Source organism: Haliotis asinina, chromosome 1 (assembly GCF_037392515.1).
Source record: "Haliotis asinina isolate JCU_RB_2024 chromosome 1, JCU_Hal_asi_v2, whole genome shotgun sequence".
NCBI classification, from domain to species: Eukaryota; Metazoa; Mollusca; class Gastropoda; order Lepetellida; family Haliotidae; genus Haliotis; species Haliotis asinina.
This window is the reverse complement of record NC_090280.1, coordinates 54,207,994-54,280,082: the sequence shown is the minus strand read 5'-3', so window position 1 is coordinate 54,280,082 and position 72,089 is coordinate 54,207,994. Positions and strand designations below refer to the sequence as shown.

At 40.9% G+C, this 72,089-nt stretch overlaps 4 protein-coding genes across 4 annotated transcripts; 1 reads left to right on the top strand and 3 right to left on the bottom strand.

The window, feature by feature from the left end:
- Positions 1–17,935: 17,935 nt before the first annotated feature.
- On the bottom strand, positions 17,936–23,579 carry LOC137294064 (uncharacterized protein 6). Its single transcript, XM_067825000.1, has 5 exons — positions 23,385–23,579; positions 22,079–22,246; positions 20,974–21,087; positions 19,187–19,343; positions 17,936–18,103 (listed from the first exon to the last, which is right to left on the bottom strand). The coding sequence occupies exons 1-5, from the start codon at positions 23,577–23,579 to the stop codon at positions 17,985–17,987; spliced, it is 753 nt and encodes a 250-aa protein (XP_067681101.1). The 3' UTR covers positions 17,936–17,984.
- A 5,151-nt stretch (positions 23,580–28,730) lies between these two features.
- LOC137280960 (uncharacterized) lies at positions 28,731–36,212 on the bottom strand. The gene is made up of 5 exons (XM_067812139.1): positions 35,979–36,212; positions 35,333–35,509; positions 32,802–32,912; positions 32,262–32,421; positions 28,731–31,263 (listed from the first exon to the last, which is right to left on the bottom strand). Exons 1-5 carry the CDS (start codon positions 36,057–36,059, stop codon positions 31,166–31,168), a joined length of 627 nt encoding a protein of 208 aa, XP_067668240.1. The 5' UTR covers positions 36,060–36,212; the 3' UTR covers positions 28,731–31,165.
- A 2,637-nt stretch (positions 36,213–38,849) lies between these two features.
- LOC137280951 (A disintegrin and metalloproteinase with thrombospondin motifs adt-2-like) lies at positions 38,850–41,812 on the top strand. The gene is made up of 5 exons (XM_067812131.1): positions 38,850–39,165; positions 39,440–39,658; positions 40,512–40,784; positions 41,093–41,299; positions 41,736–41,812. Exons 1-5 carry the CDS (start codon positions 38,850–38,852, stop codon positions 41,810–41,812), a joined length of 1,092 nt encoding a protein of 363 aa, XP_067668232.1.
- Positions 41,813–60,557: 18,745 nt separating this feature from the next.
- LOC137280941 (uncharacterized) lies at positions 60,558–63,658 on the bottom strand. Its single transcript, XM_067812122.1, has 5 exons — positions 63,180–63,658; positions 62,758–62,931; positions 62,120–62,221; positions 61,527–61,707; positions 60,558–60,839 (listed from the first exon to the last, which is right to left on the bottom strand). Exons 1-5 carry the CDS (start codon positions 63,576–63,578, stop codon positions 60,751–60,753), a joined length of 945 nt encoding a protein of 314 aa, XP_067668223.1. The 5' UTR covers positions 63,579–63,658; the 3' UTR covers positions 60,558–60,750.
- Between the last annotated feature and the right edge of the window lie 8,431 nt (positions 63,659–72,089).

Here is a 72,089-nt window from a genome sequence, read left to right as displayed (position 1 = left end):
TTGGTAAAATTGATATACATGTACTTGAAACCGTACATATGCAATCTTTTTAATTGGCCACGGGTCTCAGAATGTCTACATCAAATTATTTCATATATGGTGAATTCGGAAGATATCCTTTCAGTATTTATGTATCCAAAAGCATTATTAGTTATTGGCATAAACCTGTCCTTGACCATGTCCCAATCCAAATTATCGCAGGTAATCTATAATCTCATGTCACTAGATAGTGTAGTAACTAATCATTTCTATCCTTGACTTAAACTTGTTGATAATAAGCAAACTTATGCGGACTTGTATATGTGCAATGTGTATATGTTCCCGAGTAATTTTAGTCGAACATGGTTGTTGAATATGGTAGAAGGTAGATTAAGAGATCACTTTTCAAGAATGGAGGAATAGCATAGAAATGACCTCTAAGGGACAATATTATATTAAAACTCTACCCTCATTTGAAGCCTTTCTATTATTGCCCAAATATATTTATTTTCCATTAATAAAATTCAGGACTTCCAATCATTGGCTACCAATTGAAACCTTGCGCTGGAATAATATTCCAAGAGAAAATAGAACCCGTAAATTATGTGATCCCCCAGCAATTGCACACGATATATTTCGCTGTTCTGCCTTTAACAAATCTAGGAAAAAATAATACCAACCAATTTATTGAAACACTCAAACATTATAAAATTTTGTTTACTTGTTTAAATTTTACTGTACAAAAAAACTTAGCAAAATTTGTGAATGTTATCTCTTCTGCTATAAAAACTGTTAGGTGACAGACATGTCATATCATCGACTGATTTGTTATAATATATTGTCATACTCTGCCGCCATATTTACTGTATGTAAAAATTGATGTGTGTACCATGTACTCTCATACCACCATTGGTGGTCTTTGAAGTTGAAGTTGAAGTTGAAGTTGAAGTTGAAGTTGAAGTTGAAGTTGAAGTTGAAGTTGAAGTTGAAGTTGAAGTTGCTTACCGATAACACATATTGGCTGTCGTAGCGGCCAGCTTCTAGGGGTCGGGGAGGTGTTGGCGAACCGCCTCCCTCTTCTCAACCGAGTACACCAGGGCAAACCCTGGTATCGCCAGCTTCTCTCCGGACTGAAAAAAAATATTTCATTTATTTACCATATTGGTTTGAACCCTTATATCCCAGGTAGTAGACCCTTAAATTTAGACCCCACCATTATTTGAGAAAATGTGGTATTCAAATCTCGATCTCTCTTGTATGGAGGTAAGGTATGGGTTCTTACCTGCTGACTCTGAATGAAATTATTTACAATATTTAAAGAAATACAGTGAATAATTATAAAAGTAATACTTTCCAACATCACGCCGTACTCGCCCTTCCTTCCTCCCTTTGTCATGGTGAGAAACAGGCAGTGGGGTCGAGATCGGATTTTGAATTTGCTGTCTGTGTACAGTGACTCGGTTCTTTAGTTGCATTCCCGTTTCTCGAAAATAATGTTCACCACTTCCCGCACATGTTAAAACATATATAACATTTTTGCTGCGGCAGTTGGTTTTGTAAGTAACTAGGTTGTTTTTGCAAAATTCAAATTTGCAGTCTCCGGTTATGATTGAACAAGTTCCACATCGAAGTGTGTGGTATTTTGTTACACTGACAGTGTTTATATGTTGTGAATATTTAGATGGACACAGGATTTGTTTTTAGATTTTTGGGCGCCTAGTGCTACGTATAAATTTGGTCTTGGATAAATCCTTTTTCATAGTATCACTTTTATACAAAATTGGAAGATTTGTTTTTATAATGAGCATAGTTGATTTTTTATGCTATTATGGTTGTAAGTACAAACAAATGGAAGAATGTCTACCTCTTTGTTTGTTTCTTTTGTTTTTAAAAGTGTCTAAGTGTCTCTCTTGGAAATTTTACTGCTTTATGAACACCATTTTCAACTACTCCACTTGGATATCCTTGTAGTCTTGAAACCTCACATTTCTTGTGTCCACATTCAAAACAAAAGTGCATACTCTTCTTGCTATTGCAAATGGTATATTTATTTTTTAGTTCCGCGGGTGACATGAATTGAATTGCAGGTATTGATGCGTGTCCGTCGGATTGTAGTAAATATCCGTTTTCAGTTGGTTGCTTTGCTTTATAACTTTTACATCCAAAAATGAAATCTCTTTTTGGTCGAATTCCATGGTGAAAGAAATCAAAGGATGGATCGAATCAAGAATATTCCAAAAATGACGTAACTCGTGCGCATTGTCACTTACTGTAACGTCACACTCATGATGACGATGTATCTATTACATTTTGCGTCGCCTATGACAACGCTTAGTTTTCATTAACCACCTGTAGAGCCGTTGAACGACGAAAGACCGTGTTTCATGTTCAGCTGGGTCATGTCAGGTCATGACTGGCACATAGTTGGTTCTGCATGGTGCACCTGAGCAATTAACCTTCACATTGGGACACAGAGTTTGAGAGATGAGCCATTTTGTGTTGAAGTAGCAATTTCGCAGTGCCTGTTGGTAAAAGTATGGCATAATCCAATTCATAGTAAAATTTGCGTTTTTAAGTGCAATAACAATTATTGCATATTTAACTATGATTGTGTTATAACTTCTTGTAGTTAATAAATTAAATTCATTAATACTGTGATAGATTAAATAAACTTAAATAAATATTATCTTTACAAACGCGGTTATTTTTCAACTTAATTTTTTCTACTTCATAGTATAATTCTTTGCGCATTATCATTCCTCATACCTGTGATTTGTGACTGAATGCATCACTGATAGTGTGCTACACACGATAGCGTGCATGTCATGTGGTCTTTGGAGGGTCCAGCCATGCATTATATAAGCTGAGTACCATTTATACGTAAGTGCATGTTTGTGTATTAATGATGTCGTTCCATGCATGGTACTAGGCTCTGTCACACTTGGTTTTATTCTTTGTATGTAATGTGAGAATGTGTATCTTATTATGCAATATATTTACTTGGCATCTGTATTATAAGGCAATGGAATAATATGAAATCTATTACAATTTAAAATCGGGGGCATTCAGTATTATGTATTGAAGATGACTTCGGTTATTTCAATGATTGTATGGTGGTGTAATGATTGATATACTAAGATTGTTATGAATTCAGATGTGATGTGTTTAAATGTCATCTTTTTACCTAAATGTTCCAGGCCCCGATTTCTCGAAACAAACTTAAGTTTGAGTTTTGACCTAACTCTCACATTTTGCTCAAATTTGAAAAAACGCATTTCTCAGATTGAACTGAAATCGGAACAAAATTCAGCTGTTTCGAATTATGAAACTCAGTTTGAGAATTGAGTAAAAACTTAAGTTTGTTTCGAAAAATTGGGGCCATGCTGGATCATCGGAAAACTCGCAATAAAAGAATAAAAGGTTGAACCCTAGACAACAGGTTTAGTAGTATAGGGAATGATAGTTCTGGACCACTTTCACAAAATGCCTCTACAAAGCCTTATTTAGTAATTAAGGCTTTGGTTGGGCTATTAGCTCATGCTACTATTACCCCTACTACAAAATTACTGTGCCTTGGTAGGAGGTAACACTGTGCCGTACGGTACGATCAATAATTCTTCTCTTACAAATCCCCTACCCGGCCCATCCCTCAAGTAGTACAAGTTAGGTTCGTCGGCTTTCATATCCACTTTATCTATGTTGTAAGTTTTGACTGACCATATAGGATCGGTGGCTCGCTTACGGCTATCGCCCTCGTGTTCCCCTATGTCATGTTTATATCGAGGAAACAGTTTAACGTGAACCGCCTATGATCTCTTTGGTGTTCGTAATAAAGGCTTGCTGGGCTTTTTGTATTCCCTGTTCTATGTACTTTTTTTTCTCGTCCTCGCTGATAGCAGACTTACGAGACTTGGACCGAATATCTTGTTTCATTCCGTTATATTTTGTGAGTTCAGAGAGGATTGAACGAAACTCCTCTTCTGAGATCTTACTGTCAGAGAGTGCCGTGGAAATACGCTCACTCACTGTGTTCAGCTTTGCTTCAGCCAGAACCCTGATCTCGTCGTGTTTCAATGCCTTACGATTAAGTCTGCGTGATACTAACTTAAGCGCCAACCCTACCAACCCTGTCACCCCAGCCGTTATTTCAATACCTAGCACTATAGGTGCAGCCACGATGGTGGTTAACAACCCAACGCCTGCCGCCCCTAGTCCCATGCTGGTTGCCATAAGGGTAGTGTCAGCCCCGTCCACGATATTGAAAGCTCTATTGTACTTCTTACATAGAGCTTTCCGCGTGTCACGGTCTTGTTCTAGTTGACGTTTCACATCACATAACTGCCTCAAGCGGAACCCATCTACGGTTTCCAGCGTCTTCGCTACTTCCTCTACGACTGGGTACAGACCCATCCTATAATATATATTATGAAAGATATTTTAATTGGGTTTCAGTTAATACTTTATCAATGAATTTGAAGTCTACAAGTTTTAGACTACTAGTCAGGGTAATAGGTGAGAGGCTAATAGACTTTTCTGTTGTAATAAAAACCCCACTGAGGCTTATTAAGCTGTTTATAGGACCCGTGGTATTCTGTTGTATAACAATACGACAATATTTGAATGTGTGTTGTTCGTCATACCAGTGTATTGACACCCCGGGTAAAATTTGGTGTACTCTTGAGATGTTTTCATGTAGTAAAGACGTAAAGAAGACTTCTATGATGAGTGTGAAAGGGGAGAATATTCTATTAACAAGATTTATGTTATGAGTATTATAGCTAAATGTTAATTTATTTTTTGGTCCAGAATTTAATATATTTTTTTCAGCACCAGCAGTAGCTATCTTGAATGCTAATTCCCTCTCCGGAATGAAATCCCCGGGCCAGATACCGTTGTTCCTAATCTTAGAGATCATCCACGTATTTATGTTTATTGTGATATAAGGTGAGGTGAGTGTTAAGTTGATCAGCCATTTGGGCTCTTTAAAATCTGATAACGACACCCGTCTGTACACGTTGTCTTTGAAGTGCAGGATGTATAATTCATCTTCCTCACCAGGCTGATCGAATCCCTCCGTATCTCCCAGGTCGTTAAGCGTAGTGTTGGGATGATGACTAGTCATTATTATACTATTATGATATAATTTCCAACTGGTTTTCTGATAATAATTCAGGGGTTAACTTCATACCCATGAAGTGTATGTTGTCAGGCAGGAAGATATTGATTAGTGATATCTTATTTTCCACGATCACGTTGACCCCCTGTAGACTGGTCTTGGGGTCGACACCCCCCCGCACGTAAACATTACAAATTTGAAACTGATGTTGTTTACCCCACCCGAGTTTGATCCCCTTCACGATCTCGATATTATTCCCCGATGGTTCCCCTAGGTAGACTTTGATGATCAGTGTTCCGTTTATCGTTATATTATCTAGTACCTTGGTCACGCCTTCGAATTCAGACACCAACTGCAATTTCACGTTTTGTACGGCCGGTTTACTCGATAGCATGTGGGCTACCGCAGTGTTGGCTGGGCTGACGACTACGCTACGTCTTTGAGTTGGGACGTAAGCCACGAGCAGGGTTCCATTGTTCACGACTTTGTTTAGGTGGTTGTCTTTGTTATCTGTGAACACGTAAGGGGAGATGAGTCTAATATTGATCAACCAGTCGTCTTTATCGGGTAACAACACCCACTTGTCATCTTCGGTGAAGACGAGCATATATGGTTTGTTTTTGACGACGGTAGTGCTCTCAACATCGTCTAAGTCGAACAGTTTACCCCCGAACGATGGGTATATTACCCAGTTGTCATCACCGGTGTTGACAAGGGTGTACTTAGTGTTGACTGTTGCTCTTGTGGTATCTATCATATCACTTAGGGTTCCACCGGAGGGGATTTCAACGCGTTTGTAAATGTTGTTTTTCAGTTGCAAGGCGTACGATTTACCATCTACTCCGGGAGCGTCGAAACCGCGTGTGTCTCCGAGGTCGGAGATCCCGATATTGACGCATTTTTTCACTCCGGGCCCTTGTGCGCTGGTCATGTTACGTGAAGCGTTAAGCTGAGGTATCCTATATTTACAGGATTATGATTTATATCTAACACCGATATTGTCAGCTCAGGTATGTTGCCCTGGGTTAATCTCTTATACTGCCGTGGTGAAAATGACTCGGTTCTACCGTCGTTGAATTTCTCAGTTTTCACCGGCACTGCTCTCAGTATAGTGGAAGGGTGACCTCCTTGAATGTTGTACGTTGTGCTCACCTGATCGAGATGAATGTACAGCTCTCGGTACGGTACTAGGTCGGGTAACTTCGTGCCTGTGACGGTTGTTGTTGGTTTTATCTCGTCAGGAGACATACCGAGTATCCTCGCTAATGGTCGGCCTAGCCTCAAGGAGGTTCTTCCGTTGTTGATTAACACCACTGTACCGTTTGAGTCGTTCATCTTGAGTTCGGCTCCCAGGGGTTTGAAGACCTCGTCGTTTAGAGAGCACACGCTGTAGTAGCCGTCAGTTATCTGACTGCGAGTTCCACTGACGAACAGCTTATTGTTGCTGGCGTTGATGTTAGTCCATTGCGGTAGGTAGGTGATATCGCAGAGTGCGACTTCGAGTTGACCTGACGTGTTATCGATCGCGTGCGTCAGCTGAACGGCCTCACCGCTCGTTATTCCTGGAAGTGTTATGTACATATTATAATATATAATTTATATATTATAATATGGATTTAGCACACTTGAAAATCGTGGTGAATGCAGATGGTACGGGGTTTAAAACAACCTTTATTAATATCTTTGAAAAATATATCGTGTCCGTTAATAACGCGCAGGCGATGGTAAACTGGAATCAAAACCCAATGCAGTTTTGGCAGAACCAACTAAACTTTGCTGTGTGGTGTGCGACGACAGGGTCGGGTGTGACACCAGACTACGGTATAGACGAACTGAGTAAGGCGGTTATTTTGTTTCATATTTATTATCAAACGAGACGAATATTGAAGGAAATAAGTGCTCCTCTTCCCCAAGATAAAGCGTGGAGTATGACGAATAACCCCTATGATAGACGCGCTTATGAACGTATTTGTGGGGAGTTTGAGATTCCAACGAATAAAGACTTTCGCCTTCCTGGTGTGAACCATGGTCTCGGTATAGTTCTCGTGTACTTCTACAGGTCCGGAACATATCAGGCCGGTTCTAAAGATGGTTCATACAACCCAAACCGTCATACATTTACAGGCCCCACAACGAATGAAAAGATCCATGTCAGCTGTATAAAGCAAACCAATCCTGATGCAGCCACAGCCTGGACTAAAATGATCTCAAAAACATCGAAAGAATTCACTCGTGCTGGTACAATACGCTTGAACGACTCGATTCGAACGTACGTGTGGGCGCTGTTGGGTGCGCAGTCGATGACGCGTTCCAACATCCTCGGTAAGGGAACTGCTTACGACGCTCAGACACAGTTCGTTTCCAACGTTGAGGATGCTATCAATTCTCCAGTTGATCTCCCGCGGGCCATCGAACGCTACCAAAACGTGTTAGAATACGCCAGATCGAAAGTCAACTACGTGTTCGGCGTGGGGTTGTACATGGCTCCGAGTGATATGCAACTGAGAGTAAAAAAAGTGGTGGGTTATAACAATAAAATAGTCATAGCCACGGCGGACCAAAAGTTGGGTATCAACCCCGATATTAACACCCCCTATATCCCACACATCCCACCACGTGAAAAGGGTATAGTGGCGCCACCCCCGGAGCCTAAAGTTCATGTGTCCCCCACACACCCTCATGTGCATGTGGGGGTACAGCAGCATATTGATAATAAAACAGCCCTAGTGGTTGGTGGGGTAGCTTTGGGACTTATTTGGTTAAAGATTTCTTAGCCGCTACGTACACCAGACCCGCCACGGCGACGATGGCTGCCCACAGGTTTTCACTGAGCCACATGGCAGTTTTAGACAGAGCGCTCAACAACCACGAGACGATGCTACCCAGTATGCCGGGAAGGGCTTCGGCGGCTTTACCAGCCAGTTTAGCTAGGCCTTCCCCGAGTTTTTTAATCCAGTCTTTAACACCCCCACCACCGCTGGGAGTTCCCCCTCCGCCATGTGTGGGGGTTCCCCCCGTCAGTGACACCACCAGGGTTGATATGATAAAACCCAATGCAGTCAGAATACTGGCGATGGTGATCCCTTGCTCCCGGAACAATATCCGAATCCTGTTGGCTAAAGTTGTATCCTCATTCAGTATTCTATCGATTGTTTCCCGAATACGACTGATCTGGGATCGAAGCTGTTCACGATTCGAGGAAGCGGATTCCAATCGTGTACGTCTCTCGTCTTCTAAATCGCGTAGTCGTTCATTGATACGGCGCTTCATATCATCGTTTTCAGTTTCGTTGAGTTTGGTTTTTTCCCTAGCGATGTGCTCGTCGATTTCGTTCAGTTTCCCCATGTTGTTCACGAGTTCTCCACGCACGCGTTTCACGGCTTCGTCTAAGCCGCGCAGTTCCCTTACCGGAAAGTCAAACCCCGGTAACGGTTTGTCCCAGTAGGTGCTCAACAGTTTTTCTATGCTGTCTGAGGCTTCTGTAGCACGCTGTGGTGTCATTTCATCTCTAGTGGTGAGGTGGGATCTGGTAGCTTGCAGATCTTCTTTAACGGCCTTAGGTATTGCACCACCGTAATCATTCATGTTTAGATTTTTACACCATAGCGGCTGGCTAGAGTTGACAAGGCCAGTGGTTTTTTATTGCTCTTGTTAAAGAGGTCAACCCCTGGGTCAGACTTAAGGCGTAGAACACCCTTTGTATCAATAAAAAAATCCTTATGGTATCGACCCTGTGGTTCAACGTAGTTTTTATCTCTTCTTAAACTTTCGAAATAATCATTTACCGTTGTTTCCAAGAGTTCTTGGTTCAATGGTGAACTAGTAAATGAGGTCTCCTGCTCATCATATGCCTGGGCACTAGCGCCCGGCATCTCATCCATAGGTATATCTTCATCCATTAGTATTAAAAATATATTTCTTTTATATAACAATGTACGGCAGAAAATTAGATCCTTTCAGAAAATTGAGAGAGCCATTAGGTGCCAGAGCCGTGCGCCAGTCGGTGACCATCACCAATAATCCCAGCAAGATAGACCAGAATCAAACTCTGCTGGTTAGATTTCCAAACCTTGGTGAGAATGACCTCATTGTACCAGGCACTGTTCGACTGGCGTTCAATATCACGTTGACCTCCGTCAACGATAAACGCGAGCTAGTGCGGAACGTGGGGCGAGCTATCATCAAGAAAACGACCGTCAAGATCAGCGGTAACGAGGTGCTGAGCATCGACGACAGCGACGTGTTTCACTGCTACAAGGATCTCTGGAAAAGCGATGGAGAACGAGTCAATGATGTGTACCAGGGTATCAGCAAATCAACCCGGGCGCGCATAGGGTATGTCTTCACGCAAGACCAGCAAGACAAGCTATCGGCCGGTGAAAAGGCCATCGCTCTAGCATACGGGAATCGATTCTGCGTGCCGCTCGACTTCGAGTTGCTCACGGGACACGCGCCGTTTTACCAGGCCGCGCTGGGTGATAGGCTCGAATACGAGCTCACGTTTAACGACTATAGCAAAGTAGTGCGTACTCCGAACGGTGATGAGGCCAGTTATGCCATAGACAACATCTCTCTGGAGTTCGACATGGTCACTAGCCCGGAGCTGGCCAGGCAGGTTCGAAGCCAGTACTCTGGGAAGATGGCTATCCTGTACGATCGCGTACTGAGACATAGATCAGTCGTGCAAGATAAGAGCGACACTGTGTGGAATATCAACCTGAACGTGCCGGCGAGATCGATGAAAGGTATCCTGGTCGTCCCCGTGGAGGATTACGAGCCATTCCAGAGGGACAGCGAGAAGTTTTTCAACCCCGAGATTGAAAAGGTGGAAGTGACCATCGAGGGCGTGCCCAACCAGCTGTTCAGTCATGGTATGAGACCACACCAGCAGTGGGATGAGATAAAAAAGCTACCAGTGGGGGATTATATAACAAAGGACCTGGACCTAAGCTCCGTGCAGATCGGTGAATACCTGACCACCAAGTACGCCCTATGGTTGGACATGCGATCCACGGATGATGATAAACTGCACGGTAGCGGGCGCCGTATAGATAACGGCAGCGAAGGGATAACCATCCAGATTACTAAGAAGGCTCAAACTGCTGGTAAGTTGAAATTATATCTGTACGTTATTATGGACGCGCAACTTAATATAGACAATGGGAGATTCGTGCAAGCCATCTACTGATGGGGGGTACCCCCCCCACACCCCACACCCCCCTGGGGTTACCCACTGACCCACACTGCGCCATAGTGTGCGGGCAGACTGGCTGTGGGAAGACCGTTTTCGTGTTGGATATGTTAGAGGGTTATTACAAGGATGTGTTCGATAACATCGTTATCATGTGCCCTACTCTGAGCATGAATAAAACGTACGCGCGACCTTGGGTGATGACCCGGACGTACACAAAATCGACCCTGGAACACGCCTGCAGGACTGGTTGAAAGCTCTTCACGAGAAATTTAAAGGAGAACCGACGCTGTTCATATTAGACGACTGCAGCGCTAATCGCGAGATAACAAAAAAGAGAGACATGCTATCGTACCTGGCCTTCTCCGGCCGGCATGCAAATCACAGCGTCTGGGTGCTAACGCAGAAGTTCAACTCGGTGTTGAAAGACCTCAGGGAGCAGACGCGATGGGTGGCCTTATTTCACTGCAAGGACAGGGATTCGTTTGAGGAGTGTTTGAGAGAGAACGATGTGATGAGTAAATTAGAACGGGAACGGGTGAAGAAACAGCTCGCTGAAACTAAACACGCTAAGCTCGTACTAAAGACCGACCAACCAGTAGCATATAGAGTGTGCTAAGCAAAGCTAAGCAAAGCTAAGCAAAGCTAAGCAAAGCTAAGCTAAAGCTAAGCAAAGCTAAGCAAAGCTAAGCAAAGCTAAGCATATAGCTATGATATTTGAAGTATTTATCGTGTGCAACTTAACCTTCATTTCTCTGTGTTTTGTCTGCATCGGGTATTATATAGTTAAAACTAAATCTTACTTGTTATATTATAAGATGGAGTGTGAGGAATTGCTTGAACAGTTGGTACCTGGGGGTACGGCAGGCCCCACTGATGACAAGCGAGAGAAACTGGTGGCGTTGGCTGTTGGCGGCAAAGCCAAACATTACTTTGGAGACTACACTCCGGATAAAATTCACAAAATGTCAGCCGAAGAAATCGATAAGCTATACGCTAGATACGAGTCCCGGCTCGGAGCAGAAATGACAAAGACAATAGGATCGGCTATGACCCAGATATACACCGGTATTGTATCACACTTCCTTCCCATTCCACCAGAGCGCCGACTTTACCTGTGGGAGGACCTCGAGAAAGACCCTTTTATCGAACACGCCGTGAGCTCTATCAGCTGCGGGCTGTACCACAAATATGGTATGTTGTTGGCTCCAGTGACGGCGGCGATTATCACGGCAAAACATTGCCAATTTGAGAGAAAGAATAATAATAATAGTATAGATGGATGCTGCACAGGAAACCCCAGTGGAGGAGACCCCAGTGGTGGTACCCCCCACACCCCCAACAGTGAGTTCACAGGAACCAGTGACGGTGGAGACCACTTCAACAGTAACCAGACAGAAGAATCCTAAGAGAGTAGCTGCCGGTAAAAAACGGTGGTGTAACCAACATAAAGTGGCCAATCCAACCCGACTGTTGTTGGCTGTAGGTGTAACTGCTGCCTTGGCCATCTCGTGGTTATACGTGGGGGTACCCTCCCACAGTGAGCCACCACCCACCCCCAACAGTGGGGGTGTGGGGGTATCCCCCACCCACAACAGTGGGGGTATGGGGGTATCCCCCATGGTAGACCCGCATATCATGTTATAATTTAAAATATTTTATATCATATACATAATGTCTGAGGGGAAAACGTTCGTCAACGACGCATACCACGCCACAGTGGTAGCCAGTCTAGCAGTAGGGTACGCTCGGTTGACTAAAATGGTGCTTAAACAACCAACTATCAAGCTAGATTTCAACCTGCAGGATATGGGTATGCTCATAATGAACCTTGGTATGGCGATGGCCACAAAAGACATCCTAGTAAAACAAGGAATAATACCTGATAATATAATGAAATAAATATAGGGATGGCCACGATAGCTATGATGGTCGGTGGGGCGTTAGTGAATGCCCTGGCATTTTCCGGGAGTAATTTCCTCTTCTCGAAACTACGAGATGATCACGCGGCTGAAATACAGGAAGAAAGGAAGCGGCACGATCTCGCTACTGAGAACTTACAAAAGGCACAGGACGAGTACGTTAAAAAACGCCTCCAGAGGATCGATTTTATTAATGAACAGCTCAAGCGTGAAAACCATGCCATTAAAACATTCTACGATGTCGATGAAGCAATGAAAGAATACTATCTACTAACTGGTAAACAATTGGAACCGCTCAATAAACCCACACTCGCTCAGTACTACACACCATCCAAGGGACAAATGAATCGTGAACTGGGCTTCATAGTGTTGGGTATAGCAGCTACTGCGTTGGTTGCTAAGCAATTAAACTAAAATACCTATATAAGTAAACATGAGACCCGCTCCATACCGATGCGAATACATACTTATGGGGAAGACCGAGGCCTGTGGTAGGAAATGCAGGAATCAGGGGTTCTGTTGTTTCCATATGGGAAGTCCTAACTACACGTGTTCTGTGTGTGGTATCGGGGTTAAAGGACACTACTGTCTATGTAAAGCTCACGGAGCGAACGTAGTCAGACATCAACTCATCTACGAGAATAAAAAAGGCTACATAAAAGAACGTAGGCGACTGCTCAAGATAGCCACTTAAGAGTTACCTCCCCTTACTGTGAACCAATTAGACATTGGTTCTCTTAGGTGTAAACACGATGTCTACTGTGCGCGAGCTCAAGAGGGTCGCAAAACAGAGAGGTGTGATCGGGTATTCTAGAATGCGGAAGTCAGCATTGTTGAGATTACTAGGTTTAGAAGCCCCTCCTACGGTAAAACAATTAAAAGCTCAAGCAAAACAGCTTGGGCACACGGGTTATTCAAACCTGGGGAGAGCCGGGTTAACCGCATTGTTATCACATGCCCCCGTAGCAAAACCTCCCACTGTAAAACAACTGAAAGCCGAGGCACACGATTTGGGTTTAGGCGGGTATTCCCGTATGAGAAAACCACAGCTTTTAGAATTATTACGGCAGAATAGAGCTATTGACCTACAGTTCGTGAGCACTGAGCGCGCTGTAGGCAACTATTTGAGAGGTTGGCGCATGCACGTTGATAGAAACATAGACATTATAGATATCAAGCCTCTGATAGCTGATAAGGTCAACCAGGAACTAAATAATCTAGGAAGTATCAAGTTTCAGATCACAGTGAAAATGTCGCTCGATAAGCAGGTTGGGAGTACCACTGAGTATGTTCAGCCTTACTTCCGAGGTCAACAAGAGGTCGTCACACATGCAGAGACCATTGACGCATCAATCGATAATAGTTTTCAGCAGATACGAGAATACCTAGAACGCTACACACACTTGGGGTCCGGGTGGGCTGTAGATAAAATCGATAATGTCTATCTAGACATAGCTAACTACGTGCCGTTCAGAGGCGGGTCATACCTAGCCTTGCCTCCCTACTATAGGAACAAACATGCCATAGTAAACGTTAAGAATAGAGGAAATGATTGCCTGAGGTTAGCTATCAGGTCAGCCTTATTTCCAGCTGGCACTCATTCAGATAGGCTTTCTAGCTATCCCCAAGACGATGGGCTCAACTGGGATGGTATAGATGAACCCACCCCCATATCCCAGATCACTAAAGTAGAAAAACAGAATAATCTGGCTATAAATGTCTTTGGGTATGAAGGTAACACAACAATAGTACACAGGGTCAGCACGGTGAAGGATTGCCAAGTTATCAATATATTCATGATCCAGCGAGGTGAAAAGTATCACTACACGTGGATAAAACATCTCAGCCGGTTGTTGCACGACCAGTCGAAACACGTTGGGGAAAAACACTTTTGTGTACGATGCCTACACGGTTTCAGTCGAGCTGATTTATTAGAATCCCACCGGGATGATTGCCAAGGTGTGGGGCAGACAGCCATACGAGTCGACATGCCTAAGGAAGGTGAAAATATCCTAAAATTCAGTAACCACAAGAACCAAATGTCTGTACCTTACATCATATACGCCGACTTCGAAGCCTTAGTGGCTGCCGCCGGCGAGGCCCCCAGTGGTGGTAGCTTCACCCACAAAACCCAGGAACATAAGGCCTGCGGTTTTGGATACATTGTCGTCCGTTGTGACGGGGAAACTAAAGCTCCGGTAGTGTATAGGGGCCCTGACGCGGCTGAAAGGTTTCTAAAGTGTTTGCAGGAGGAAGAAAAAATTATTAGGAATGCATTGTATAGAATCGCTCCCATGCGTATGACCCGAGCCGACAGGCTAGCTCACGCTAGTAGCACTAACTGTCACGTGTGCGACTCACCACTTAACGGTGATTCGGTGAGAGATCACTGCCACATAACTGGTAAGTATAGAGGCGCCGCTCACAACGCGTGCAACCTCAAGCTTAAAATCAACCCTAAGACAATAAACATCCCCGTTGTCTTTCACAACTTGAGAGGGTACGACTCACACTTGATCATGCAGGCCATCGCGAAAATCGATGGTAATATAACGTGCATCCCCAACAACATGGAAAGATACATCTCCTTCAGCTTAAACGGACTTAGGTTCATTGACTCGTTTCAGTTCCTCCTGTCGTCACTCGACAGTCTGGTCAAGGCCAACAATACCTTCCCTATCACCGATCGATACACAGACGCCGAGACTAGACCCCTGCTTATGAGGAAGGGTGTGTACCCCTATGAGTACATGGATAGTTGGGCCAAGTTCACCGAGACCAGACTACCCCCTATTGACTGCTTTTATAGCAAGCTGAATGAGGCGTCCGTCTCACGAGATGATTACTCGCACGCGACTAACGTATGGAATAAACTGGGTTGTAAGAACCTGGGTGATTATCACGACCTGTACTTGAGGACAGATGTACTGCTGTTAGCCGACGTGTTTGAAACGTTTCGGCAGACATGTTTAAAGCAGTATAAACTCGACCCCGCATGGTATTACACCAGCCCAGGTCTGTCGTGGGACGCCTTGCTTAAAAAGACCGGAGTTAATTTAGAATTGCTCACAGATTACGACATGCACCTATTCATTGAGAAAGGCTTGCGAGGTGGGATTTCCATGGCATCCAAACGATACGCGAAAGCAAATAATCAATACGTGAAAGGTTACGATCCTAACAAACCAACCAATCACATTCTCTACCTCGACGCAAACAACCTCTACGGCTGGGCCATGAGTCAGTATCTACCTACAGGGGGATTCGAATGGGTACCCCACGTTGATGTTATGGGGGTTGCACCAGATTCGAACAAAGGTTATATCCTCGAAGTTGACTTAGAGTATCCCAAGGAATTACACACATCGCACAACAGCTATCCCCTTGCACCCGAACGTATGAGGGTTAACCCAGACTGGATGTCTGAGTACCAACATAACTTGTCAGGTGGGCGTGTGACAGACGTTGAAAAACTCGTGCCTAACTTAATAAATAAGACCAAGTACATCGTTCACTATCGCAACCTACAGCTGTACCTGTCGTTGGGTATGAGGCTGACCAAAATACACAGGGTGCTCATGTTCGACCAGAGTCCATGGATGGAGCCCTACATCAGAATGAACACAGACCTACGAAAAAAAGCCACCAGTGATTTTGAGAAAAATCTCTACAAGCTCATGAACAACTCGGTGTTTGGTAAGACTATGGAGAACCTGAGGAAACGCGTGACCGTGAAGCTGGTTCGGTCGAGTGAGGAAGACAAGCTCAGGAGATTGATAGCCAGTCCGGCATTCAACCGTAGTAAGATATTCACAGACAACCTGGTTGCCCTACACATGAAGAAAAGCCACATAAAATTTAACCGGCCTGTTTACGTGGGGATGAGCATCCTCGATTTATCCAAACACCTGATGTACGACTTTTACTACAACGAGCTCAAGAAACAGTACGGCGACAGGTGTGAAGTGCTGTACACTGACACGGATTCCCTGCTGATGGAGATTCGAACCGAGGACGTGTACGAGGACATGAAAAAACACCTCGATTTATACGACACCAGCGATTACCCTAAGACCCATGCCATACACAGTACTGTAAATAAAAAGGTCCTAGGTAAGATGAAGGACGAGTGTGCTGGCACGCCCATAGCCGAGTACATAGGTTTGAGACCTAAGATGTACTCCATACCGAAAGCCGACAATAGTGAGATCCGGAAGGCGAAGGGGGTTAAGAAGTATGTGGTGAAACAACACATCAAACACGCCAGATTCAAGGAAGCCCTGTTCAAGACCCGTACCTTTAGACATAAAATGAACACACTTAGAAGTGATGGGCATAAGATATACGGACTGACTATAAACAAGACGTCCCTATCGCCTATGGACACGAAACGTTGGATAGCTATTAATGGTATAAACACATACGCGTATGGACATGAAAAAATTTGAGGCTATTTACTACAGCCCGCGTGGGTACTGGAAAGGAGCTAGCGCAGTAGATAAGCTAGCTAAACTAGCGCGAGTACCCCCGGAGGAAGCCAAAGCGTGGCTTGAAAAACAAGCCCTGTGGCAGATCTATTTGCCGGCACCACGCTACGTGCCTAGAAGGAGGTTCGGTATTAACACACCTAATAGCATTCACCAGGCAGACCTACTGTTCCTACCCCACGACAAGAGGTACAAGTATGCCTTAACCGTAGTGGATGTAGCCAGTCGTTACAAGGAAGCCGAACCCTTGACCACGAAAGATTCGGCCCAGGTAGCCAGAGGATTCGAACGTATATACAAACGCAGTCCGCTGACGTGGCCAACAGAGCTGCAAGTTGACCCCGGACGGGAGTTCATGGGTGCCGTGTCACAACTGCTAGCCAAACACGATACAAAGGTCAGGCGTGGCACGGCCGGAGCCCATCGCAGCCAAGCCATAGTTGAGAGATTTAATAGGACTTTGGCTGAACGCTTGTTCGGCTATCAGTATGCTAGGGAGATGGCCACCCCTGGAAAACGATCGACTGAATGGGTCACGAGGTTACCCAAGGTGGTGTCGGCAATCAACCATGAAGTCACCCGTCTCACCGGTAAGAAACCGGCAGACGCTATCAAACTAAAATCAATAGTTGCAGAGTCGGCCGCTCCATTGCGTGGGAAGGAGAAACAGATACCAGATAGGGCCCTAGTGAGGTATCTATACCAGCCGGGGGAACACGAGGGCGATAGCCGTAAGCGGGCCACCGATCCTATATGGTCAGTCAAAACTTACAACATAGATAAAGTGGATATGAAAGCCGACGAACCTAACTTGTACTACTTGAGGGATGGGCCGGGTAGGGGATTTGTAAGAGAAGAATTATTGATCGTACCGTACGGCACAGTGTTACCTCCTACCAAGGCACAGTAATTTTGTAGTAGGGGTAATAGTAGCAAGAGCTAATGGCCCAACCAAAGCCTTATTTACTAAATAAGGCTTTGTAGAGGCATTTTGTGAAAGTGGTCCAGAACTATCATTCCCTATACTACTGGTTTCGTCGTCATTCGCTCCGCAAAAAGAGCTGTTACATGTCGCTCATATTAATGTCACTTGCTAGGTGACAGTGGTAGAAGCTACACCGAAACGTGGTTCACGTTATATTAAATATTACATTAAAGAAGTTTTATATCCAATGAACTCCCCTTGTTATTCATCACACCAGCTTCTAAATGCCACTCAAAGAAGAAACAGACAAGGTAGAACAATCACATAACTTTATATTACAGAATACAGGATGGCGCTTTACAAATTAGGGGGCCTCGGTGGTGGTAGTGATTACAAGACCAGTTGACTGAAGGATGTAGAGGTGCACCTTCCCCCATGTGGTGAAAACTGTGAACTTATCACTTGCAGGCGGGGGAGCAGCTCCTGGGAAGAGGAAACCATCGTCAACAATCATCATTATCTTTATGCCGCAAACTCTGTATTGCCAATACCTGTAGTCTGTTGGCAGTGAAAACGTACCCATGGGTTTCACTATAAACCAAACGGTAAATCAAAGAAATTAAAGTGTAATTACGATTGCGAATACGCACAATTTTACCTTGCCCATTGAACATTTAAATTTCGGAACTTTATTCAACTAAGGAATAAAAATTGTTTAACAAACGATCGTAGTTTCAAATCGCTCTATCGCTTCATTTGTGTGTTTTACAAGGGGGACGCGGCGTCAGCACATCAAATGAAACACCTAGAACATGTAGGGTTGGTCTAAGTTAACATTTATCACGTGCCACACGTGCATTTGTTTCACTGTTCCAACTGCTGCGCTTACCCCCTTGTAATGCAAACCAGTTTGCGATTCGAAACAGCGATTTCAATCTGTGATCGTTTGTTAAACAAATTTTCTTCTAAGTTGAATACGATCCTGAGATTTATGGTTTCAGTTGGCAATGTAAAATTATGAAGATTCGCAATCATAATTGTGGTTTATGTGGTTTAATTTTCTGTTTAAAGTAAAATTCCTCGGTACGTTAACACTGCAAACAGACCATGACCACCATTAGTCACAGCCACGTGTTTCATTAAACACGGACAAAACTGGGCGAAAATAAGCAAGTCGACACTACACGCCTCTACAATAATCCAATCATTGCATTTCCAAACATTTTCCAACATCGTCAATAACAACAGCAACAAACAATCCATCTACTTGAATTTCAACAGTCACATGTGAGTTTCAACTTACCTGCAAAACCGAAATGATACTGTAATGAAATATGGATTTCAGGACGGTTATTTATTTTTGTTCTCCAATGTATTTATTGATGCGCAAACAAGGTCTTGTGGCTGTTTAGCTGAAATGTATGTGCGATGGACTCACTCGCTCACTCACTTGGACTGAAATAGTGTCCATGCGACGTAAAGGCTTCACTCACTACAGAAATATGCTAGTTTCTAATTACAGTAAAATACGTAATGAAATAAATACACAAAACACAACCCTTGTACCTGCAGTCAGTTCTGTGGTCGCCAAGTAGTTGTAGTTTCTATCGGAACATTTCTTTTGAATAAAAGGATGCTGCAGATCAAAGGCGCTTTGACTCGTGGCGTTCAGGACCGTTCCAACTGACTGGTAGCTTTTCTCTTCTGTCGTGTCTAACACTGTCTGAAACAGATTATAGAGAGTACTGTACAAACCATTCAGAGCGGTGACTACGCTCTCAGTAAAATGTCTAAGCTTCTATGTTGCATTCCCGACATCAAGACTGTGAGATATGGATGTCGTTTCTTCAGAATGTAGCGGTATTAGCTTGGAACAATCTCCCAGAGGATCCCCAAATCTCGCTAATGTCTTTCGGATGCCATCGCAGTACCTGCCTCTTTCAACAACTCTTAAGTCTTTCTATGTGACTGAAGCGCATTACAAGTGCCCTATTACATGTATGTTTGTTGACGACAATTCACTCAAGAAACGAACCTTCTATACGGAACACAATATGTATTATGACACAGTTTTTTCTGGTATGATAGCCACGATACAGTAAACCTTCTGAAAGTTTGTCGTTAAGGTCGCACTCAGCAATATCACAGCTAATCTCTCAAAAGGAAAAAGAAAGAAAGACACAGACCAAAACGAAGGAAATGTATCAAGCAGTTAAGTGTACATAAGTCGATTAAGCTTGTTCATAAATGAAGAAAATTCAACAAACGGATGATGTCATTGTCAAATTAATTCAGTCCACTCACTGCACGTGTGTGCACACTAGATGGCGTTCATACCTATACCTGGTGACACCACCTCTTGTAGCCGTCACTGCACTACTTACATGATCCAGTGATCAAAATCATGATCATTGATCTATGTAATTGTGAGACGATGACATATGTCAACCAAGTCAGTGAGCCTGACCGCCCGATCCCGTTAGTCGCCTCTTGTGACAAGCATGGGTTTGCTCAAGAGCAAATCCAAGCCGGGTCCGTTCCTTATTAAGAAAATATTAATTCAAGGAATGAAATCACACGGTATTGCTGTTAGCATTACCATCTGATTGTTGCCTCTTACGAAAATCTAACTCTGATGGCAATAGGATGCGTAGTGAACGAGTGAACCAAGTATTGCATATTCCAACTACACCTACCCGTGAAGGTCCCGGGGTAGAACAGACCTTCAGCAACCCATGCTTGCCACAAAAGGCGAGTATGTTTGTCGTAAGAGGCGACTAACGGGATCGGGTGGTCAGGCTCGCTGACTTGGTTGACACATGTCATCGGTTCCCAATTGCGCAGATCGATGCTCATGTTGTTGATCACTGGATTGTCTGGTCCAGACTCGATTATTTACAGACCGCCGGCATATAGCTGAAATATTGCTGAGTGCGGCGTAAAACTAAACCCACTCACTGACTCACTCCAGCTACACCTTCAGAATAGCGAGACAAGCATGGTTTGTTGAAGTCCTTACCCGGATCTTCCCGCATCAGCATCAGAACGAAATCTGGACATCACTGTGGGAACCGAATGGTACCTATCCCAAAATATACGTCATTATGCATGCAAAGGGCCTTAGCCCGGAATCCATTTTCCACATTGATACAATATGTAAAGCCCATTTCTGGTGTCCCCGGCAATGAAATTGCTGGAATGATGCCTAAAGCGGTGTAAAATTATGCTCAGTCACCCACATGTAACGATAACATTTGTGACATGTTTTCAACATAACAAGGAATTATTTTACTTGCAATTCCCTTTTCCAAACTGTTTCCACATAACTTTATATAAGTTAAAAGATTACTTACAAGTGCTTGCAAATTGGTACTTGTTTCATTGAACGTGCCGATAAGGGCAGATGCCACGTCGAGTAGGATGCAGGTTCTACCAACATCTTTTCTAAACTTGATGGCAATCTTGGGCTGAAATGTCACCACAATCAGATGTTCACACGTTCTTCCCCCTTTGGTTCTGCATTCCCTATACAACTCCTCACAGACATATTTCTGAGTCCAGTCAATGCCCATCTAAAACCATGTCTCAGACTTGAAACAGTATCTTAAATGCTGTCGATGACTAATACTTAAAGAAAGTACTTGAGACAAGTGGAGGAAACACCTTGTGTAGTTCTCAAAACCCCAAAGGATGCGTTTTAAATCTTACAATCTGATAGCCGAATCTGTATTGTTGGAACATTTACATTAAAATGCCTAATACTCCACTCGTGAATGATGCGTTTGTTTACGGAAGTCATTTGCAATCATCACCCATTCATGTGCCCACACCTTGCTTCGGTAGTTAGAATTACTTTATGCCACTGTGTACGACTTCCCAGTACAGTAAGTATTGAAACCATTTCAAGCAGACGAGAAGTGAGAAGGTTGGATCTACCGGTATCTGTTTTTGCTTGACATTTTGTAAAAATATAATTTGGCAATGGTGGTATTTGTGATCTGAGGCTATTTATCTCAATGCTGGACAAATATATTTAGTGTACTTGCGTGTATTGCAGAGATTCAAACTTTTTTGTCAGCGAGGCATGGCATTGTATGTACATCAAAACTACCGCTTCGTGACGTCATTCGAGGACCTAATTTACGAGCTAGTATAATAATCAAGGTTATCCACGAATTTAGGTTATAGTTCTGTAAAGTTTTTCACACGTCTATCCTCCATGACAAAGTTAAGGAAGAACTTCATTCTTTGGCCAATGGGCATGTGTAAGTATACATGATGATCAAACATATATCAAATATATTAGAAGTTCAGTTTTATTTGTCCAAAATAGAAACAACTGTTGTCTGAAGTTTTTTTGAAAGCAAAGTATGTTAAATTCTGGATTTCTTTCGTGGTAGAAGATTGCAAAGGTTCGGTGCACGTGTCTACCAATGTTATCAATTAAAACCTACTTACCTGGTTGTAGTCCGTGTAGGCGCGGTTCCTATTGATGCTAGTCCCAGTCAGCAGCTTGCTTCGAGAGATGAAACTGATACCGGAGTCAGCATCCCAGATGTACGCCTCCTGGGTGACATTTAGGGTGGGGCTCACTACCCGCACCCAAGAAGCTTTTGTCGACCCCCTCTGAAACAGAAGATTGGTTACTGAATGATTGGGTGTTATGTTACGCCCCTACACGTGCAGTCATATTACACGATTGGTTATTGAATGATTGGGTGTTATGTTACGCCTCTACACGTGCAGTCATATTACACGATTGGTTATTAAATGATTGGGTGTTATGTTACGCCCCTACACGTGCAGTCATATTACACAATTGGTTATTGAATGATTGGGTGTGATGTTACGCCCCTACACGTGCAGTCATATTATAGTCGTTTGCGCATTCATGCACATTTGTACTATGTAACACCGGGGCTCACTTGGACAAAGCGATCTTAGCGATGTAATGAATGAATGAATGAATGAATGAATGAATGAATGAACTCCCATTCCCCAACATAAACTTAGCGCCATCGTAGCGCTAAGATCGCTTTGTGCAAAAAGGCCCTGGACCTGTCTCGTTGGACTAAAATGGATTTCTTCCTTGAGTGGAATTTAGAAGTTTGGAAGCACAATATGAACAAGCTTTATGGATAACAGCTTCTTCTATTTCGCGAGTTTCTTAAGTGACCAGTCTGATTACCACGACACACATATAACGCACAATCGAAGGCCATCTAAATCTTCCTTTGTCTATAGTATCTTATGCTATTGTTTACTTTTGTTCACAAGTGTATAAGTCTCAGATATACACATATCTCCTGATATAAGGTATGTACAAGAACACTGTGTCGCTGGAGCAATGAAGGGACAAAACAGAAAAAGCAATAGTGATAGTCAAATAGATCACCTTTGTTCCTTGTATTTCAATATGAACACATGTCAATCAATTTCTATTCACGTATTCGTGAGACAGTAGTTCAGAATACGATTTTAAACATATATGGGCATATATATATATATATATATTTAGGTTTGCTTGACCTTGAATACTTTGATACATCATTTCTTATACTGAAATGAAATGAAATGGACCACTAATTCCACTTGGTTATGACCGTGGTTCGATGTACGCATTTCGACTAAGCAAACAGCAAGAGAAGAAAGAGATAGATAAACGTGTCCGTTATACTCGACTGTGTATGTTCATACCTGTCTATCTTACGTGATTGTTCCGTTATTTCTTACTGTGAGTGTATATGTACCAGTTCAGACTTACCAGACCCTTCCACTGTGCATCACCACTTGCTAGTAGACAGACGAATACCGCGAGGTAGGGGAAGTAACCCATGATGACAAGGCTTCTTGCTAACCAGTAGGTAAATGTAAGTGTTTCTTTCATCGACACAACCTTGCTCTGTTCTTTTATACTGCGTAAATGCGTCATTGTTTTAGTTTTCGCCATGAATGTCATTTAAGCATGACAGAAAAAGAGGAATTATTCAAAAACGAATTCCAAGTCATCCCTGTTTGTTATTTCATACGACATCAGCCTATATTTTGACCTTTCGGAAAGTTAAAGAAATACCGTCGTCAAGTTAGATTGGTTGAAAACGTCTGCTTCTCAAAATGAACCATTTAGCGTCGCCGGCATGAGATTATGTTTGGGGTTGGGGCCAAAGTGACATGGAGGTTGAAGAAATTTATGCATTTTTAAACGATCACATAAGCTATCACACGTTTGTCACGAGTAAGTTATTCAGTTTGGAACACTAGATGTATCCTTTGAAAGGTATACATCTTGAAGGTTGCTGAAAATGTTATGCATGAATGTCACGTTTGAAACTCCGTGAGGACATATATCTCTTTCAGCGATTTTTTACTTTCAACACAATTTGAATTTGGTCGGGAATTACGACGTCACTAATTTTCATAAATCCACAACCAACGATACACTCACTATTCCTTTAAGGCAATATGTTTGTGAGCTTGGTTTTATACCGCCTTTGACATTGTCAGTATTCCATCAATATCACGGCAAGGGACACCTGAAATCGAATTAATGTTGTAACCATGTGGGTAATCGACTCATCGGCGTGATGAATCAACGCTTTAACTACTAGGCTACCCCACCTCCCCGCTAATTCAGTGACACAAAAAGATAATTCTCCTGGCTGAACATTCGTCCATTCTCGCCCAAGATTAGATTTACCCACTTCATTTAAGCATATTCTAATGAAAAGAAATTCTGTGACTTAATGCAGTTATTGATCTGACCATACTATGTCATATTTGGTATTTTCATGATTTTCAGCTACACCTTTTGTTGTTTAATCACACGACTTCGTACATCATTTAATAATTCCAATATTCTGACTTTGAAATACATAGTTACATTGTTCTCTGTGACCTCTCAGAAGAGAGAGAGACATTCTAGATTTATTCAAATTAGGGTTATTGTTATGCATTTCAGACAGATAGAGGTGTCTTGTGGAATTTGCATGTTATAATAGAATAATATTTATCTCCAATTCTAAAATACAAAGAGCTCGTGGATGTAAACTTAAATCTAATCCAGGTACCTTTCTTCGTTAATCTTCAACTTCAGTGCTACCAACACTTTTCGCTGTTTTCTATCTGTTAAAATGGTAGCGAATATACATTTAAACTGTCGATACGTGTTGTATCTCGAACTGTTTTATACAGCACTGTTATCTAAGACTGATGATACGTATCGGTTGCCACTTGTTTAAACGGTTTACGAAATGAAACTTCATTGCCAACACACTACACAGTCCATGATGTCAAGTTCATGTGAAACAATATAGTGCGTGCAGAAGATGCATAGGTCTGGTATCCACAGTTATCATAGTACATATGCGTAAGATTTATCATTGTGCATATGCCTGATATCCACAAACATCATAGTACAAAAATATATCATACCCTTTCATAGGGATTTTATCATTGTGCGCATGCCTGATATTAACAGGTATCGGGGACATACGCATATTACATGCTTTCTTGTGGATTTTATCACTGTGCATTTCTACAACTTTAAGTTTTAACTATACACAATCACTTTCAGTGTGTGGGTAACAACGTCGAGAAATTTAGACGGTTTAGAAGGTTTAGACTGGAATTATTTGATATATACTGTATAATTATATATTTTACACAGCTCGATAGACGTCCATCTCTTGAAAGTGCCACAACATATGCCTTGTCCAGATATACTGTCAGGACCCAAGCATCCGCCGTTCAGAGGTAATGGGTTAATTCTGTAACTCTGTTACTTCATCAGATACAACTGGAACATCAACTGCATTAACAAGTGTTACACGTGAATAATGAGCAGTTATGGATGTGATCATCCGTTTTACGAGGAACATAAAAACGCCATATTTGCATATATAAGAACATATGAGAGCGTGTGACATTGGTATGACCTTGGTTTGATGTTTGTGGTGAAATGCAAGTTCACGTCATGTGTCACACCAACCACATTCGGAACAGTATCTTAATGGTCTCGTGTTCACGCAAGCAAGTATAGATAGTTCAACTGCCACATCGACTCAAACCCTGGTTGTCCATGTTAAATCAGTCTGAGCTGTCTCAATTTGTTGGTGAAGTGTATTTGGGAATGAAACCTGGCTTTGAATAATTATTATTTATTAATGGTCAATGACAATACTGACTGTCGGTGTAGGAAATTACAAGCCTGCCATATGATTTTGCAGTGCAAAGTCTATGACTCCGAATGGCCGCACTGAACAGCGTTCCATCCATACCAGTTGAAAAGTGACAGCAAAGCGGACAGGAGCCGTGATGTATTATGAGCATGCCATTGTTTCGAATTCCCAACCTTCCTTTTACCCTTGAAGAACGGAGTTAAAACTGGTCTTCAGTGGCCCATACCTGTCCTAGTTGTCCATTAACGGGATCGGGTGGTCAGGCTTGCTGACCTGGGTGACGCATGCCATCATATCACATCATATAGATTCGTTACTCATGATGTTGGTCACTGGATTGTCTGATCCAGACTTGTTATTACAGGCCGCCGCCAAATGGATAGAATATTGTTGAATGTGGTGTAAAACCAGCTCAGTCTCCCAGTCGAGTTTACCAGTGCAGTTGCATCGTCCTGGACACGATCAGTCTCTAATTTATGTCTCGAGAGTAATAAAATAATTACTGCAACCGATAACGTTACTGCCGAGAAGGGGAATCCCGAACAGTGCACCAGGGATGGTAAATGGTGGAGCAGTTTTAACACAGGGATGTATCAAGTCAAAATTCTTAGAAACCCTTGATTGTAAAGTTATGCTGTCTAGACGGACGTAGATCGATACTCGTGATATCAGTCACTTGGTTCAAGTCCATGCTTACTTTTCCTTTGCAAACATCCGCCCTATAGTTACCATCACTGATCCATGAGTAGTTAGTTGTTATCTTCAAAGTCCGTACGTCATGACATTAGCCTGGAAGCTAAATTACTGCCTGGTTTCCGGGCGTCATGTTGTCTGTTGGTCCATATCAGCATTATCATTAACTTCCTGGGAGTGAAAGTGGTATTAGGTATTATGGTGGTAGTGGTATATGTGGCAGCTTTTGATGAAGCATCTTTCTCAAAATGACCTGTAATTATAGTCTGGGCCGCTGGTCACATTACTTATGAATATGGTCCAGCTGTGAAGTCATGAACGACATGTTTAATGACACTGGGCTTCACCACTAGTTTTGCATAGATATAAAGAGGTAATCAAATCGTCATTGTCCTGTTCTAATAAAAACTCTCAGTATGATTGTGATGATATAGTGTTAAAAAGTTGCAATGAAATCATCAGAGTGTGATGTTTAAATAACTTTTATCAGTCGCATTCTGACATGAATCTTTGATATGTTGCAGCGTTGTAAAGATGAGAAAAAATCATCAGCGTGTCTTGTTTTAACTAATTAGTAGCACTGACATGTCAAAACATTCTTACATCTATCAGTGTATGACATACTTTGTGATCTTGCATATTGAGTTCACAAAATGTGTTTGTGAGAATTATATTGCCGGCATGAAGTTTTAATCGCCATCACATGAGCACATAACTTCATCGGAATATGCTTACAAACATTGTCGTTGCTGGTGAATTATACATAATTTAGTGAATACACTTCACCTTTGGGGATATCATCGTATATAATATATAGTATATTTGGGAGGCACTTTGTAAGTAATGTAAAGATTCCAGTGCTTTGGGGACTTGAAAACCATCCTGGTTTCGAAAACACATTCTTAGACTCAGCACACCAGTCAGCGATCTCACCCTAATAACTTCCAGAAAATGGCCTGATAACTGGCACAGATTATAGTGCCCTATTAGGTTAGATCGCTGACCTATGTTATACTTTATTTGTTATTATGCTGTATATTCTATTTTGTGCATTGCGTGAGGATTTAACTTGCGTCCAGACTCGGCGAGACGCCTGAGAGATTTCATCTGCAGTTGTCGGCCTTGGTCGCACATCACCGAGCCTCCTCTGAATCTCGTCCCAAAAGTGTTATATTGGGTTTAAGTGTGGACTGAGGGCAGGCCATTGAAGAGTTTGTTTGCCATGTTGACGGAGGAAGTCGCTAGCTGCTCTTGCAGTATGGGGACGCACGTTGTCCTGATGGAGGACGTGGTTTTCATGAGGACTAAGATGTGGTACGGTGAAGGGTCTTAGAGCTTGATCAATGTAGCTGTTACACCATTTCCTCTATCAGGACCAATAGGGCCTAGTTTGTGATTGAGAGCAACAGCACCCCACACCATTATGCTCGGACCTCCCCACGAGTCTCTTTCCAGGACACAATCATCTGCAAAACGCTCCCCGCGTTGTCGCCACACACTCACTCTGCCTTCGACCATCGAGACCAGTTCACCCCTACCGGTGACGCTAATTCCGATGACGTGTGGCCCACTGAAGACACACATGGCGATGTCGGACATTGAGGATGGCCCCCAGTACATCTGACGTTTCTTTGCCTCAAACGCCTCCGCGCTGTGACTGCGCTGATTGGTCTCTGATGATTGCCAATGGTTGTCCGTGCAGTTTCCGTAGCCCTAGCTGAACGATTTTGCAGGTGATGACGGACAATCTGCCGATTTTGCCTCAACGTTGTCACCGGCACTGTGAGAACGGTCGGGTGTGCTGCCAGTGGCTTGGACTCGTTGCTGCAGGCGATGTATTATTCGAACAGAATATTTGTTTCCAACATGTCTTGCAGTCTGGCCAGCATTCAGTCTGCCTAAACCTTGATCGACCTGATCTCTTAATAATCGTGGCATGTCGCTACCGTCGAACAGTGATTCGGTGTATGTTCGGTGGCACTTCTTACAGGGACAACGCCTCGGGATGCTCGTGCATTGTCATTTTCATGAATCACGCACAAAAACCTCTTCCCATCATTACTTCAGTAACAGCGTTTTGACGAGATGTTTTTGTATCAAATACAGAATCTGAAGCAAAATTTGCTTGAACACTGGCTACGAACCAGGTCTTGCTAACAAAAAAATGTGAAAAATAATTCAAATTATGATGAAACATATCTGGCAACATTTTTTTGAAATAAAAATTAAGATGAAACGTATCTGGCAACATTTTATGAAATTGAAATTAAGATGAAACATATCTGGCAACATTTTTGAGTAGAGTGATATTCCTGTAGCGGTTCTGTATATACCGTGGGCGAATATCTTGCGTATTCTATGTTACACATAGTGGGTGAATATCTTGGATATTATGTATAGTAATTGAATATCTTGCGTATTCTATATTACACGTAGTGGGTGAATAAGTTGTGTACATGTATTCTATGATATACATAGAGGGTGAATATCTGTTGTTATACACAATGGGCACCGTTGTATAATTCAACTTACGCTGTAAAACTATACCATTCAAAAGAGTATGGAATATTGGATTTACAAGAATGAAAAAATGCAAATGCTGAAGCCAAGGAGGAAGGAGATGATGAAGAATGATTAAGGGAAAACATGGCAGTTTATTGCATTCTTTTGGAAACGTTTCATCCGTATGGATATATGTCACTTTTCATATGTATTGGCACTGACTAGTGGTATGCTGGCAAAATGAAATATCCTTTACTTTTAGGGAATGGCATAACTAGCCAGTCTTGAGTGTTCGCACAACGTTGCATTTCCATTCAGTTCCGCTGACATTACCCATGACATGTCAACACAACGAAGTGTATGTTGTGATGACCAGAACGCCGCCGACGTCAACGTTTTGTGCTTTCATCTGACAGTTATGACAGGTTAGGATGAAATAGTGTTAGACAAAAAAAAAAGAATGTATTTCACGAGTTTTACCTCAACTGGGAATAATGGAACACGCTAACCTTACGTCATGTATCTAAATGGAAAACAACCATTTGCTTCATCTCATTATGCAACTGGGACATATGGTGTTCTGCGCATGATATAACTTCATAGCAACCCAGCACATGAATTAGTTATATGTCGTTCGTTTTACACAGAGTATTCGTTTTGAGTTTAAGACGCAATGCATTCTTACTGGATTTGTATAGGGAGGTTTAACCATTTATTAATCCTGAGACATGAAAATGTACGTAAAAAATCAAATATGAACACTCTCCGATAGCAAATGATATAACATTCTATTTTCACGAATGTACGTTCGAGCTTGGAGTGAGTGAGTATTGTTTTACAATATTAATATTAGCAATATTAACGCAATATCACGGCGGGGTACACCAGGAATGGGCTTTCACATATTGTGCCCATTTTGGGAATCGAACCCGGACGCTTTTACATTAGGCTACCCCACCGACCCTTCCGGCTTAGAGTAGAAACAACACTTACTTATGTTTAATGACCCATGGCGAACCTACTGGTAAATAGACCTCGGACTCCGTGGTATCCTGGATTACTACTTTAGATACTCATTTGTCACACACACACAAGTCTCGAATACATCACAAACATGAATCAAACCATGTAAATACCAGCACTAGCCATTTCCAATACAGTGGAATCTGTCTATTATGGACTGACCTAGGTCCGACTCACTTGTCAAGATTGCAAAGCAGTCAGGATTAGAGAACTTTTGTCCGTTACAATGACAGTGAATCTGATACACATACGGTATACTTCGGCTATAACGAACTCAGAGGGAACACAAATGTTAGTTCGATATTCGATCCGACGAACTCACTCATCAACACAGATGTAACGATCTGTTTCTGTCATGGTCACTATCCTCATATTTTTTTAACGAAAAAAAATATGTGTTTTACCTGAGTGTGTTACAACTGACGTTTGCTATTTCGGCTAAAAGATACAACAAGTGGCCAGGACAAAAACACTTCGTTGTAACCGTAGTCTGTTATTGCACGCATTTCGGCTAAAAACATAGTAAGTGGCCTTAACAGAAACTGTTCGTTTTAATCGCTGAGGACAAACAGTTCGTAAAACCGTTGTTCGACATATGCATTTCCATTACGTACTGGAAGTGCCCAAGAAAATCCAGTTTGGAATGCGCGTTAGTTACAAATAGACGTAGTTAACAGAACTCGATGTGTCAAACAAACTGTATTGAAAATTACAAGTCAGCTCTGTCGTGTCCTATGTCACAATCCAGTGATTAACAGCATGAAAATCGATCTACGCAACTGGCATACGATGACATATGTCAGTTTGATCGGCGATCCTTGCCACCCGATCCCGTTAGCCGTACCTTACGACAAGTATGGGTTACTGAATGGCGGTTACAGAGTACTATGAAAGACACACGTGTAATACGTTTTCTCTACTTTTAATTGCTAACACCGAGTGACCACCACTGTCACTAGTATAAATGTCCAGGGTTTTAGATTCTTTTGAAGATACATCTGCAATGCAATTTTACACTTCATTTTCCTTTACATCAGAAACATCGCTCATAAGGTCAAATTATAAAGCTGTCTTGGCGCCATAGCCATACAACCATAACTCATCACATACATACACTCAGTTTATAGGTTTATAAAGCCACGTGTCAGTCTCAGGACAATGCATTCAATGTGGAGCTGACGTAGATGGTGACGATCCCTCTAACAGTTAGAATTGTTATTGGAAACTTATCAAGGGTGTCTGTCATATCTGAAAAGCGAAAAAAGGCATAATGTCACTGAAGAGACAGGGCGAGGGGAACAAAAACAAGCCTCGAGGGTACATGAGCCCATGGACCCCGAGGGACCAGTGAATAACGTATTCATCTGACCGAACTCCTGAATTTTAATTCTTCTGAATGTGAGGCGAATCGTTTCGTCGCCATTGTGCAGACGACACAAGGAAAACAAATTTAGAGTTATCTCCCTTAATTCACTTTCAATCGCAAAACATCGGTAATTTCCGTGCATCATGCGTGATTCAAAGTTATATAAAGAATATATAAAGAAGAGATAAAGAAGTACTACCATGAAGAACCAAATGCGTTCGGTATTTCCAGCGGTGTACATTGAAAAAAAACTACATCGCCTGTAAGCGTGCATCCTCTTCCCACAGAGGCTACTTTTCATATCTTCCTACGAACCTCTGTTCTAATACGGCCATATTTCGCGGTTTTCATAATATCCCCTAGCGGCAGAAAAATGGTAGCAGATTTATCTCCCTTTTTTCTGTTCAATCAGAACACGTGTTACATCGAATTAGATTCAACTTGACCAATGCAAGCAATGTGGAGAAACAAAAAAAACCCCAAAACATTTGAGTATCGCGCTCGAGAAGAGGTTCTAGTTTTCACGATGCATCCGGAAATTACCGAGATCTTGCGAACGATCACTTTTGAAACAAGGTAGCTGGTTGCACTGCTAAATCTGATTGCCTCCAATCACGAGTCTTGAATACTCGCACCATGAAAGGGGTCGTATTAGAACACAGGTTACGTAGGAAGATGTGACAAGTACCCACTGTGGGAAGAGAATGGTAAGCGTGGTACATTGAAAGCAGTTTCATTTGCTGTTCATTTAGTCTGCCTATGATTGACGGTTATTGACAAGATATATTGTCTTTTCTATATGAATAGTGCGGTTGTATATAGCACCGTGTATGGATACAGATTAATCTAATGGGGAAAACTACTTCTTGGATACACTAACCAGTAGCAGGTTCCGTTGCATTGAGGATATCCAATTTCAGACATTTTCTGGCAAGATAAGGACTGGCAGACCGAAAGGCTTCTCTCTCTGAAGTGGTCATCGCAATGTCTGATGTCATCGCAAATTGGCCAATTTCTAGAGTCTCGTTCAACCTCTGTTTCTGAGTAAAAGAATAAACAGAAAAAGAATTGAGAAAAATAATTTAATATACAAATGGCACAGGGATGCGAATCTTCCAAAAGTATTAACAGATTATTGTTTATACTTAATTTCATAAGATTCTGTCGTCAGGTGAACACTTTCCTATGAATGTTCAAAACGTCGACGTCGTCATCGTCGTCGTCGTCATCATCATCATCATCATCATCATCATCATCATCGCCAGCTCCAGTCCAAAAGTAAGAATGAAAAGTTAAACAGTGTAAATTTATGTTTTTCGCTAGCCTCTTAAAACAATATAAAAGTTTCAAATAACACACAAAATATTAACCACAAAATCAATATATATGATTAATCAAAATCACCGATCACCCTCCTCACCTTCCTGGCCAGTACGTCATTCATGGTGGTATTGAAGTCGTCGGTTATGTTTCCTGGTAGGACGATGCACTTCCGGCTGCCGGACACGTAGGCCTTAGTCACCACCAAGTCCTGTAGGATGTAAATTATTTCTTCCATATATTCAACACTTTGATAAAACAGCAAACATTTGAGTACAGCCCTGCAAAGTTTTACCACCCCACAGAGCAACAGTGGACAGTTGGAGGTCGAAGTCGTCAGGTAGATATGCCCTTGTTTTCTCCTAATCGATAATATAAGACCTGTTGGAATTAGTAAATGAAAAGTAGCCTACTGTCATAGACATAAGTGAATAAACGTAAATGACACTTAGTGTGTAACACCACGAAACCTATTTTAATATACCTGATAATGAACATTTTTCGGTCAGCTTTTTAAAATGTTACTCATTCCAATATGGCTGGAAAGAATTATTCAGACCTCACTAAAGACAGCTTGAGTTTATGAGTTCCTTGGGTAAACTGATGCCATTTAAGTTATAATTAGTTTGGGACTAGCGTTGTGCTAATAAGGGTATTGTCCTCCAACAAGTATATATTCCTTATTTTCAGTTTGTAAGAATGAACAGTCTAAACCATGGTCGTTATAATTTTCACAAATTGATTGGTTCACATAAATCAATCAATCTTTATTTCAGTACTAAAAAGGCCGCAAGCCTGTAGTACATTTAGAGTTTACATGAGTACATAAAACTCATTTATAAAGTCTTTTCTGTAGCACTACTTTGTCTTAGTCTCATAGCAAAGTAGATGTACATTGATTCTGTAATAGTGATGCGGTTGTATCTGTTAATAGTGAAATTAATATTCTTACACTTGGATGCTTGTAAAAGTACGGTTTTAGGGTAGTTTGTTCGTAGAGTCGTATAAACAGAACAGACTGGAAGGAAATGCTGTTTACTCTCAACAGTATTCATAACACACAATTGACATATTCTATTTTCTCTTTGTATAGTTGTATACCTGCTAGTTTCAATGAATAATTCATGGGAAGAGCAATGGAAACGAGAGAGAGCTATACGAATGTTTTTAGAGTCAACTTTTGCTAAATAGTCCTCAAAATGTATGCCAGATTTCTATTGATTATAGTTTATGCATCTTGTGGATAGATGTAGTGATTCCAACCAAGACTGAAAAAACATATCTTCCATTCTCTGTGTAAATGATAATTTTTATGATGATAAAGTTTGTGTGTAACTGAACACTGTGATCAGACCACACATAAGTTTTGTACATCATCTCTCTAATATCAGTCACCCAATTTCTTCTCCCAATTTCGTCATACAATTTCATCATATCAGAACATTTTTCCGGGAACCCATTGCGCCTCATATTCAGTAGTCTTACCCAATACTTTATGACTTTAATGGAAGAGTTTGTAAACATAGGGAATCTACGTAAGTCTCCGTAGACCATCATATTACACGTGTTCGGTTTTACCCCAAGATTTTTGTTCTGTATGCATATGAATGAACTCTTTCAATACTGTCATATTGTTGCAGTCCCCATATTTCAGAGTCATCGAATACTTTAAAGGATGTGTTAAAGTACATCTGAATGGTTCAGATAATTCATGCTTATTCCTTATACACATGTTAACATTTGTGTATATGCTCTTCAACATTTTATGCATTTTACTACTAAGACCGTGCAAATGTAGAAGCATTGTCCACATCACACATCTGGTTGACACACAGTTACATAACTGAAATACTCACGTATGTCACCGTGTCCAAATTGCATATGTCGATGCTCATGCTGCTGATCACTGGATTGTCTGGTCCAGACTAGATTATTTACAGAACGCCTTCATGAAGCTGGAATATTGCCGAGTGAGGCTAACTACAGCGCCAGTTGGATTGCGCAACAGAGAGAAAATGATTAGTCTTCTTTTATGCGAGCAAAACGAGCAAAGATTAGCAACATCAGATCGTTCTTCCATTTCCTCTGCTTGACTCCGGTTCAACGGAAAGAAGCAGCACGAATGAGCACAAATTTAAAAGAAATACCATGTTGCCTAAGTTTATTATGAAACTATTCGAGCTCAGTTGTCATCCTTATTGATGGAATTTCCATAACATTTATTCTTCATAAAAACACTTCTGACGTAGTGGGCGAACGGACACATAATTCAACAAGTGTGTTTAGATTTACCATCCCTTGTACCGTCATTCCGTCCATACCACAAGTGGGGCTTAAAGTGTGGAATAAAATATACTTCACGTAAGTAATTATTAAATATACGATTAGAAATCTGAGAGCACTAGCCACTGAGGAAATGTGTGTCTGTGTACCCGATGGTGGCGATATTCTGTTTTGATTATAAAAATATTTTTCGAACCGAAGCGAGGGAAGTACGTTGCCAATCTTTGCTCGCTTCGCTCGCACATAAGAAGACTGGTCATTTTCTCTCTCTTGCGCAACCCTATTTGCGATGCAGTTTGCCTGTGGTTGAACAAACTAACCAACCACCCAATGCTCTGACGTACTCACACTGTTGTAGTCGATGTAGGAGTAGGATCGGGTGATGTTGAACGCCGTCAGTCTTCTGTCAGAGGATCGGAAGAATATTCTCTCTTTAGACTTCAAAATGGCGGCCGCTTCTTTAACAGTTACGTTTGTGTCTAGGTCACGTGACCATCTGCTCCTTAAAACCTGTGCTCGGCGTCGCTGCAAATACATATACACCTTTAACACATAATATTCAAATAAATAATGCATTCACTGAAAAAGACAAGAACTGTCTATTCTTTCATTCTCCATACCCCGAGATACCAGATGCACGGGGATAATTACCAACTGAAGAGCGACATCCCTTATATTTTGCACACGCACTCACGCATGCTCGCACGTATGCACGCAGGGACAGAAAGATAGAGAGTGAGAGAGAGAGAGAGAGAGATACACGGACACACACATACACACATACCCATTCATCATTCATCCATGCATACATACATACACACACACACACATACAAAAAGCTTCTTGAAAGAGAGCAATAGAGAGAGACATAGAGACATAGAGACATACATACATACATACATACATACATACATACATACATACATACATACATACATACATACATACATACATACATACATACATACATACATACATACATACAATTTTTTACCTGTCGCCGTGTTTGACCTTGAGCCATACAGCTGCACAAGGCAAGCCCCAAAATAAAGACCAGCGTTTCAGTGACCCTCATGTTGGTGTTTGGTGATGGCTCCAATTCAACACTGAGCCCGTGTTAACATTTATAACGCCCGGGCTGGACAAAGGCGTTTGTTTCGATGACCAGAGGGCAGTTATGTCACTGACGGAACAGACGCAGAAGATTGGTCAAAGGCTCCCGTGACGTCAGTTGTGTTTACGTGAACATTGATTAATGTGTGCGCGTGGTGTGAGTCAGGTTCAGGTATATCCGTCATCTTGTGTGACATGTTCCAAATCGGATTGTTTGTACTAAGCAAACAAATGGCTGATGTTTACGGAAAAAGACAAGATCGTAAACTCCTACTGGTATTGGACATAACAAATACAAATTGATCTGTACGCTATATACACATCAACTTCTTCTCCACGATTTTATGTGAGAAAACAGTTAATCATGAGCAGGACTTGAACAAGTACTAATTTTTTAAGACATCATTGTACACGTGAAACACGCGAAGAGTGACAGAATATTATTCAATTTGAATATAGAATATATCAAGCCATACAAAAATGACCATGGTAATTACAACTGTACATGTGTCTCTTCTTTAAGTGGCAGTTTAGAAGTTGGTATGATGAGTATAGAGACTTTTATGGATTGTATATCCATACAAGTGTTCATCCTCAAGAACTGTGTCTATTGTATCATTCCGACTAAATCGTTAACATCGTTTATTGATCATTATCAAATAGTGACGCCAATACGTACTCGCCAAAAGTATTAATTATTGCAATAATTCCCCTGTACTGATGTTAGAACTGTGGCGATATATCGTAGTATCGATAATCGTGAAACTTTATTGGATGATAAATGTATCGATACTTTTTTTCGTATCGTGATACGTTGATACTAAAAATTGTTAGTTTTCACTAGAAATTGACGGTAATGTCAAACTTCACACTGTTACTTGATATGAAAATATACATTTATAAAGAAAATAACGAAAGATAGCATATCGCGATGTGAATCGAATCGTATCGTATCGTATTGTTCCAAGATGTCGCGATACGTATCGTATGGAGAATTTTCTGTATCATCACACGTCTAACTGATATAGAGGAAATATTGTAAAAGCACGCATGTCCTTTTACTGCTGAGAGTAGGAAAGCTATTTCTACAAGCATATCCAGATTATGCCTTGGGCCTCCAACACTGGGACGACTTTATCCTGTTAGACAATACGTCGCGTAATTTCTTTGTATGATTGACACGATCACACATTGTCAGTCTCGACATCAATCACGAGCAGAATACGTAGCTGGAGGATTTACGGATTGCGCAACGTGTCAAACAAATGGCCGACATTTTAGTGATATGCCGCGTACTGACAATATGACAATATCGTGGAGAGAGAGAGAGAGAGAGAGAGAGAGAGAGAGAGAGAGAGAGAGAGAGAGAGAGAGAGAGAGAGAGAGAGAGAGAAACACACACACAGAGAGAGAGAGAGAGAGAGATTCACATCATCGCGGATAAGGTTTTAAAAATAGATTTATTGGCGTGATTTTTCAGTTTCGATATCCATAGTGGTGTAACGTTTGAAGATTGATTGGTTGTTGCGATAGTTAGTAGAGAGTTATATACAGACATACACATATAACTCACACTCAATACTCACAACACAGAAACAAACCCATTCCACACCTACACCCACACCTACACCTACACCTACACCTACACCCACACATACACATACACACCCACAATAAAACTCACCATGCATAAATCACCCCACCCCACCTCTCCCTAACTCCACCCACCGATCGCGACCCACACATAGCGCATGGAGACACCCCACGCCCATGCATTCTGAGTTACATTAAGAAGGATACAAAATTATAATTTTGAATTGAACTTAGGTTAGTATTATGAACATTTGTTCTTTTTCCATCCGTAAAAACTTATTTATCATTATTGAACAACTGACAAAACGGTAACCCATCTCCGCATTCATCAATGTGTTTCCTTACATTTATATATAGCAAGATAAAATCTTTAAATCTTTGCTGTCTGTGTATAGTGACAAGGCCATTTAGATGCATTCCAGTTCCTTCAATATAATGTTCACCACGTCCCGCACATGTTAAAACATTTATAATATTGTTGCTGTGACAGAACATGTTGGTTCATGATTCTAAATGACATTGTGTATTGATCACTTTTCGTGGGAGCCGTGCCAACGTACACTTATCAGAAGGGAGGTCTCGCCTACCAGTTGTCAGGCTTCCACTTTGTGAAACCTGCGGTGGATGAGAGGGTTAGGCGGCTGGCTTTCTGTGTTAGGTGCCTGACTTTGAGGGTGTCAGTTCGAATAACACTAGGACTCAAACCAACAAAAGCATTAGAATTTGTACTTATTAAAGAGAGCGTAATCCCAAATATAACCACTTTAGAAATGGCCTTGTCTATTTAGTTTCAGCTTTTGTCAGAAATATTCGGCAAAACCTCAAATCGGCTGACAGTGTTTGACAACTTAACAACTGAGAATGTCTAGGACTCCAGTCCTGCCCCACAACGAATACACGAAACTTTTAAGATTTCTGTCTCATACGTGTCTCACGTAAAGCAATTGGGTTTGTTCATACATTGTCTCTGCTCATCCAGCAGTGAATGGTTACCTGGTGGGATAAGTCATATAACGGTTAACCTTTTTGCGCCTTCTGGCAGCTTGGGTTATGCGGGGTAATAATGCTTCAAAGATTAGGGATATTACCTGTTTATCATTATTGAATGTCTTCGACAAAACGTTTCAACTTTTTCTCTGAAGGTATTCAATGACCTGAGATGGATCTGGTAAAGGTGTACATCGCCGTGCTTCTGCCTCTGGTTGTGTACTGTGTGTGTGAACCCGGGCTTCAGGCCTGTGAGTGGGAGTCTTGGAGTGTGTGGAGCTCCTGCACCAGAACCTGTGCTGGGGTGAGAACTAGAACACGGAAGATGTGCTGTGGAGTTCATGTTCCAGATTGTATCGGTAAATGCCACCGACCCAACACGTCTGTGGAGACAGAGCCATGTGCGACTCAATGCCCCAATGGTGGTAGCTTTATCGATGGCTACTGTCACTGTCCTCCTCTCAAATATGGAATTTGTTGTGAACGAGGTGAGAGTTGTAGGATAATAATTCAGGTTTTCGAATTACCTTGGAGTATAGGTCTCATGTCACCTAGCCCCGTGTTTTACTAACACAGATCTTGAGATCTTATGCTGCTCGAAAAGGGCATTGCAATAAAGATAATCACTGCTTGCTACCCTTCTTCGTTATGACTTCACGAATGTTTTCGTCAGTAAATATCTTTCATGACAAATCATGATACATAAAGAGTAGTGCGGGTTGAAAATTTGTATACCAGTTTAATTCATGACATGTTTTACAGACGAGACGGCTGCGTCAGGTGACTGTGCCCGGCACTGCACGTGGACCAACTGGTTCTCCTGGGGAGACTGCAACACAGACTGTGGGTGTGGAACACGGACCAGGAAAAGATGGCGCTGCTGTCAACATGAGTTGAACACGTCTAAGTGTATACAGGATTGCAACTTCCGAGAGAACAATACCGAGAAGAGGGTCTGCACCAAACAGTGCACTAGCTATGGTAAGAGCTGGAAGAGGTAAAATGGCAATTTTCAGCAATCCATAGAGTCAAAATTTCCATGAAAGTGCATATACGATGCTTTTGGAAAGTAGTCGAATGGAACACAATTTTGGGATTACCGCGGACTTTATATGATAGAATGTATAGAGGATTGCAACTTTCGGAACAGCGAGAAGAGTCTGCGTTGAACAGTGCATCGGGAATGGTTAGGGTTAGGACCTTACTTTGAGCTCGTTGTAAATGAGAAATGTCATATATACACGGTTGCGATCAACATGAACATTTGGTTGAAACTTTCCACAACGCCACACTGCGGAGGAAGTATCTAGAACACAGAACGCCGTGAAGGCCCGGGAAGGGCCTATTTCGAATACTTGCCTTCAGTAACAAATGCTGGTCACTGGTAATAGGCGACTAGCGGGATCGGGTGGTCAGACACGCTGACTTAGTTGACACAATAGTAATCGGGTCCCAGTTGTGCGGATCGACTAGGGAAGTCGACTGAGTGACCAGTCAATTGAGAGATCAGTAAAAAAATGTGTCATTGAGCTTGTGACATAACGTGTTACGTCATGTTTGTGACGTCATTTGATTTATGCACATTCAACGAAATTTGGTTAACTTTGATGATTTGTGGAAATAAAAAAAGCATTGTTTATTAATTTTATAAAGTATGAATGACATTGTATGTTAAATGGGTTATCACACTTGTGTGTTTGGGGATATCCTGCATTAGGAATAAAAGCGACGAATTTGGCTCACCAAGACTCCCTAAATACAATGTGTAGCCCAAATGCAGGATATTAACCATCCCAAAACACATTCGGGTCATAACCCACATATCTTCACGTAGATCAGAGTCAGACTTGCCAACTTTGTTCCTGGAACGCCTGGCAACAGTGGAACAGTTGCAGCCAGACATGTGGCGGAGGACAGAGGTCGAGGTCGAGGTCACCCTGTTGCTGTGAAGGCCAAACCATTAAGGACTGTCTGATTGATTGTCGGATGTCGGAGAATGACTCAGTTCAATCCGAGAAGTGCAGTGAAGTTTGTTTCAATAATGCAAACTTCTCAAGCAGCATTTGCCACTGTGGACAAGGATACTCTGGATCTTGCTGCACTGATGGTAGGGTGATTCTTTGTCTCTTGATTCTAAGCATCATGCAACACCTGGTCATGTTGCTAATGTCATAGACAGCATCCCAGATGTATAGTACACGAATAATTGTCATTGGTACAAAATGAATTCAGACGGTGTCATGAACCACACAAGAGCAAGGGAGAGTCAGAATACACTTCCTTCATAGTGTGCACGTTATAAATTCCTTTCATCATGGCTGTTTCTCATAAAAATTGTGAATGAGACAAATCTTAATTTATTGCTGCTGAGTGCGGCGTAAAACTAAAGTCTCTCACTCACTTATTTCATTTCAGAGGTAACACATGACAACTGTGCAAAATGCACGTGGGGTGAGTGGGGACAGTGGGGACCTTGCAATGACTCCAAGAACGGGGAGGTGACGAGAAGGAGATCCCTCTGCTGTCGTGTGGGACAGAAGGAGAAGGAGTGTTACGCCCATTGTAAGCGAGAGGGACACGAAAGTGTCGGCGTGAAACAATGTGACCTGTTGGTAGTGAAAGGTAGGTCAAATGTGAAACAGTTAAGTGTAATAACGCCAGACACTGTCAGACATATCACGGTCGTGTCAGATGGCACATGAGAGAATGGGTTAGTATAATGATCAAATCGTCAACATGTCATGCTGAAGACCAGGGTTTGATTCCCCACATGTGTACAGTGAGTGACGCCCACTTCACATGATTTAAAATATTAAGTAAAATCACACTCACTCACTCACTCACTCACTCACTCACTCACTCACTCACTTACTCACTCACTCACTCAGATGGCACAGTTTCCGTGTCGGACACCGTCTTAGTAAATACCACTACCATTCAAGAACATGTCAACAGCGATCATCTGAACTTCTTGAAAGGCATTTAAATGTTGGACGGACAATGTGTACTTCAGGACGTACTGGTATATTATTTATTGTGATGTACAAACTGGTTTCAGATTCATCCCAAATTCACTTCATGTACACAATCAGCGCCTCTGTCGCATCCATTGTCCTCACGTCGCTTGTCTGGTAGGTATGATACTGCCATGTGTACCTTGCCGAGTGAGAGAGTGAGTGAGTGAAATGTGTATGTCCACTGTTCGAGTGCGACTATATTCCGGCACTAGATCCATGTGTGTAAGTGAGTGAGTGAGGAGGGCTGGTGGGTGGGTGGGCTTTACACATTCTACCCATGTACCCATGGCCATCTCGCGCGGGATTTGCGAGTGAATGACACATTATTCAATTCTAATATGTACTTACTAAATCAACAATACCCCCCAAATTTATAACACTTCACCAAATGTCTATGTCCATTGTACAATTCCGACTAAATCGAAATCGTAAGCATAATTGTTTATTAACTGCAGATATAGATAATGTCACCTGCGCAGACACTGTAGCTATTACAAACCTCACAACTGATTTCAATCCAAACAAAGCCTCCAAGTCTACAAGCACAGATACAGAGGATCATACTCACTACAATAGAAAGCTAAGAGAAAGTCAATAGAAGCAATACCTCAGGTTAAAGTGAAACATAAGAGATGCTGTTATAGAAAATGTCAATATCCTTTTTCAGGACTGCTGCTTATTGCAGAATCAGAAACAGGAAGTGCAGAGGACCATCAGACCAGCAAACGGCTTCTGATGTCACATATTCAGCAGAAATGGACAACTATACCAGCCTCCGTTTCGACCAGAGAGACGCAGATAGCAACGTCAACCAGAATACGTGCAGCAACAATGAGGCATGTGAGAACGTGTATGAAGACTTACAGAACCTGGTTATGTAATGAGCCCATTTTTTGGATCCCTTGTCAGAACATAGCTTAAATATTGCTAAAATAGACGTGAAAAGCAAAGAAAAAGAAAAAGAAAAAAAACCCCAAAAAACAAAAAACAACAACAACAACAAAAAAAAAAAACAACAAAAAAACACAGAAAAACTGACGGTAAGTTTAGCCCTTCAGGATGCTTTGGGGCCAAAGATATCTACTGTTAGGAACAAACATTGTAATTTGGAGATGCTTCCGTGGTAGGTACTATGAGTCGTCATTTTCAAAGGGAGGCAACTTTAGTCTGTGCAACTTCATGTGTGTTTAGATTGTCCGGCCTGGTTGTTTCGTAACATGACTACAAAATAGACCGCAGTGGAAGCACAAAAGAAAATCCTGTTAAACTGTATTTAATGTAATTAACACCACAACGGTCTTTATCTGCAAGTAAAAGCAGTGAAACAAATCCCACTGAACGGCTATCTTAATATGACATTTGTGGGCTGGTTGCAAAAGCGAGGCTACAGCCAGGAAAAGCTGACTTAGTGAGTATGTTTTTGCTCCGACTTTTGCAATATTCAAGCAATATCACCGCTGAGGACACCAGAAACTGGCTTTGAACATTGCACGCAAGTAGGGAATCGAATCGATGCTATGGGCAAACGCTTTAACCATTAGGCTACCCCAACATTCAGAAAGGAAGGGGAAATTAGTTGAAACACATTTATGTAAGATAAAATAAAGTTTACAGTCACAGTATTACGTATAGAACACGAAATCAAAATAAGGTGCTTGGGATTGGAATAACATACTGTCGTTAAAAGATTTTTTTCTTTTATTTCAGTTTCTTTTCGATATTTCGTTTCGATACGTTGTATCTTTTTTAATGTAGATTGCAGAATCTTATGTGTATTTGTCAGCGTCTCTGTAAATATAGAGCAACATGTTCCTCAGTTCTATTAAAAATGAACGTTAGTCTTTCAGAACCCGCACCTTGTGACCCGCATCGTACCCGAACCAGCAACATATATATCTTTGCTTTTGAGATGCCTTTGTTCACTCCCGTTTACGATTTGTCTTTTACATTTGTTATGCTGTTGGTGTTGCCTACTTGTTAGGTTATTTTAAACAAAAAGGAATCTTATTATTTCCCTTAGAAGGATTTGCGTCATTGCTTGAGAGATATATATCATGTGATCAAGTATAGTGTAAACTACGCAGAGTATGAGACGTGTATGATCAATAGACATTTCCTTCAGAGACAAGCCGGAAGTCAAGAAGCGTGTCTTCGGAAAAACTGATTGTTTCTTACAAAGGTTCGTGACTGCCTTGTGTGTTTGTTTTGAGGACTAAAGAAGGGGAAGAAAGATCCCTAAAATATCATAACAAACAATGAGCAGGCTGTTATCAGAACAATTTGCACCATTTTCACCGATCTTTTGATAGCTGAACAGGCAGAAGAGGTCAAGTAACAATTGTTTAACATAAAGATACATTTTTGGTTTGTATTCAGCTCGATATATTTCAACATTCACCACGTTATGATATTTGCATACATATATATTTTATAATCCCTTTCATTAAAGGTTTTATTTTTGCATTTGAATTTTTGATATCCACCCACCATGTTTGCATGTAAATATCTTTTAGGAAGTTACCTTTGTAATGTAAACCTTTCATTAAAGGTTTATTGTATAGTTGAGGAAGGATCCGGTTAGAATTGATCTTCACCGATCCATGATTGTCGTAAGACTTGTCTTGCTGACTTGGTTGACATATATCATCGTATCCCAGTTGTGTAGATCGATTGTACTATATAACACCGTGGTTACAAATGAAACCCCGTCATTATAACTGCTCATTTCGATCTTTAATTACCTTAAATCGACCTTTTTGTCAACAGTGCACAATTCTCAGCCGCAAACGAAATTTCAATCAATCAGAGCGGCGCGTCTCCGTGACGTAATAGTGGGTGTAGAAATGAGGGTCAGTGCAGTATTCATCTACATTTCAGGGGTTAAACTATTTCGTTTACAGGTTTGTACAAACCTGAAATCGCGAAAGCTGTTGAAAAAAATAAAAGCTATATGTTCTCAGAATCTACTATCATTTAGTTTTGTCTCCTGCTTTGTCTAGTTTTCGAGTTACAACCCTTGTTTTCATAGACGATTCTGTCAAAATCACTTGGTGTTGCTAGGTTGTAATTCGTGTTAGGTGGCATAAATATACACGTTATTTGTCATCATTCACTTGATGCTCAGTTAATGAATTTCTAACAGGTATAATTAGTGGTAACGCCACTTAGATTACCCGACAAAGGCCCCCATTTGGCATTTCTTTTGCCTGGATCGATCAAAGGATTAACCGATAACACGCTTATTGATTAATTTGTTTGATGGGGATTTAAATGGGGGATTTGTCAAAAGGTAGTGTTTATGTATGTACATTTACTAATCTACACTGAATACACTCTGTCGTGTCTGTGTCTATGTTAAACAACACCCTTCTTTCTAAGGATTAACCGCCAATACATTGATTGATTGCTCATTATTGGCTAACTAAATAACTTTTTAAAAAGAATGACGGACATTATGCAATTAGTTGCCAGGTGTGCTATCTTGGGTAACCTATACAAACTATACAGCAATGTGAAAAACCAGAAACGATGCATCACGTTTTCGTATATTGGACTGTTAAAAGACACATCACTTGGGAAATTATGATGAATTATATGTATCACTTGTTTTTGTGGATATTGATGGATACATTCCTCGAAGAAGGTAATAGGCCGACATTGCTCCTATAACTTTAATTTTAATATTTGCATTTTTGTTTTTAATAAGCTGTCGTAGCTTTCAACAGAATCATTGTTTTAGTCGTTAAGTGTAATGATGCAGACGACATACACTAGGGCGTGCGTGCGAATTATGATTCATGTAGGAAAACTATGAAATGTGTTATACATTCGCAGATCGCTTCTTTTTATTAAGTTTCAAAATGCATACAAGTATGATTGTAAAGTAATTAGGATTATGAGACCAAGTATAAAGACGTATATTGACAAGTGTCTACATACTGGTGAGTGAACGTTACAAACCAAGTAAATTTAGCAAGTGAAGAAATTTATCGCGCAGTATTTTCACTTCCACCCCGACCTGGCTTAGGTTATGTTACAGGTTGTGTCATGCAAACTCCTTTTGGTAATGATTCAAATACATATTTATGTAGTTTTGACTTTCTAACTTGATGAGAACAAACCATACATAATCTCATTAATTCAAATGGATTTGACTTCACAATTTTCAAAAATGGCGGCGCCCTGTCTTGGGATGAATGCTATTTAAGTTTGTTTTCACCGACTTACAAAAGGACAATTACTTTCTACTGGTAGTAAAATATTTATTTCATTGATGGGCAATAGGATTTTGCATGACATTGCTTATAACATAACAATTTCACTCTTGGAAGTGAGGTGGAGGTCAATTTAACATTGCTTGCAATATAAATGTCACCTCGACCCCCACTTTGCTTCTTTGGAAGAAGTCTGTATGTTAAAAGTTGTGTCATGCAAAATCCTTTTGGCCATGATTCAAATGCATATTTAACTACCAGTAAAAAGTAGTTTTGATTTTCTAACTTGATGAGAACAAGTCATAATCTCAATAATTCTAACGGACTTTAGCCCGTGACTTCACGATTTTCAAAAATGGCGGCGCCCTGTCTGAGGGTGAATGCTATTTAAGTTTGTTTTCACCGACTTACAAAATCAAAATTACTTTCTACTGGTAGTAATATATGTATTGTATTGATGGACGTTAGGATTTTACATGACACTGCTTATAACATAACAATTTCACTCTTGGAATCGGTCAATATAAGGGGTCAATATAATATTACTTACGATAAAACTGTCACTTCGACCACATCCTCGTTTCCGAGGAAGAAAGCGTTATATCCATGCAAAATCCTTTTGGTCAGCAATGCGCAGTAAGCAGTCTTGATTTGATAAACTCGATGAAACTTGAACTCCATTTTCTATCCTGGAAGCGAGGTAGGGGGACCATCCGATTTAGTATATACCACAGGCTTCCACAAAGTTCACTTCGCACACACTAACAACCAATTTAAGCACAAACTACGGAGTCTGGTGGAAATCTGTGCATGGTGACACCATCACCCGACCCCAAGGAATAATTGACAGCACCACAACATTTCGGCATGTCTTGGTGACGTCGAAAAATCAGCAAAATGACGAGCTTCCTACACGTTTTCTATACATTTAACTGGAAATCGTTCCTTCTATGACGTCACGGTAGGGCTCTGGCAACAGAGTTACGTGTCTGCGGTTTTGTTTGCGGGCGAGAGAGAAGCAGACGGCTTTTAGCAACTTTTAAGCGCTTGGCATTATTTAACCACAAGGTTTGTTTTTTTTTTAAAAAAAAAGGTGTTATGTTTATGACTAACCAAAAGTCTTTCACATGCAGTGATAAAAAGAGTACCAAAAACTGAGTTTAGTGGTCCTTTAAACCCACAGCCAACGTCATCTTCCCTCCCATGCCATCTACTTATTCCTCCTTCTCTTGTAATTCTCATATGTCACTTACACTTCCAGTACTTATCCTATATTTGCTCTAATTCCTCATTATAGCATGTAAGCATAGTACTTTCACATCCATGGATAGTATTTTCATCTGTATGCAAAATTTATATATTTGGATTCATATAGTAGCAGTCTAACACTCCGCTGCCCTTAAGCTAAGAAAAAAGGAATGTGAAAGAGAAAAGAAAAGAAAACAACCAACACCCCCACAACACTGGGTAAACGAAGAACATCATCTGTAGTCGGGGCAAGCAAGTCTGTGTTGTCCGTGTTGTCCAGTGAGATACAGTGATTGCAACTCTTCTTCTGTCTTCTGAAGTGCTTGTGGTGTGCTGTTCAGAGAAGGAAAGTACAAAGGTCCTATTCCCTGCAGTGAATAGTGAAACAGTCTTTGGCAAATGGCCATAATCCGACACAGAAGTTTTCACGTGATACTTTTGTCTAGACGCCAACGGATCATCATGATATGCACTCAGTTTCCTCTTATAATTTGCTTAATTTGTCATTATTCATTTCTTCTTATCGAACTCTTATGCTCAAAATTCCTGTGAATGTCTTATATCTTATTAGTTACTGTGCAGTCTCTTGTACTCAGATACATGATACATCGGTGGTGAGCATGACACACTGACATCTTATTTCACTTTGCAATGTTCCATACAAAAACAACACCTAACTCAAGGTGATTGATATAATGGCTTGCTTTCTCAAATGTCCTCCATGTTTTGCTTTAGGACAGTCTTGTGGTTAAAGGGTGTTTTGGGACACCGATACTTTATGGCACGACTAGTGTGAGTTCCCATAATCAGTAATGAAATGTTTCATTGAGGTTAACACTGTCACAATTAGAACACAGAATGGTTTTGAGAGAACCAGAGAACAGCTGTAATCAATGGAACCTTCATGTAATCTGAAAGTACATCAGTCTTTCCCCAACACCCTGTTGTACCGGTAGTGGTTACTTGCGGCAAAAGGTGTTGTTATCATTACATGCCATACAATATAGTTCAGATCAATACATTGGAAAACATGCATTAACTCTTAATGCTTTCTCTAACGAGACTACACAATGCCATGATTACACAATGCCATTTAGAAAGTGGTCGAATGCAACAATTGTCACATTTGGGATTTCACTTTCTTTGTAAAGTACAAATTCTAGTACTTTTTGGGTTGAGTCCCATTCGGGATTCGAACGAGTTTCATTTTAAACATTGTTTAATCTAATAAACAAGTACAGAAGTCATCCTGCAATTTAGTTTGCTAGTAGATTTGTGTCTACGTACATTTTCCTACATTATCATAAGGATGGGTTATAATCAAATTCCTGTATCGCCATCATATATTTTATATTTTTCTTTGTTCTAAGATAAGCAATAAATCCATGAAATCAATTTACCAATAATAATCATGTGTGTGGTGGCTCCGAAGACTGTCAATGCAAACAACTATAAACACGATTACGTGTCAAGCATGATATAACGATAGGACCATCGCAAGGGGAGATGCACTGTACTGTATGAGTAGCTTGCCTCAACAGTTGCCTGGAGGTCGTTGATACCAGCAGGAAAATCAGGTACATTTGTATTGGACAGCATCACGTATTAGTCAGCATGGCTCTCCATCTTTTCGTCGTTCATAGCCAGGAACGCCTGTCACAAAAGTGGACCATATGCTTGCAACACGCCAACAATCACTGTGGGTGTTGTTTAACATCGAATGGTGAGTGAGTGAGTTGAATTTTACGCCGCCTTTAGTAATATTGCAGCAATATAATGGCTGGGGACACCACCATTGGACTTCAGGTTGTATCCATGCGGGGAATCGAACCCGGTTATCGAGATGACGAGAGAACACTGTAACAACTAGGCTCCGCACCAAAGCCAAGAACGTTGCATAACATAAATATGATTTAGATTAGTTGAAGTACAAAGTGTTCAGGATAAATATTGTGGTGTCAAGTATTTTTGTTTAATTCCGAATAAACACCAATATTACGAATGTTAAACATAATTAATTCACAGGTCATTTTAATGCATTAATGGAGGAGACAAATGTTAAGGCCTCATTCCAAAGATAACCAGATTCTCTTGGTTCATGTCCCTTCACATGTACGTTCACATCCCAGCATTTCAATGCAATATGGCAACCTAATGGTTCACGCGTTCGCTCGTCAAGCTGTTCAGCTCATGGGTACAGTGTGTGAGGCCCGTTTCAGATGCCTCGTGCCGTGATATTTTTGGAATATTGATAGAGACGCGGGCAGGCAGCGGAGAAAAACCAGCACATGGTTTATTCATGCTAAAGCACCTCATACGACACTGCAGACAGGAATGGTGGTATGCCGATGCCCCATCAATAGGACGGTCCTGTCCAGCCGTCCGTCTTCTCACGCCAACATTGGACAGTGAAGCGGAGTAAAATCTTCCTCTACAATATAGATACAGACTGTAATGTGGAATCTCGATCAGTTCACATCCTTCATGTGAATACATTTCAGAACATCATACGCATTTCCTGAGGTTAATCAATTGAATTGTAACTTGAGGACTAATTCCATCATTCAGGATGTGTGAAGTATATGTATTTGTGCTGTGTTATATGTGTTTGGGGTGTGTGATATGTGTTGGGTCCGCGCGATATGCATTGGGGCTGTGTGATGTGTGTTCAGGATGTGTGAAGTATATGTGTTTGTGCTGTGTTATATGTGTTTGGGGTGTGTGATATGTGTTGGGACTATGTGACATGTGTCCGGACTGTTTGAAATGTTAAACGCATCGCGACGCACATCTGGGATATTGAAGCTCAGTAAAATGATGAACCAGGATCAGTTATAGTATGTTTGCCGTAAAACAACGTACCGATGAATTTCACTTTAAACAGAAAAGTAACCCAAATAAAGTGAATTTAATGTTGCAAATCCTCCCAATTGTACCTTGCCAACTGAACATTTAAATTTCCGAAGTGTATTCAACTTAGGAGAAAAGTTGTTTGACAAACGATCAAACCGCTATTATTGGTTTTGTATTACAACGGGGTAGTGCAGTAGTTGGAACAGTGAAACACATGCAAGTGCCGTACGTCATGAGCGTCAATGTAGATCAACTCCACTTGTTCTCGGTGTTTCATTGAATGTGCATACCCCCGTATAATACAAACAAATGGAGCGATTTAAAATGATCGTTTGTTTAACAACTTTTATCCTAAGTTCAAAAAACTGAGGTTTAAATGTCCAATTGGTAAGAATATGACGGATTCGCAGTCTTAATTTACATATTTGTTTGAAGTGAAATTATGGGCACGTTTTCATCGCAATCAGACTACAATAGCTAAACATGATCCGGGCAAGACACATACCAAGATTTCGCTTTGAGAACGAGCCTGACGGTCCAGGGTTTGTAGGGAGCTGTGTACTCTATGTTGCTGAGAACCAGGTGGAAACCCAAGGTACCTCGATGGGCTGCCTTCCTAGGAAACACCGACTGAAAAAGGACAAAAGGAAAGTCTCATCATTAACAACATGGACACCAAGCATTGCGCACTGATTTAAAATAAATAAAAATCATAACAGAGTATTTGTTTTTGACGTTGTGTTTTAAGGATAGTCAAGTCTGGGCATTCTCTTGCACTGGCGTTCTATTTCTATATCTGATTCATTACATCTTCGTTCGGACAATGTAGTTTTGACACAACGGCAGTAGTAAGATTTAAGCTGTTTATAGAATGGTCTATAACATCTATTGCGCATGTAACTCAACGAGCATATTTCATCATGACCATTCTCTAGAAAATGAAAAACTTCAGTGGATAATTTGAGTACAAATCGGTTTATTAAGGCATGTATTTGGTCTGACAAGACACAGAGATTAAGTTACTGTGGAGATAAAAAACTAAGACACCTGTTTTAAAGATAACCTGAAGTCCAGGTCCCTGTGTATTTGCACAAAACAGCACCACCATGCCTGGAACACATACAACCAGAAACTCACCGTGGTGAGAACATATGTATGTAACATCTATAGAACCAGAAAGTCACTGTGGTGACTACCATGCACTGAACATATGCATGTAACATCAAAAGAACCAGAAAATCACCGTGGTGACTACCACGCCTGGAGCATATGTATATAACATCTGTAGAACCAGACAATCACTGTGGTGACTACCATGCCTGAAACATATGCATGCTGACAGGAAAAGAAATGCAGTTTTAAAAAAAAATGAAATCTCATGTGTTTATGGAACGTTCATGGCAAAGTGGCCAAAAGGCACATTTGCGGTTCTTTTGCTGTTCTGTATACATAACATATATAAGGTCAGACAATCACTGCGGTGATTACCATGCCTACCACATATGTATGTATGTATGTATGTATGTATGTATGTATGTATGTATGTATGTATGTATGTATGTATGTATGTATGTATGTATGTATGTATGTATGTATGTATGTATGTATGTATGTATGTATGTATGTTTGTATGTATGTATGTATGCATGCATGCATGCATGCATGTATGTATGTATGTATGTATGTATGCATGCATGCTTACATGTATGCATGCATTGTATCACGTCAATCATTTGTACATTGAACTGGGCGAGTTGTCGATAATGGCGGTGAGGACATCTCTACGATCCAGCCAATTTCGTGCTGACAATCCATTGGTCAAGTGGTTGGGATCCCTAAAATAGGTCGTGTAGTAACACTCGCCTGTTATCAAAACAAGAAAGTAAATGTCACTTTTATTGTCGCGGGTCACATTTTCCTCTTGAATTGAAAGAAATGAGCATTATTGCCTTGGAATCGCTAGAGGCTACGCATGTTCAGGATGTTTTGGCAAACGTTTTTAAAACTGCGTGGATAGGATATCATGCACTGACTGAATCGAAATTCATCACTTCAAAACATTATAGCACTTTCCACTCAATAATACTACAAGACCCCAATTTTTCAAAACAAACTTAACTTTTCACTCAAATCTCAAACTGAGTTTGACAATTTGAAACAGCTAAATTTTTAACTGCATTTTTAACATAAAGGGCAAACAATTAAAGAAATCTGTCCACCAAACTCAGATTGTCAACTAAGTTTGAGTTTCATATCGACTTCCGTTCATTCCTGCGGTTTGATTGTGTCACATTTGAGCAAATACTTGAACTTAAGTCAAAACTCAGACTTGAGAAATCGGGGCCTGGTCATTGATGCATGATCTGTTACATAACAAAACTTCGAAGGAAACTCTTCACTGAAAATTTGCTCCAAAAAGTATCATTATTTTGCTCCAAAAAGTATTATTATTTAAGGAAAGTGAAGAAAACGAAAGATTGTGTGCTATGAAATCTATGTTTATAGTGATTACCCCAAATGCCGATGAAGCCAGCTTGTATGGCTGTTATGACACCCTCACGTACTTTCCATATTGGCCCCAGTTGCCTGATGTGTTCCAGCATCCACTGTTTAGTTGCATCATCGTAAGGCGCGGCATTGCGCTGTTGAAACGAGTGCAGTTCTTACACAAACAGTCGCAGCTACCCGTAGAACTATGGGTGAACACCATCAAATGTCACAGTCATGGCCCAGTTGTTCTTTAAGTTTCCAGCTAGGAAGAAAATCTGTTCTGGAATATCTTGAGTGTGTCTCTCATTTAACTGCATTGTGAATTGACAATTTATGGTAGTATCAGAAAATGTACAACAAAGACCGGTGATCCCAGATATGATGATGATATTATTGATATTGATATTGATATTGATATTGATATTGATATTGATATTGATATTGATATTGATATTGATCATACTGATGTTTCTTAAGATGCCTATCGCTTGTATCTCAATAAATCATTATAACAAACTTATTTCACCTATGTCTTGCTGAGTTAGTGGCAGTTACATAGTTACCAGTTTATGAATTAATGAATTGCAGTAATTTGTTTATGACTTAAAAGTAAAGTAGACCATACTATATACCATTGCCCACTAATCTGATACAGACTATATCCTATTCCCTCTGTTGTTTTAACACTGCTCATCTCCAAATGTTGGACACAATGGGAGTAAACCGAGCACTCATCTCATTTTCTACACATGGTCTGCAGTCTGTATCAAGGTTATTGTAACATCGGCCTCATACTACCCATGCCACTCCGTTTTACACCATGTTCTATATTTCCCACTCCGTGTTCGATAGTTAACGCTCAGTGTTCTATCTTACTTACTCTGTGTTCTATAGTTCCCACTCTGTTCATCTTACCAATCCATTTTCTATCTTACACACTCCTTGTCCTATTGTACCCACTCAGTGTTCTATATTTCCCTCTCCGCACTCTGCCTTATCCACTCCGTGCTTTACAGTTCTCACTCCATATTCTATCTTACCCACCCTGTGTTCTATAGCTTCCGCTCTGTGTTCTATAGTTCCCACTCCTCGTTCTATCATACTCACTCTGTGTTCTATCTTATCCATTCCGTGTTCTACAGTTTCAACCCCACGTCCTGTAACTCCCTCTCTGTGTCCTATAACTCCCTCTCTGTGTTCTATCTTACCCACGCCGCGTTCTACCTTACTCACTCCATGTTTCATCTTACCCACTCCGTGTTCTATAGTTCCCACTCATGTTCTAGCTTACCCACTCCTCGTTCTATCATACTCACTCTGTGTTCTATCTTATCCATTCCGTGTTCTACAGTTCCAACTCCATGTCCTATAACTCCCTCTCTGTTTTCTATCTTACCCACTCCGCGTTCTATCTTACTCACTCCATGTTTCATCTTACCCACTCTGTGTTCTATAGTTCCCACTCATGTTCTATCTTACTCACTCTGCGTTAAGTAGTACCCACCCCATGTTCTGTCTTACCCATTCCGTGTTCTGTCTTAACCCACCTTGTGTACTATTCTACCCACTACGTGTTCTGACTTGCCCATACTGCTTTCTATCTTACTCACAATGGGTTGTGTCTTACCCATACCACGTTGTATCGCACACACTACTTACACTACCTACTCCGTGTTCTATCTTACCCATTCAGTGTTCTTTACTCATCGTATACAGAATTACGCACTCTGTGTTTAATGTTCCCCTCTCCGTATTCAGCGTAACCAACCCCGCACCCATCCATTGCTACCTGGCTGTGTCACCAGTATATATATATGGTGTTCAATGATGCCTTTCGGCCTGCGATGTTACCTACATTAGTCTTCAGTGTTACCTCACTCTTTTCAGTGTTGTCAACACCGTGTTCAATATGACCTCACCATGTTCCAAGCTACGTGTCCGCTTGTAATGTTTCCCGTTTTCAGTATTACCTGACCATATTAATTGTTACCCGCTATCTACGTTACCTACAATGTGAGTGAGTGGGTGAGCGAGCGTGTTTAGTTTTACGCCGCACTCAGCAATATGGTGGTGGTCTGTAAATAATCGAGTCTTGACCAGACAATCCAGTGATTGAAACACGATCATCGATCTGCGCATGTGTTTTCCAAACAAAAACTAGAGAGAAAGTATAATGTGTTGTTTCGTGTCTTATTCAATGTACGAGTTGAGTTTTAACAAATGTGAACCGAATGACCTCATCACTGCTTTCAACACGAGTATTTCGTTTTTCTTGTAATTTCACGAACTAAAATTATTATTTACAGACCTCCGCCATATAGCTGGAATTGTGCTGGAGTGCGGTGTAAAACTATACTTACTCAATCCGTTGGTCATGTCAAGGATTGCTATTCCAGAAGAAACTGTAGATTGGTTGTTCGGCATGTTTTTTTAACGATGGGCAAAATCCAACTTGTATGTAAAGACATACATCAGCAAATCAAGTACCTTATATCGTTTATACTCGTCTTTCAGTACATCCGACATCTTTGATGATCATTATGTATAGTTGCTTAGTAGTAGTACTGTAAAACGAGAAATACTTTTGCGAGTAAGATGTTTTTACGCATGTTGTGCTTGTCCGGACCTCGCGAAAGTTTTAAGACGCAGAAACGGGCTCAAACGGCAAACTTTATATCCGTATAACATATTTAAAAACAGTGCCGCATACCTGAAACATACTGGATCTAAGCACTACTGTATATTAGAACTTTAATGCTACCAACACTGTCTTCTCTACGATTCACACAGTTATTTGCCACGCACAGCAGTCTCTTTATTTTTCTTCATTTGGTCACTACCCATCGAGCATGGATGTAAATTATTTCAACCAAACATCAAAAATATATTTTGTAGTTATTGATTATTTGAAAAATATATATATTTCTTATTTAAAACAATCATCAGCACGGTATGACAGCAGTACGATCAAGTCAAGACGACAGTTCACAGTGGCTGAGTAACCGTATCAATGACCTGTCACTAAACGACTGCGTCATTGTCTGTCTTGCCTCTCGCCCGTGATTTGCGATCGTCGTATATGTATACATTGAAGACAGGTCGGCTCACTGTCTTAGTCCACTAGGATAAATGAAGCGTCGACCAAAATATCCCGAAGGCAGGATAACAAGATGCCAAAATATTAAGACACCAATAAATACGTCAAAGTTTCTGGGCCATACAGATGTCAACACATAGCATGTCCAACGTACGGTTAGATTAAAGTTAAGGCTTAGTCCCAGGACATGCCATATTTAATCATGATTTTGCGAATACGTCGAGCCACGGATAAGTAATTAAGGTCCCAAAAACACAGACACAACGAATTTTTATAATATTTAATTATGGGCACCATACACCACTTACGAACAGACAATGTATTTGAGACAAGAAAATAAAATATCTTTTCGGTCACTGCTCGTAAATATACCGATATTGTAGAAATTTAGAACATCCAGCACAAAACCAAAAGTTCTCAGTTAAAACTCAACGTATTCGCAACGTTGTGAAAGGGTTGAAGATTGGTAACGTCATGACACAACTTTGTCACAACGTGAGTATTTTGTCATTTTATACCATTATGTTACAAGCTTAAGGCAATAACAACGTTGTGAGAGGGTTGAAGATTGGTAACGTCATGACACAACTTTGTCACAACGTGAGTATTTTGTCATTTTATACCATTATGTTACAAGCTTAAGGCAATAACAACGTTGTGAGAGGGTTGAAGATTGGTAACGTCATGACACAACTTTGTCACAACGTGAGTAATTTGTCATTTTATACCATTATGTTACAAGCTTAAGGCAATAACAACGTTGTGAGAGGGTTGAAGATTGGTAACGTCATGACACAACTTTGTCACAACGTGAATATTTTGTCATTTTATACCATTATGTTACAAGCTTAAGGCAATAACAACGTTGTGAGAGGGTTGAAGATTGGTAACGTCATGACACAACTTTGTCACAACGTGAGTATTTTGTCATTTTATACCATTATGTTACAAGCTTAAGGCAATAACAACGCTGAGAGAGGGTTGAAGATTGGTAACGTCATGACACAACTTTGTCACAACGTGAGTATTTTGTCATTTTATACCATTATGTTACAAGCTTAAGGCAATAACAACGTTGCAAATTTACGTTGTGAAAATGTTGTGCTTTGGGGTCCGTCAGCAACAACTTCAGAAAGCACACGACGAAAACTGTATGCAAATTGACGAATGAACATTGAAATGGATTTCTGCTTTGTTTCTTGTGTACTGTACACGTCTGGGAAAACGTTTCAAGTATTAAAGTAAAACGGAACGTAAAGACAATGTAAAATACGCCAGCATCAAGTAAACAATTCTTGTGGTGACGTTGAAATGACGTATCACAAGGTTGCGACAACGTAAATGGACGTTCACATACGTTGTGACAATGTAATGACACTGTGACATTAAACGTTGGCTTGTCATATGGGAAAGCAGCTCAGTCTCCAAAACGTCAACGTATTACCCATATATCAGGAAGTCCGGAGCAATATATTGCTTGCTTATGAATCCAATTCCTCTTCTGGAAATAAATATGTTTAAACCATACCAGGAAGTCAGATGAAGGTGTCCACGATGTACGATCTGGTATGTACGCACTTAACGGCCTGGTTATGTGGCGATAGTTCAAGGTCATGAGTTTGAATATGTTAGTCGAAGCACACGATGGTTATGATTGCGGACATATTATACTGAACATTATAAACTGCTAGACAAGAGAATAAATGTAAGCTTGAACCTTGGATTGGAACAGGCAGTTAGCGAGAGGTGAGTAAGTAAGTGAGTTGGTTTTACGCCATGGTAAGCAACATTCCAGCAATATCACAGAGGGGACACCAGAAATGGACTTCACACATTGTACACACGAGGGGAAACGAACCAGGGTGTTTCGCATGATGAGCGAACGCTTTAACCACTAGGCTACCCCAGCGCCCCCAGTTACTGAGGAATATCAAAACGACAATAAGTAATTATTTAAGTCTGGACATATTCATATGTTCTTGCAAAATAATGTCATAATGTAATCAAGACTTAGTGTTTATCGGCTTGTATGACACAACACTAGTCCTGACATACTACAGTCAAGTCGACCCTTGAAGATCGTGGTCGGTAAAGATCTTCAGTGAACCATGCGTTTCACAGGAGGCTGTGGGTGGTCAGGCGCGCTGTCACACTTGTGTAGATCGATGCTCATGCTGTTGATGACTGAAATGTCTGATCCAGCCTTTATTTGTAACAGCCGCCATATACTAGTAGGTATAGTATTGCCAAGTGGGGCGTAAAACTAATCTCAGTAACTCACTGACTCACTGACTCACTACTGTCTAGACAATGAATTGAAACAATATTCATAAAACAAGCAGCATCAGGCTTCCGTTCAAATTACCTACCTAAACATGAATTATTAACCACAAGCTTTTAGAAAGTATACATGTCGCCTTTCGCTTGTCCAATAACATCGACCTGTTTATCTAAACTGCTCAGCTATCGTCCTGTTCTGATTTTTAGACGGACCTTCTGCAGCATATATTTTTTTAAGCATAAACGCATGAATTGTGCATTCAGCTAAAAGCTAATAACACGATGACATCGAGAGGCAATACTGCCCCCCGTGGGGTCAGAACCCGCACTTGTGTCTCAGTGTGTAGGAACATGAGTAATAACGTCAAAGTGCGTACGTGCGGGTCCACTGAACACATTTTATGCAGAGAAACGGCCAATTAACGGTATATATTTCAATTTCCGTATTCCGTCGACTTCTCCTGTATATATTCATAAGCTACTTAAAACACACCACAGCTAAATCGCCATTTCCTTGTTGTATTGTCGATCGTCAAACTTCCATCCATCACCATTAAGTCAGTCAAAATGACATCAAAGTGTCCATCAAAGAGAATTTCACAGTCGTCGTTTCATGAGCAGACACTGTAAACAGTCTCCTGTTGACCGCCGTTGCACCTTCAAAGACCTGTCGGTGTTATTATGCCTCATCTGTTATTCATGGGAACCTAATTCAAACAGAAGCATAAAGTGACAGCAATCCGTTCTGAGAACTATGACGAAGCTTGATACTATGCTTTTATATGCGTAGTTCGCTTGTCACATAAACAGTGTCGCAAAAATGTACGACGTCGTGTATTTCCCTGCACGATTAGAAACTGTCAAATTCAACTGAGAACTTTTTAAAGTTTTGTCTGTTTTCATTTCGTAAAAGATGGTCTATGAAAACTGTAGCGACACACACTGAATGGATTTCGCTTTTACATCTGTTTTCTTTAACAAGTTAAAGTATCAGATTTAGTTTAAACTTTGACCGCTTTGGCTTTAGTTATCTCATCTCTCTTCTAACAACAGTCTCTAAACACTTAGCTACAGACTTAACACGCATTCGCTCCATACACGTAACAAAGGTCTCCATTTCTCTCCAAAACTCTCTAATGGTTTCAACAAATAACTAGCATAGGCACATGTTTTGTTCTTGAGTCTGTGTTCGAGTCATCGACACAAATCTTGCTGTTTGCACTCATTTCTACATGCGTTAAGTATAAGACAGGTTTGACCATTGTTATGTTATAGTTATTTCACAACACATCATCGATTTCGGCATCTTCCAGCTACGTAACTCTGGTACCCCATCAGACCATGTGACTTGAATAAGGCATAAATAATAAAATGGACGTATTGAGGTTTGTGACAGCTCGGTTATTTGTGTCGCAGGGGTACGATTACCCTCATTTCCTTTATCTCAAGAGTGAGTGCTGGGAGGCAAGCAAAGGTAAACGGTTGTCTAAGAAGGTTAAATTACTTAACATATTAAATATTTCATTTTCTGACCTTTTGAAGTCAAATAACACTCTTTCGTTATATGGGCATACATGCGTGACAGCTGCAAAAAGGCCTAGAGACCATTGTGAATCATTGTTACCGGAACCCAGTTCGCATGCTATTTGCACCATAGCAACTTACAGTTCCCCCACAGACGTACAGTTGTAAACAAGGGTCCGTTTTAAATGCCTTAGTGGTTCTTGAATGGATACGTTACACACTCAAAGCTAAAAAGTTTAGGTTTTTTGCGTAACGCCTTCACACAACACTATTCCAGCTATATGGCGAAATATGCTTGTATGAACATAATAAAACATATTTATGGTATTAAATGGTGTCACCTTTTATCAAGGCAAACGTACGGAACTCCCGCTGCTCTAATGTTTGAAACTAGTTGTTAGGGAATGCCACAATGAATAATCCACATCTTGGTACACAGTCACTTATACTTTTACAGAATTGTAACAGACCCCGCAAGGTTTCAGTGCAGAGAACAGGGGTACTGTGCCTTCCCAGGGCCCTTACAACTGTTGTAATTATACTGTAATTCCGTGTATGACAAAAATCAGGTTCAAATGCAACTTTTAATTAACGACCTTGCTGTGTGCATACAGAAACGTCTTCTCGTCAGCATATAGTTGAAACAATGGCGACACCCGTCAGAGTATAACTCACTCACTCGGACAGATCGGCAGTATCGTCATTTAACATTCTCCATTTTACACAAACTGATGAATCTGGGGCTTTTAGGATTCCCGATTATTTCCAGTCTATTACTTTACCCGACTGATAAGTCACAGTCTTCCAAGATTGCACTACTTGCAATTGTTGTCTCTCCCGAAGTTTTAGACACGCTTTTGGTGTCTGAATTCTTTGTAGATAATGTAATGGCAAACGTGATTACGTGCGTGGGGTAGCTTAGTGATTAAAGTGTTCGCTTGTCAGGCCGTAGACCTGAGTTCGATTCCCCACACGGCTACAACGCGTGAAGCCCATTTCTGGTATCACTGATCTGATATTGCTGGAATACTACTAAAACGTAGCGTAAAACTAAACTCACTACACTCACTCTAGGAATATGCGAAATCAATCACACACACTTGACAATGCCAATGTCCTGTAACACCTTATAGAAGAGTAAACAGACAGCCTTGAAGTCAGTAAAAAAAGTGTTTATTCCTTTTCAAAATAATTAGATTCCTCAGTACATTATGACGATTAGTTTCTACAAGTGATAAGTACAAGAACTAAACATATCTTCTAATATACTATGAACAGTGTAATTATATTTCCGTTTTAAAAACAGCGCGGATTTCGAGAATAATTGAATGTAGAAAAGCTGTGCCATGATTACAGAGATAATGAGGACTTGAGGTAGACTGTAACTTTGCCGTTGATGGATAAGAACGTCACGGGGTCCATATCTGTTACGTCATCACCTACAAACACATTGGTTCATAGTTACATCTATCCATATATGGTTGTGGGTGGGGTGGTAGAAAGGGAGAGAGAAAAGAACACAGACACAGTGGGCGAGAGAGAGCACGATTTTCATTGTTAATAGATTGGCACATTTCTCGGCTGACAAAGGAAAAGAGCAGCATTATTCATTGTTCATAGAATGACATTTCTCTACTGATGAAGGAAAAAAGAGCACAATTTTCATTGTTAATAGGCTGATATATTTTTCTACTGATGAAGGAAAGGAGCGGTATTACAACTGTTAATCTATAGAAACACACACGCCAGCCCAAATGCTCGTTGGTTCCGGTCCCACACGTTTATGGTTTTAACATTTACCCTTTGTTGCCCATGGTTATAGGAAATCGTAAACGTCTAAATCATGTACTGCTGCCAGCTTCAAACAGACATGACGCTGCCGTGTCTTCATGTTAGTAGACTACTCTTAAAACATCGGTCAATTCAACTCACGTCGATTTCAAGTTCCTACACGTAGTGCTATGTCCGTAGTAAAAAATACCTATGAATCCAAATACGTATGCCACCATAGAAGTCCTGGAAAGTGAACCTCAGGCGAAAGACTACTCTGTACCTACTAAGCTCTGAAAATACACGATGCCTTTTAGGTGAAGTAGGAAAGATAAAATATATGTTTAGTATCTCACCAGTTTGAACTGCTGACGTGGTGTCGATAATGACCGGTGATGTAGTGCGTCGTCCTTGGCAGATCTGGTACAAGTTAGGCGAAGTCGTGTTGAAAGCTGCCAACTCCGCCTCTGTCATCTTGTCATCGGTCTTCATCGTGTATTCGTCATCGCTATCTGGGGTTGATACTATCGCCGATGTCTGTAACGAAAAAAATACTTTGACATTTACCCAGAACAAATTTGTCTGAAGATGTATACGCTACTTCAACTCTATCGAGCCAGATATTTGTCCTTTTGTTTTTATAGTATTGTACATTACTAGTCTAACATTACCTTTTTATCCAGTGTCTTTTCAAAACCTTTATTCAAGAACCAGCGGAACTCAAGGATATATATTTTTCTATCACCATTTAATCCAGTAGGCTTCAGTTTTGCTCAAGCCAAAAATCCAAATGCATAAACATACTGGTACAAGGTGTGGCAGATAGCTGTAAACTGAATGGTTAAACATGTGCCCTGCCTGATCAACGATCTCAACCTCGGTTTCCTGTACTAGGAGTAGTCCCATCATGAAGGTGACTATGCTGAAGTGCCTTCGAACATGTACTTACACTCCTGTCGGAGATAGCGTTGATCGCTGCATTGAAATCTGAGATAGGGAACACCAGACAGACTTTGGTGTTGTTAATCTTCACACGAGCTGCCGCTACACTCTGGAAGGAAAACACACTTGTAATGATTTTGCCTCCCGACCGTTTCCAGGTATAGATGAACAGGGTCAAAGTGGTGGACAGTAATGACTGCTATAGTTTTAGAAACAGCTCCACTGTGAAATGTGTCATTCATTTTGTATCCACATTGTTACACCCCGCAATTTTTGTATTCTGTAAATTGTGACAACAATTATATATAAATGAACATAATTGGTTCTGTAGATAATAAAGGCTCTGAGTGAATTTTGTAAGCAACTGTGTGAACAGTTACTTTGCAAATAATAATTTTTCAGCTTTATACAAGTTCTAATGTATTAACTACTCCTTTACAACTGATGTCAAACATGATCCAACTTCTAAAAAATTCTTAAAGAATTGTCTTACGTCAAATGTGATTGAGTTAGTTAAAATTTAAAGTAGCTTTATCAGTATTGCAGCCACATCGTGACTAAAACTAGTGCATGATGGTTATATTTAGAGTCAACTCTAACGGTGTGTAGTTGTATTTTCATTACAATAGAAATGAAAACAATTACGTTTGGAAAATCATAAGCTGAAAAGGCGGATGAGATGTTGGAATTCCTGAGAGCTCTGCCGAATGAAGCTAAGGTAATGAATTCCTTAGTCCTGTTGAACTGAGCCAACTCTCTGACGGTGATGTTGGCATCTACCATGCGAAGCCACTGACGTCGTTCAACGCTATCCCCAAGCTGGAAAACGGTTCAAGAAAACTCGTAAAGTAGGAATCGATAACACAATTCGATATGAAAAATAAAATAATAAATAAAAATGGTTAAATGGTGACAACGTTATACATACAAATATACAAATACATACAGATACATGCAAATACACTCATATCAATCTATCCATCTATATATTCAATATACAGACGCATAAAATGCGTTAAGGATTGAATAAACACTTGATGGATTATCACAGCCACCAAAAGACTCACCGCGGCATTAACTGAATTTCTCATTTGCCCTCTTCGTCCAAGTGGACGGCCTCCTGGTCTTCGTGGTACCCATGATGGAGGTCCTCTTCTACCGGGTCTTTGTCCTCTTGCAGTTGATCCTCGACCTCCCGGTCTTTGTCCTCTTCCTGTAGATCCTCGTAGACCTTGTCTTTGTCCTCTTGTAGGTCCTCGTCCTCCCCGTCGTTGTCCTCTAGCTGAAGGTCGTGCTCCGTTCATTCCACTTCTAAGAGGTCCTCTTATCGGTCCGCGTATTGCCAGCCTACCATGCCCTGCCAAGTCTGGTCGTGTTAGGTCATTTGTTCTGGTTGTTTGCCTTCTATTTCCATTCGCACATGCAAGGCAACCCAAGGAAGCTAGCAAAATAAGCGTGATCCTCATGTTTAACTCTGCAGTCGATTATAACACAGTAATAGACTGTATCAACGGTAGACGAATTACAAATGTAACTAAAAGCGATAAATCTGGCTTATATAGGAACAGGAGTTGGTGACCTACGGGGGATTTATTGGATCTGATATGCATGATTGAGTACACAAACAAATGTGACGTCAACATAACCATTCATCTCCCTGTTTTGTCCTGAAAATCCACCGTATATCCTTTGCATGTACAATGCCATAAACAGATGGATATTGTGGGGTCATGTAGAGGTTCTAGCGGAGCAGCAGGGAAAGGTTAAATAAAAACAATATGTTGCATTCCTTGAGACACGCTATTCGCAATTTAAAGAAGTGGTTGTTCTATTGCCAGCCACACAAATCCATAACCCTTCTTGACCTCTTTGTTCCGAATATCTCCTTTTTATATAATATTTTTGACAGATGTGAAGTTGTCTCGACAGGTGATAACACTCTCGATCATTATTGATGTTATAACTAACGGTACAAATAAAGTGACTGAGTGAGTCAGTAAATAATCGAATCTGGACCAGATAACCCAGTGATCAACAGCATGATCATATGAACATAGATGGGAACTCGGAACAGTTGACATGTGTCAACCAAGTCAGCTACCCTGACCACCAGATGCCGTTAGTAGCCTATTAGCATGGTTTACTGAAGACTTATTCTACCCCAGACCTACACGGATCGGCAAAAGTAAAACACAACACTGAACGAAACAACTCAAACGTTGCCATCGCGTCAGTGAATAGATCGAAAATGACTCGGGCAATTTAGAGTGAGTGAGGGAGTTAAAATAACGTCCCCTCGGCACTATTTCAGCCATAGAGTGACGGGAAAAGTTTTGTCTAAACAATGAATACGAGCTATAAAACAACCAGTTGTCAAAGGACTGTGAAATATTTATATTTATTTTATTTTTTATTTTTTAATTTAAATGTATCCAAGTATGGTTTTCAAGAAAATGATGATGGTAATTATGGGATAAACAGGGACAAAATAAGGGAGCACATGAAAGTACAAATGTTCCCATATCTTTTTTCCAAAGTTTCTTCACAAGTGTATCGCACAGCTTGTAAACCTGTGCAAATGTGAAGGAACACTTGTGCTTCCATGTGACCCCTTATTTTTTCCCTCAGTGTATATTCTCCCAGCTGATGCTTAATCATGTCACGCTGACATTGGTTGAATGACGTCTATGGGAAAACGGACGCCAGTGAAAACAGCTACGCTTCAAATTCAATTTAAAACACTATCAATTCAGTCTAACATCTAATTTCAAAACAGAGTACGTTTATCTCCTAACTATCACATTGTGACACGACACCACGCAGAAGTGGACATTTAGTCGTTTAGGAGGATTTTATAAAGCTTCAGAGGAAATGTGCGCAGAAAAGTATTAACAATGCGTGGCATCGTTGAACTTGTGGAGAACAGTTCAAATCGGTCGCGGGTTGTCAGGAATTGACTTTATTTGATCTGTTGTATGATACATATGTTTATTATAACATATGAAACATATCTATATAGATCTCATATAACGCATATCGATAGCTCATTAATCTCATATAAAACACGTGTATTATATCTACTTGGAACTCGAGAGCAAAACAATGATGTAAACTGAATATGGGTGAGCTTTACAGTTTAACATGAAAATCAATAATAATAATAATAATAATAATAAGCACCAATAGTCCTAAACAACGACAATAAACTGCATGGATGAAAAGAACTGCATTCCATTATGATGCCACCTGATTCTTTCTGTAGATATCGTTGTCCTTTCGATGCATTTATTCTCAGCAGAAAAGCTTTGATCCGAGTGTAAAGTAAACACACCTCTCTCAAACAATACAACTGACATAAACAAACGTGCACTATCATTAGGTTTGCCAGATTTTGAATAATCGGTTAATTTTCCAAGCTAACAGTCGCCCGGCCCCTTGGTAAAACATGCTGTGTACAGTTTTCCAGTTATGTAAAACCTTATTTTATTTATGGGAACGACTTTTTCCTCTCTTTTTTTTCATGCTGAGTTGACGTAAATGTGAATTTTACTGTGCCTTCTTCCTCTCCCGACACTGATAACCAGTATACTTAATTTCTTTCTTTACAAACTTCTTCAGTAGGTTTCCAAGTACTGATTTGTAGAATTTTATGTTCGTATTTTGGAATCTCTTCACAGCGATCTCTCTTGACAGAGGAGATTGTAGTGTAGCGAGGTGGTTAAAGCGTTCACTCGTCGTGCCGAAGACCCAGGTCAGAATCCCCCAAGTTGGTACAACGTGTGAAGCCCTTTCCTGGTGTCCCCCGTCGAGATATATCTGAAGTATTGTTTAAAAAACGGCTCAAAGTTCACAATCAGTCATTCTTAACAAAGTTTTCAGTCTGACAGACTTTCATCCATTTCCTTTGACAGGAACATGGTAAGTTGGTCAAATTTCGCTTGCACCTAGACCTCTCTCTGTAGCTGCAAGATTCCCTAAATAATCTGTCCTGTCACTCATATCACTGCGAGTCAGAAAGATCTCACGTCCACTACTGTTATTTTCCATTTGATCTTGCTGCAGATGTATTAAGTGTAGGGATTCATTATGCAATTCCCAGCCAATTCCACGTTTCAATGCTTTGAGAAGAACGTTTTTGTTACGATATCACAACTGAATGTTACATGATTAAATGTCTCAAAACTGATTGTGTACAGCATATGTAAGCGATATGTCTCTATGGCGTTATTTCTTGTACCAATGACGGTACACATGTTATTATAGTACATGGGTCGAATATTGTACAGCAATTGCATTCATATTACATAAATAACCCTTTGTCCAAAATGTATGTAAGTCTGAAGTTATGTTAGAAAGCAGTAAGTGGCATTCCGGGCTTCATTGTTAACAGTGATGTGAAATTTTGGAAGAGGACAATTACAAACTCAAACCAATGAAATCTGTGAAAGAAATTCAACTTCAAATTCAGGTATATCGATTAATTGATATGATTTGATAATGACCCTTTTCAAATCGAGTTCAGTTGTTTTACCCACCAACTAGATTTTAATGTGCCAATAGTATAATCTTCGTGAATCTGACAATGTTGCAGGTTTAGGAAATGTCTTACAGGTTGAGAAGTTGCAAACAAAATGACTGTAACCATACTTATCAACGTTGGCAAGTGTCAGTTGAAACTCGTAGAGAATTTGTGATTCAAGAAGGAGCGTTTAAAACAACTACTGGTGAAAAACCATTCGTGGTTTGTGTGATACGTGAGTAAATCAGAACACAGACAAGCATTACTTTATGTGAATGATAGTTACAAGAGTCCTGGTGCACACTATGTTGGTGAGAAGTACTTGTGTGCAGAGAATTACAAAACTTTATAATATATGGAACTGTAGAAGGTCCATTGTATTATAATTGCAGGATAGATGACACGAAGCAATGAAGTTAAATATAACCTTTCGTTGCCTAGGAAGCAATCATCATGGCAAACACTGTTGGTGAAAAAGTTTTTGTGGCATGAATGGATGAACAAGCCACCATAGAAGGCTGTTACATGTGGATAGTTTCAGGATTCATACCACAGTCAATGCTGGAAAAGGTACTGCTCAAAATCTCAAATTCGGAATCACAGACAACAGTTCAAAAGAAAACGCTAGAAGGTCACTTGCAACCACTCTAGAACCCAATGTAGCTTCAGAATCTTCATGCACATTGCCAACAACAGTGACAACGATACTCAACGATGTAACTGCAAAGTGACATGTTTTACTGGATGACGCCAGCACAAGGGCATGTCTTAATGCAGACGTTAAGGAGAGATGGACGACAAGGTGAAATCAAGAAAGATACAATCAATGCCCTGAATGTTGAGAAGGCCAGGTTTGGACTAGAAAGTAGAGAATGACATAACAATATTACTATCCCTACTCCTACTTCCCCAGCTACCAAGGATACAGGTACAACTGCTAGGTCACTGCCTGGCAGTAGTACCGTCAGTTCTGGCAACATCTCCTCATACAATTGTAGATATCTTTATGGACAATGCAAATCTTCTTTGCAAAGAAGTTTGCGGAAGTCCAGGTGAACCCATTACATTCCTCTGGGCTGGACTTGGGTAATATTGCAGGACAGATTCTGACATTCAGTCACACTTTAACAGTACTTTCTTTTCCTCGTTGAATGCTGTTGATCAAGAGATGAATGTGTTGTTGCATAACTCCCATACTATATATTAATATATTATAAGATATTATATATTAAGAAGTAAACTCTGATGGCTTAACAAGAGGTTGCTATGATAAATAGACAGCTACCTGCTGTGAAGACCTTATTCTCCCAAGGTGTACATGTGTACGTGTAAATAATCACCCAGTCACGTATTAGTGAATGCTGATAGAATTTAACATGCAGGTGTCCAAATAGTTTAATAGAAGTGTTTCGAGGTCCCTATGTGTGAATGATTGACCTCAGTTTCATTAACTGAATTTATGAACGCTATATAATATATATATATTATAGTATGGTACTGTTGTACTCGCGTACTGTTCCAGGGTCTACGTGTTTTTAATATGGAAAACAAGTCCCATTGCCTTTTAAACATCGTTTCAAACCGCTGTCCTTTTAAACAACTACAGCTATTAACAAGACCATCTTTCAAGGTCACAAACATCAGTATGCATATGATCAGGGTCTACGTGTATTTGAACTATCTTTTGTTAGTTTAAAGTGAAATCATACACCTGGGATATTATTGATGGCATGAGAGACAGTCCCCGCCAGGTGTGACGAGCCATTCTGCAACATACCCACACCACTGAACTGACACAAATTCCTGACAAAGCTCTTGATGATGTTGACTTTGGAGCACTAACCATAATTAGGCTTGAAAGAGATTCGACATGTTGAGGTGTGACTTACAATACGATACCATCGGGGATAAAAGATTCTGCTCCTATTTGGGATAGGGCTTCCATACCCCCTCTAATAGCCCTACTGAATCAAACTGGCATACATCAGGGCTTGGGGCACCGTGGATTCAGGCTAAACACGAGCTGTCGCAGGTGGCCTTGGGGCAAACTAGAATACGTCTCTACAGCTGGTCCGAATACCTTAGAGGTGCATGTATAACATGAAGAAGGTGTATCACTCAGTGACTGACGTAACAGTCTTAGAAATACGAAGGTAAGACAAAGGGTGAGAAGTGGGATGATGTCTATCACATATCATACAAGCATGTCACCACAGGTCGCCTCACTGGATCAGACTAACACTCATTACTGCTAGTAGCTCCATGGGTTCAGACTAGCATACTAATTAAAAACACGTCGACAGCAAATAAACTAGATGATCACGGGGAGCGAATTAAAACTAACGGTAGCTTTGAAATTAAATTACTGACAACACAATATAAATACAAGCTGGGGACCACGAGTTACTGGAAGTAAACCACCATGCTAGGGACTGCAAACTAATGACTTGATTATGTCAAAACATTCATTCAAACAGTAGTATATACAATGGGGGTTTTAAAACACTTTCAAGAAAAGTCTCTACAAAGCCTTATTTACTAAATAAGGCTTTGGTTGGGTACTTAGCTCTTGCTACTATTACCCCTACTACTTAACGTGTGTTGGAGGTAACACTGTGCCTATGTCACGTTTATATCGATGAAACAGTTTAACGTGAACCGCCTATGATCTCTTTGGTGTTCGTAATAAAGGCTTGCTGGGCTTTTTGTATCCCTTGTTCTATGTACTTTTTTTTCTCGTCCTCGCTGATAGCAGACTTACGAGACTTGGATCGAATATCTTGTTTCATTCCGTTATATTTTGTGAGTTCAGAGAGGATTGAACGAAACTCCTCTTCTGGCGCCAACCCTAACACCCCTGCTATCCCAGCTGTTATTTCAATACCTAGCACTATAGGTGTAGCCACGATGGTAGCTAACAATCCAACACCTGCCGCCCCTAGTCCCATGCTGGTTGCCATAAGGGTAGTGTCAGCCCCGTCCACGATATTGAAAGCTCTATTGTACTTCTTACATAGTGCTTTCCGCGTGTCACGGTCTTGTTCTAGTTGGCGTTTCATATCACATAACTGCCTCAAGCGGAACCCATCTACGGTTTCCAGCGTCTTCGCTACTTCCTCTACGACTGGGTACAGACCCATCCTATAATATATATTTTGAAAGATATTTTAATTGGATTTCAGTTAAAAGTCTATCAATGAATTTGAAGTCTACAAGTTCTAGACTACCACTCAGGGTAAGAGGTGAGAGGCTAATAGACTTTTCTGTTGTAATAAAAACCCCTCTGAGGCTTATTAAGCGGTTTATAGGACCCCCGTGGGTATCCTGTTGTATAACAATACGGCAATATTTTTTTGCGTGTTCGTCAAACCAGTGTATTGACACCCCGGGTAAAATTTGGTGTACTCTTGAGGTGTTTTCATCACCTAAATAGAAAAAGAAGACTTCTATGATGAGTGTGAAAGGGGAGAATATATCAAGATATATGTTAAAAGAATAATTGATAAATGCTAATTTATTTTTTACTACAGTCTTTAACCTATTTTTTTCAGTATTAGTAGTTGCTATGAATACCCTATCCGGAATGAAATCCCCGGCCCAGATACCGTTGTTCCTAATCTTAGTGATATACCCCGTATCTGCGTCTATTGTGATATAAGGTGAGGCGAGTGTTAAGTTGATCAGCCATTTGGGCTCTTTTAAATCTGATAACGACACCAGTCTGTACACGTTGTCTTTGAAGTGCAGGATGTATAATTCATCTTCCTCACCAGGCTGATCGAATCCCTCCGTATCTCCTAGGTCGTTAAGCGTAGTGTTGGGACGATGACTGGTCATTATTATACTATTACGATATAATTTCCAACTGGTTTTCTGATAATAATTCAGGGGTGAACTTCATACCCATGAAGTGTATGTTGTCAGGCAGGAAGATCTTGGTTAGTGATATCTTGTTTTCCACGATCACGTTGACCCCCTGCAGACTGGTGTTGGAGCCGACACTCACCAGCACGTAAACGTTGCAAACTTGATACTGGTGTCGTTTCACCCACCCGAGTTTGATCCCCTTCACGATCTCGACATCATTCACCGATGGTTCCCCTAGGTAGACTTTGATGATCAGTGTTGAGTTTGCCGGTAGACTCTCTAGTATCTTGACCACGCCTTCGAATTCAGACACCAACTGCAATGTCACGTTTTGTATGGCCGGTTTACTCGATAGCATGTGGGCTGCCATAGTGTTGAGTGGGCTGACGACTACGCTACGTCTCTGAGTTGGGACATAAGCCACGAGCATGGTTCCATTGTTCACGACTTTGTTTAGGTGGTTGTCTTTGTTATCCGTGAACACGTAGGGGGAGCCGAGCCTAATATTGAGAAACCAGTCGTTATCGGGTAACAACACCCACTTGTCATCTTCGGTGAAGACGAGCATATATGGCTTGTTTCGGGCGACGGTAGTGCTCTCAACATCGTCTAAGTCGAACAGTTTACCCCCGAACGATGGGTATATTATCCAGTTATCACCGGTGTTGACAAGGGCGTACTTAGTGTTGACTGTTGCTCTTGTGGTATCTACTATATCACTTAGGGTTCCACTGGAGGGGACTTCAACGCGTTTGTAAATGTTGTTTTTCAGTTGCAAGGCGTACGATTTACCATCTACTCCGGGAGCGTCGAAACCGCGCGTGTCTCCGAGGTCGGAGATCCCGATATTGACGCATTTTTTCACTCCGGGCCCTTGTGCGCTGGTCATTTTACATGAAGCGTTAAGCTGAGGTATCCTATATTTACAGAATTATGATTTATATCTAACACCGATATTATCAGCTCAGATATGTTGCCCTGGGTTAATCTCTTATACTGCCGTGGTGAAAACGACTCGGTTCTACCGTCGTTGTATTTCTCAGTTTTCACCGGCACTGCTCTCAGTATAGTGGAAGGGTGACCTCCTTGAATGTTGTACGTTGTGCTCACCTGACCGAGATGAATGTACAGCTCTCGGTACGGTACTAGGTCGGGTAACTTCGTGCCTGTGACGGTTGTTGTTGGTTTTATCTCGTCAGGAGACATACCGAGTATCCTCGCTAATGGTCGGCCGAGCCTCAAGGAGGTTCTTCCGTTGTTGATTAACACCACTGTACCGTTTGAGTCGTTCATCTTGAGTTCGGCTCCCAGGGGTTTGAAGACCTCGTCGTTTAGAGAGCACACACTGTAGTAGCCGTCAGTTATCTGACTGCGAGCCCCACTGACGAACAGCTTATTGTTGCTGGCGTTGATGTTAGTCCATTGCGGTAGGTAGGTGATATCGCAGAGTGCGACTTCGAGTTGGCCTGACGTGTTATCGATCGCGTGCGTCAGCTGAACGGCCTCACCGCTCGTTATTCCTGGAAGTGTTATGTACATATTATAATATATAATTTATATATTATAATATGGACTTAGCACACTTGAAAAT

Bases quoted from the DNA above. Each gene is read 5' to 3' on its own strand.
- LOC137294064 (XM_067825000.1), bottom strand. From the start codon at position 23,579: ATGACATTCATGGCGAAAACTAAAACAATGACGCATTTACGCAGTATA. The intron at 22,247-23,384 runs GTAAGTCTGAAC...CTTCTGTTTCAG, and splicing joins ATGCACAGTGGAAGGGTCTG to AGGGGGTCGACAAAAGCTTC. The intron at 18,104-19,186 runs GTACAAGGGTTG...TCCTCTTCCCAG, and splicing joins GACCACAGAACTGACTGCAG to GAGCTGCTCCCCCGCCTGCA.
- LOC137280960 (XM_067812139.1), bottom strand. From the start codon at position 36,059: ATGAGGGTCACTGAAACGCTGGTCTTTATTTTGGGGCTTGCCTTGTGC. The intron at 35,510-35,978 runs GTAAAAAATTGT...ATGTATTTGCAG, and splicing joins AAGGTCAAACACGGCGACAG to CGACGCCGAGCACAGGTTTT. The intron at 32,422-32,801 runs GTGAGGAGGGTG...TCTTTTACTCAG, and splicing joins ATGACGTACTGGCCAGGAAG to AAACAGAGGTTGAACGAGAC.
- LOC137280951 (XM_067812131.1), top strand. From the start codon at position 38,850: ATGGATCTGGTAAAGGTGTACATCGCCGTGCTTCTGCCTCTGGTTGTG. The intron at 39,166-39,439 runs GTGAGAGTTGTA...CATGTTTTACAG, and splicing joins TGGAATTTGTTGTGAACGAG to ACGAGACGGCTGCGTCAGGT. The intron at 39,659-40,511 runs GTAAGAGCTGGA...ATCTTCACGTAG, and splicing joins CAAACAGTGCACTAGCTATG to ATCAGAGTCAGACTTGCCAA.
- LOC137280941 (XM_067812122.1), bottom strand. From the start codon at position 63,578: ATGAGGATCACGCTTATTTTGCTAGCTTCCTTGGGTTGCCTTGCATGT. The intron at 61,708-62,119 runs GTAAGTACATGT...TTTTCGTTACAG, and splicing joins ACGCTATCTCCGACAGGAGT to ACATCGGCGATAGTATCAAC. The intron at 60,840-61,526 runs GTGAGATACTAA...ATGTGTTTGTAG, and splicing joins CACGTCAGCAGTTCAAACTG to GTGATGACGTAACAGATATG.